This window comes from Nannobrachium achirus, assembly GCF_963921795.1.
Source record: "Nannobrachium achirus genome assembly, chromosome: 21".
In the NCBI taxonomy this organism is placed as follows: Eukaryota; Metazoa; Chordata; class Actinopteri; order Myctophiformes; family Myctophidae; genus Nannobrachium; species Nannobrachium achirus.
In genome coordinates, this window is record NC_137828.1 from 55,426,357 (window position 1) to 55,498,445 (window position 72,089).

General features: G+C 42.6%; 1 protein-coding gene across 1 annotated transcript; it reads left to right on the forward strand.

Annotated features, from left to right (window-relative positions):
- The first annotated feature begins 5,260 nt into the window (after positions 1-5,260).
- On the forward strand, positions 5,261-47,031 carry LOC308307167 (enhancer of polycomb homolog 1-like). Its single transcript, XM_080752338.1, has 14 exons — positions 5,261-5,644; positions 14,786-14,945; positions 19,393-19,538; positions 20,676-20,882; positions 21,464-21,612; positions 23,611-23,755; positions 25,211-25,366; positions 27,286-27,375; positions 28,085-28,236; positions 28,824-29,269; positions 38,199-38,302; positions 39,535-39,676; positions 40,942-41,386; positions 43,161-47,031. Exons 1-14 carry the CDS (start codon positions 5,492-5,494, stop codon positions 43,231-43,233), a joined length of 2,568 nt encoding a protein of 855 aa, XP_080608464.1. The 5' UTR covers positions 5,261-5,491; the 3' UTR covers positions 43,234-47,031.
- Positions 47,032-72,089: the final 25,058 nt, after the last annotated feature.

A 72,089-nucleotide genomic window follows, 5' to 3' on the forward strand; every position in this document is an offset into this window, starting at 1 on the left:
TCTAATGATCGTTATAACAATGTCCTGCCAATCAAAATATGTCAAAAATAATTGTCATTATTTTTTAAACGTGGTCAATTAAATAATAATAATAGATAATTTATAGCAAATTTCATCTTGCACAAAATTCTACATTCATTAAAACTCTGACTGGGGAGGGAGTCGGGGAGGTGGATTATTGCTCTGAGTCTAATGATCGTTATAACAATGTCCTGCCAATTAAAATATGTAAAAGTATTTGTCATTAAAATGTATGTTGACATGGCACACCGACACTCTAGAAAATAAAAACATGGCACTTCATTTCAAAAAGGTTGCTGACCCCTGGTGTATGGGGTCTGTCACCAGCGCCAGCCAGTACAGTCCCACATTCATGTTGGCTCTGATTGAAACATCGCTGATTCGCTAGTGTAAATGTGCAGGAATGTCCCGCATTCCCATTTTCCCGCAATGCTAAATTTGCGGTAATCAGAAGACAATTCTCAAATCCTGTGCAGAAAAACGCAGAAATTCTGAGCCTGCGGCGTACAAAGTACTGTTTGCACTTGTGTTACTCAGAGGCACATTTAGATAAAAAGTTTCAATCCAATAGAAATTACGGGCCCTATTTTCGTCCATGCCGCCTCAACCAGTATTCGTAAACGTCTTTGCCTTTTTTATTATTATTTATATTGTTTTTTTATAGTTCAAATAGCTTATCTACAAGCTCACAACATGTCGATGTAGATCAGCAACTTAAAGTATTTAAAAATGTTTTTCAAAATGGTAAAAAAGGCAAAGAAGTTTAGGGATGTTTGGATGAAAATATAGCTATATACAGTATCTCCAGGGTTGTAATAGAGATTATGTTTGTTATATGTGAAAGTACCTTTAGCATATAGAGAATTACAGCTATAATTATTTCAGAGGTGAATTGAATGTCATGTACCAGTGGCCTATTTGTGGCGGCCTTGGCAATCGTTCCCCAAAGTCCCCATATCTTCTTGGCATCGGGTTGAATTGTCCTTGAGCAAGACACAGTACCCCTAGCTGCTCCCAACAAGCAGGTCAACTCAGCTGTTGGTGGTGTGAATGGTTGCTTACTGTATATAGTTGCGTTTCCATAAATCTTTTTATGGAAACACTTCAAAATTCGAATAAACTTTCATTATCCGCAAAAACTTTTATCCGCTTGGAGGAGGTGGATTTTGAGGCTTTATCGAATAAACTAAATGTGCATTTGTGAATGGAAACAGATCAGGCAATAAATGCGAATAAATGATGATGTTCTGGTCCATATCGTCCTCCAAGTTAACACTTTCCCCTGCCGCTTAATATTATTTAATTATACACTGCATGCCTTGTCGCCAAATGACTGCGCAGAAGAAAAAAAGGGAAAAAAAGAACGCTATAGGCTATAACGTTTTTGAACAAGTGATTACAACATTTAGGGAGAAAGTAGGCTAAAGTAAAAAGTAAGTAGGCTAATAATAATAATAAAAGTGTAGGCTATTCTATTGTGAGGTGACAGAATAGCCTACACTCTGCGCAGCCTAAAAAAAAGGGAGGAGGAGCTGGCTTCATATAATCTGAAGCAATCCCGTGTGCTCATTCAGACGACAATAATTGTAAACAGGGACGGACTGGGACTAAAATTCAGCCCTGGCATCTTGGCCAGACCAGCCCCCACAACCAACACGCGCGAAGATACTCTACCGGTCGAGGGCGGCACATATAAATACACGAGTGTTTAATACCACAACTTTTACAGACAACAAACTACACAACTACACAATCCATAAATTGTATAAGTTAGCATACAGTTCTCACCACCAAACAGCGGAGTATGAACATGATTAGTGCCAAAATGTGTCAGAACTTTGGCTATTTTCTTTCTTTTTTTCTTTTTACACCAGCCCCCCCACCCCTAGCCTACCAGCCCACCGGGCAAATGCCCTGTATGCCAGATGGCCAGCCCGCCCCTGATTGTAAAGGATTCCTACCCGATGACCCGAGAATATCAAGCTTTTTTGATATTCTCGGGAGAGCTCCCGACGAGTCCCGAGATCATAAAAAGCTAATTAACATAATCCAATCGTGTCGGGGTACTGTTCAAACCCAAGACCGAGTCCGGGGCCGACCGAACGATTTTCCCGGGGGGTCATGCCGACATCTGATCGGGATGAATCGGCCCCGGGCTCGGCCCAGTGTGCACGGGCCCTAACGTCCATTGTATAGCGTTAATAGCCCACAAAACAAACCGGTTGTTACACACGGAGTGACATGGACCGTGTGTAAATTCCTCCCGTTTTCACAACGTGCCAGGCTGCCAGCTGTAGCTCTTTACAGCCTGTTGTGCAAAGACAACCTCCGACAGAACCAGTCGCTGTGTTCAGGTGGATCGTGCAGTCGGCTCATGCGACCGTCGAATGACACCCGCAAATGGAAACAGTCTAAATTTGCTTTGTCTTAAAGAGGTGGTGCCATAGTTTTGTACTTTTTCTGTTTTTCATGTGTCTAGGAGGTTGAAAGTACATCATTGGACCCCCTGGTGTGGTTTTTATGAGCAATTATGTATTCTCTTAGTATTTGTTTGTTTTCTCTTGGAGGCTGCCACCTTGTGGTCAAAAGTGTCAGTTAAAAAACACAGATACTTTTTACCATTCACCCAACACTGTGGGGTGTGGCTAACTTCAGCTGGGTCACCACCCATCATGACATCCATGCATACTTAATGAACTGGGGGTGTGGCCACATAAAAACCCAATTTTAACTCTTTCTGTATACTTTTTTGGAAAAAATCTTCCTCCTAGTATAATCATAATACCTGATAATCATGTTTTAGAGGGGGGAAAAATCATGGCACCACCTCTTTAAAGCGCATTTCTGATAATTCGCTTCCTATTTTCGAATATGTTTATGGAAACATGATTTATGTAATGTGCTTTTAGATGCTATAGAAATGCAGACCATTTATTAATAAATGAATACATAAATAATAAGCAATCTGTTTAATTCCCCAAATAATGTACTGGTAAATTACCCATATTTGTCCAAACTCGTATTGATCTCAATAATTGTCACATTGTCACATAATTGTCACATTTCAGCCCTGGACTAATGATCACAGTCACAGTCATGTCATCCAAATGACCATTCATACTTTAGAGGTTTTCTTGTATTTTCCCCTCAAAATATTTTCATTCAAGATGAATTTTGATTGGAAAGTAATGATTTAATATATAGGATTAATATTTGTATTATTAATAGATTATGATACACTTTCTGATGATTCATGTGCAACTTTATTGTTATCAACTGTTCATCAAGTTTTTATGACCTGTAGTTTGATAATAATGTATACCACAGGGTGGCGACATTGGCACACAATACATTCTAATTGGCAGTGACATTTTACTTTGGTTGTAAATAACAATAACAGTTCAAACAACTGCCATTAATTTAGTACACATTAAAAATGATAAATATAAGCACTAAAGGAAGACACTCTGTTTATTGGTGATTTCTTTGACGACTACAGAAGTCACTTGCGTGAGTTTTTCGTTTTTACAATCCATAAGGATACAAAATAAATAAAAGAAAGAATACCCACCCTGTACCAAATTGTCTGACTGGGTAGAAAAGGGGTAGCAGCTGTTTTTGTTTTGTTTTGTTCATTTCTTTCCCCTTGGAATGAACAGTGATGTAAAGTAACTAAGTACATTTACTTGAGTCCTGCACTTAAGTGAAACTTTGAGGTATTTGTACTTTCAATTTCCAATAGGCCTACTTTACTTCTACTCCACTACATCTCAGATCCAAATATTGTACTTTTACTCCACTACAGTTATTTGAAAACTTTAGTTATAGTTACTTTGTAGATTTAGATTATTAATACAAAACATACATTACCCACTTCAGTATATTCAGTATATTCAGTATATGCATTTATTCCATTTGAAAATAGCCGATCTACAAGCTCAATGTGTCGTGATGCCAATACTTTTGTAATTTAACTCGAGTAGATACTGAATTCTGGACTTTTAATTGTAACTAGGATATTGTTACATTGCAGTATTGATACTCATACTTTTACTTAAGTAAAACATTTGAGTACTTTTTTCCACCACACCACAGGGAATAAATAAAGGTCTGTATGAACTTTGGGCATCATTATCATAGGACAGGGGTTCCCAAACTTTTGTCTCAGGGCAGGGGCACCCCATGAATATTTGTTTTAATCCGAGGCACTCCTACATTATAATTTTCACTCCCAGCACCTTATATTTATAGCATATCGTCGTCGGGTTTATTTGTTTATTTGAAAAGGATCCCCATTAGCTGATGCCGTAGCAATCAGCTAGTCTTCCTGGGGTCCATACAAGTCATATTACAAATACATTTTAAAAAAAGCAATACAATAAAACTACAACAACATTACATTGCATTAATTCACATTTGCACATTAATATGATATAGCTTAAATAAATACTAGCAGGAAATAACTTTTACAAATTAATTTCTCCTGAAGTTATTTATAACTGGTTCCCAGTAAATACCTCAGCACTTTTTTCTTAAAAGCTGATTTATTACTGAGTAGTTAGACGAATGTTAAGTGGTAAAATAAAAAACCTTAAACGTTTGTTTTGTATTTATCACCTATAAAATTAACTAAACTAGTGAAAACTGCCGATCTACAAGCACACAACGCCTCGCGCACTAGTTTTGTGCGATGGTCTTGTATGATGAAGCAGGGCTTTGCTTTAGCAAAAGACGTACACATTTGAAACTTGGAGATACGAGGTTTCTGCCCGACAGGCCAACAGTGACGATATTTTAGTGATTATGTTGCGAGGAAAACGTTGAGATAATAGCCATTTTGGTTAGAAAAATAACTTTGTACTTCAAGTTTAAAATGATACTAAAATGTTTTTTTCAAGTGTCCAAATAAATTCAAAAGATTATCAAATTATCTCGCGGCACCCCTGGACTGCCGTCGCGGCACCCCAGGGTGCCCCCGACTGCCCCGTCACCCACTTTGAAAACCCCTGTCATAGGACACACACACCTAAATGTCTGCACCTTGCGCGCTCGCTCTCCATCCATCCTCTCTCGCCCACCCTGGCTGGAGGCGCGCACGCGCGCGCCACTGCGTGGGAATGGCTGTGGTGTAGTGCGATCGAGGAGGGGGCCGGGCCGCTCAGGAGTGAGCGAGGATTTGCTCCGCGAGACTTTTTGTAAATGTCCGCCATGTTGTCGGCCATGGCGCACTGAGCCGGGGAGCGACAGCGGAGCCTGCGAGGAAAAGAGACCGATCGAGAGGCCACTGAGACCCGGGGCCTGCCCGGCTCTGCTGCCGCAGCAGAGCTCTATCCTCCCTTCGCCTCTTCGGATCGATCGCCCGTGAGGCTTTTTTTGAACGGATTGCCTCCATGAGAACTCTCAGAAGAGCTGCTGTTGTTCTTGGCAGACACGATCGTAGATTTATGCCGCATCTTACGTTATAAACAAAATGAGTAAACTGTCGTTTCGGGCGCGGGCGCTGGACGCCACGAAGCCCATGCCCGTCTTCCGCTGCGAGGACCTGCCCGACCTGCACGAGTACGCCTCCATCAACAGGGCAGTGCCGCAGATGCCCACGGGGATGGAGAAGGAGGAGGAATCGGTATGTTTTCTATCGCTCCTCGGCTTATGCTGGGGATGTATATTTTGACATGTTTTTCATGTTTTGAGGGGTGCCACTGTATCGTCGTTGCCTGCGCAAGCCCAGTGGAAAATGGCCGCCATGTCTATCTTTTTTCGCGCACACGACGGATCTCGGTGAATACTGCGTTTATCGACGGCGTCGTGCCGTTGTTATTATCGTGAGGTCGCGCAGATGTGGTATTTAGTTGACATGTCGTGTTGTGTACATTCGCGTCGCTCGAAATCGCAGCCAAACGCACAAAGGAGTCACGTGACATTATGTCGCTTCCACCATTTTGTTGACTTTCTCTTTGGTAAAGGCAGCCGGGATGGGCCTGGGACTGGGGGTGGCTGTACATGCTGTGAATGAACGCCACGGGGCGACTATGAGCCCCGTGGCCGTTTGACAGCTAGATGCTGTGAGAATGACAGCCATGTGTTGTCTGGTGCACGCTGGCTGCGCTGCACTTTGCATCTCTTTACTGACAATCCCAGCAGAGCTCATTCTTCTAAACACGCTTATTTTCATTTTAGATTAAACTTGTTTTACAAAAAAAGACTTCTGAGAGGAGTGAAATGCTATTTATAAGGGATAATGTCTGTGTTATCGAGAAATAAAATGCCTTCAAATCCCTGCTAGGATTTTATTCCTCGATGATGACAGCTGACCCAGACATTGTCCCGCTTATTACACGGCTACTAATTAAATAAATTGCCCAAAAATAAAAAACAAAAAGAAGTATTTCCTTGCTTACAGTAGTGAAAGTATTGTTGTTGCTCTACTGTCCGCCGATCACGTCTCTTCAGAATACAAGGTTGTGTTAATCAAATATAATCCATTTTCTGTTACTGCATCGTCTATTTCTCGCTTCAAATATTTTTTTTAAACATTCTTGCGAGCAACTTTTTGTTGTAAATGACACTGTGTGTTTGTTTACATGGCTTTCATGGGGGTCCATCTTCTGTTCCCCAGGTTCTATGTTCCCCAGGTTCTATGTTCCCTAGGTTCTGTGTTCCTCACTTCGCAGGTTAACATTCACCAGCGTCGTCAGGTTAGCGTTTCACCAGGTTTAGCATTCACCAGTGTCGGCAGGTTAGCATTTCACCAGGTTAGCATTCACCAGCGTTAGTTTTACTGAGGTTAGGTTTAGGTAGTAAGTGGGGAACATAGAACCTAAGGAACTGCATAAAATGAACGCAGTGCAGCAGGTGCTCTGAATCTTTGATTGATTAGGCATCGGTCTGTTATAGAGCAGGGCAGTCATTATCAATAAGTAGCACACCACTTATTTCAGCGATTGACCAATCAGAATCAAGCATTCAACCAAGCCGTGTAAGGTTGGTTAAACTCACCCCCAAAAGGACTTTTTTCTATTGATTACTCCATGGAGACTTAAGTTCAATAATACTTTTTGTTTTTTGAACTACTTCTTTTAAGGTGTGAAACAGAAATGACAGCCTCAGCTGTTATTGCTGAGATGTTCCAAGGACACACAAACCTGGAGTTAATGGGACAATAATACTTTTTAATAATTAGCAGCGTGACTAGGCATGAATCTGCGACTCATTGTGGACATTAAGGCTCGAACACGCTGATTGAACTGTCAAAGTAGTCATGTAGTCATAAGATCGCTATGCAGTTCACACTACATTGCATTGTTGAAATTGGCTGTCCAAAATCATTGTGGTCCAGCAAGGCCGAGTTCTTTTCGCAGCCCGGCTCGTCCCGCAGCACCCGGAGAGTTACTCACCGGGAGCCGCTCCTCCATGGGGACGCGGCTCCCGGCGCTCCGTATCGTCGGCAGGTTAACATTTCACCTGCATCACTTAAGGGGCCGTGGCCCCCTCCATTGTGCCGTGGGACGAGCCGGGGCCATTTGAAGAAGCCGCTGTCCCTCTTGTAGTTTCCTCACTATTGATGACTGATTGATGGCAGTGGGTCATGCACTGCCAGATTGAGGAGGAAGCAATATGCAGATGCAATGGCATGCAGTCTACTTTGGATTGTTTGTATCCCAGTGTTTATCATAGTAATTGCTTATTGCCTTTCATGTTTGTTTTTAATTGATGAGGGCAACCTAATTTCCACCGGGGAATGGGATAAACAAAGTGGACCTACAGTATTTATTTAATTATTTCTGCATCTCCGTGTCGTCTGTCTGATTATGAAAACACACAACATTTGAAATGATGTGATATACCATGCTCAAGATAGGGCGCTATTCATTCACTGCATGGAACCATGGGAGTGTCGGTTCCGTCCGTGGTCCATGCGTGCTGATTCCAACCATTTTTGTAGACCATATTTAACACTGGAATAGTGGGATATCAACATTGCTACCAATATTTATGATGCCTGCATTTCCCCCCACAGGAATCAATAAAGGTCTATGGATAGATATTACCCATCTTTCCAGATAGACGGTCTTCCTGTTTACAAAAATATAATCAAACCAGCACTGGTGTCCACCTGTGCTGTGCCCTCATTGGCTGTAGCACACCTCTGCTCTCAGTGTTGGTTGCAACCTAGTTCATACTGTATGATTTCAAGTCGGTCACCAACTGTTCATAAATGTGTTAGTGTGTTGGGATGGCAAGAAGGCCAAGGATTGAAATATGGAAGGTCAGTGGTAGTTTGTGGCATTAGCCAGTTTTGATGTAGCTTGCATGCTTTTCAGCTCTGTTAGCCATGCCATTCTCTCATCACAGATAAATTGTCCAGAATTTCAAATCGGTGAATAATAAAATGCTCCCTACTGGTAGAGATGTTTCTGATCTGGTGTAGCGGCTTGTCTGCTTGCGGACCCAGAGCCATGTAATTGTGTCAAACCATGCTGTATTTGTTTGGGGCAGTGCTTCCTGCAAAACAAGTGTGAAAGGGTTTATGGGAATCACAGTTTTTAACCGATTAATGACTAGATTAAGGGGACTTTTACACAAACACGAATTGCTCCGACTCCATTAAACTAAACTATTGATACGGCAATATTGACACACAGAGATGCGTGTTAATGACCCAGTCCGCATTTTTTTTAATTCGGGTCCCAGGGTGGATATCCGCGTTTCCGTATTGAATACACAACTGTATAAAAGGACCAGTACGGAAAATACAATGACGTCATAGTACCCCCTCTCTCTCCCCCACCTCAACCCGAATGGTAGAGGAACGGTGTGTGTGTCTGTGTCAGTCTGCATGTCTGTTTAGTCCATGCATGTATGGATGCACAAGTCAGGTCTGCGGACTACTGGTTGATTTAGTCAAGATTGACAATAAAACACAACACAAAGTTTGCTACTTGTCGTTAATGCGAGACACCCGTGGACGCGGTCAGATAGTGGAGTGTGGGGGGAATTGAAATATCATAGTAGAACATAATAAATAAATACAAAATCAACTTGACCAACTTGACTAAAAAAAATATAATCATATCTATTGTGAAGCCAATAGTGATGATACAATGATGTTTAGTAATAGTGGTAGTAGTGTGATTTATACATGATTATGTGCTCCTGCTGTAGGCTATATCGTCGGGTAGAAACCTCATCTGTCCAAAACTTTCAACAGCAAAAGTAGCAGATCTACAAGCTCAAAGCGCGTCGCGTTTCGAGCTCGCGGATCTGCTACTTTTGTTGCTTTCGTGTGACGCTATAGTAGGGGTGCAGCGGTTTACGGTTTAAATCTTAGACCTTGCGGTAAGCCCTGCACGGTCCAATGCGCCTTTATGGACCGCAATTTTAAATAAATAAATGACTCGCGGAGTTGCCTGTGATCCGTGAGTGAATCAGTCTGATGTTACTCGCCTGACTGACATGGCTCTAACGGTGATGTGCTGATCTTCAGTCAGGAGCTCATTAAAAGTTAGTATTTCCGTCAGTCCCAACAAAATACTCTGATTGTAGATAGGCCTGTCCTCTAAAAATCGACGAATCGACGTGTCGTTTTAAGCCCCCGGAATCGACGCCAATTGTTTGAGTCGAGCCGTCAAAAATATATAATTTTTTTTATCACACCAGTATACTGTGGTGTGGTATGAGAGCGCTGTAGCCATAAATTATAACTCCGGAGAGGATGCTAATATGCGGAGGTTATGTCTCTCCTGGAGTTATAAGCCAGAGTCATATGGCTCTCGCTGGTTGAGCTCCAACGTCCATACTACGCTCAAAACATGTACATATCAATAAGTTGCTCACCGATCCGTCGAAACAGCTTTATATCTACCGGATCGCACACTCGTTGGCATGTGTTAGTCCATATGTTTCTAATAAATTAATGTTTACTAAAACTTCTCCGAGACTCACGTTTCCTCGTCGCCTTCAGAACGCTTCAGAACTACAGAACGTTGGAATACTTCTGCATACAAAAACGTCATGTCCTAGTATGAGCGAATCGCAACGGCGATCAACGTCACGTGATATGTAGCCTCGCGTAGCCAGGCTTTTACTCATCTCGCGTGATATGTTCGGCCATTTTTACCCAAGCAGTTCAAAAACAAGGAAAGCGATGAGACTCGGTGAAGTTTTAGTAAACATTAATTTATTAGAAACATATGGACTAACACATGCCAACGAGTGTGCGATCCGGTAGATATAAAGCTGTTTCGACGGATCGGTGAGCAACTTATTGATATGTACATGTTTTGAGCGTAGTATGGACGTTGGGGCTCAACCAGCGAGAGCCATATGACTCTGGCTTATAACTCCAGGAGAGACATAACCTCCGCATATTAGCATCCTCTCCGGAGTTATAATTTATGGCTAAGAGCGCTGGACTGTGACTGTCATGTAATTCTTATTGAGTCCATACTTCCTACTACTAGACTTAAAAATAAAATCAGTTCTCGTGACTTGAAAGTTGCCTTGATCATATAACAGGGAGCTCTTATTTTGAAGTTAACCGCTTGGAAAGGAAATTCGTCGACGAGTTGTTATTCTACTTGAGAGCTGGCCAAAGCAGCAGAGCCAGCGCGATGCGCTTTCACATTCACTGCCGTGGGTGTGTGGTGGTTGGACTCAGGCTGAGGAATAGCGACGGGCGAACTGTTTTCTTTTTATTATCTCGCACCAGATCGGCAACATAGCTCTTTTGATACAGCAGCGGTGCTCTGAGAAAATACAACTTGTGGAAATAATACACGACATGCTGTCAAAGAGATGCATTATTCTCTCCTCCGTTGTTCTACTCTGCTCCACAATTCACAATTACGCACGGCAAATTACGCACGGCTGGACGCAATCTTATCGTCATTAATGTCCAGTGTACACCGCTATCATGTCTCAATATGCACGGTAGTTCATGGATCTAATTCACTTTAAAGGCTTAAAACATATTGCTGTTTTATTGTATTACGTTGATGTGGTTTAAAAGCTTAAAGCACCACTTTTTTTTTCTTTTTTTTTCTTTTTTTTACATAAACGATTCATCGACGCGTCGGATTAACCCCCGCGACTCGAATCGACTTGATAAATCCTGCGTCGAGGACAGCCCTAATTGTAGATAACGCTCTTCTTGCAATCATTATGAGTATAGCATCCTAAATAGCGTTGTCAAGGAAAGTCTGAATCAGAAATGAATCACCAACATAGGGAGGAGAGTCTTTTTTGGGTGGTTTGTGGCAACTTCACAGGGCCACCTGTAGGCCGGGCACATGTACTACAGCATTTTGTGTGAATTGGTGCTAATATGAGCCAATACAACGTGTAAACGCGATACATGTTTTGGTAACAACACCAAAACAAAAACGGGACCATCTTCATATAAACATACCTTAAGCTAGCGCCACTTTGTGATGTGTTGTGAACTTGTAGATCTCTCTTTTTGGTTAAGAGATTTGGTGTAGATGGAAAAAGAGCACGCCAAGCATCTCAATTATAGAGGGTTGTGGTTAAACAAGTGTTTTTTTTTTTTTTTGATTATTTTTTTGGGCTTTTTGCCTTTATTGGATAGGACAGACTGACAGGAAATGGGGGAGAGACAGGGAGTGACATGCGGCAAAGGTCGCTCGAATCGGGAATCGAACCGGCGACGCCGACAGGCATTGATGCTGAAATGGCAATGCCTATATGGTATGTGCCTGGTCCACTAGGCCACCAGGTGCCCCAAACAGAAGTGATTTTGATCTATTCCAAATATTATCAAAGTGTTCTGCGGAACCCCTGTATTTGCTTCACGGCACCCTAGGGTGCCACTGTGTCTGCTTTGAGAAATCCTCATCTAGAGTGACTTTAATTATGAATAGCACTCTTGCATCTCTCAATGTTAAATGTAGGAATTAAACATTGTGTAAAATGAAGCTTGCTTACTTGCATAATGGCATTTGTCAAAGCCACATTTTGTTGATGCAAAATCAGCATTCTTCATTAAAGGAGTAAAAATTACCTTTTCTATTGATTACTCACGGCATGGAGAAAAAAATGTATTTGTCGCATTCCTAAGACGAAAAAATATACATTATGGTAAATGTACCCCCATTGATTCCGGATGGGGACCCAAATTAATCAAATTATTGTCTTATGAATGCAACAAATACAAAATAAATATTATTGAACTCAAGTCTCCGTGCCTTGAGTAATCAATAGGGGAAGAAAATGCTTTTTTGGGGTGAACTACTCCTTTAACTTGCAAGATACTACTGTCCCTCCCACCCTATTGGAGCATGAGGAGGGGACTGAAATGACAGTCACCGGCTGGGCACAGACAGGACATCACAATGAAGTCAGCAGAATGTCTTCGTCATTCAGCTTCCCGCCAGACTCGTCTCCCCCCTCCTCCTCCCCCTACCAGCTGTAGTACACACATACACACACAGCAGTGTTGCATAATGAGGTGACAGACAAGATGAAGAGGGCAATTTTACTACAGGTCTATGCACAGCTTAGCTTCTTGACCCACATCCTGCACAATGAGACTGCGCTCTATCTGTGCTAAGCTGGCTGAGTGGCCACTTACTGGTCACTGATTTAACAATGAGCTCTGTGGTAGTATAATCATGGATCACTAACATTTTACATCATTGTAAAGGAATCTCCATTAAGATATGTTGCGTTTGGCTGACACTCCTCTTCAGCGGACATGCAATATTAGGGCAATATTAGAATGAACTGCAGTGCAAACTTGTAGATCACAAAGTGACCAACTCTAAATGTGCAAAAGGATGATGGCCAATAATATTCATCTGTCCGTTTGATTGTTCGTATAAGAGAGGTGGTCTCACTTTTCGCATAGACCTCTGTGGTTGGACTACCCCATGTTGTCATTCCTTGAAAACACCTCGCAGTGCTTAGTTATTACTCATTCATGATTAATTATTTAACCACAGGTTACACTGGCTTGCTAGGTATGTGTGCAGCTAGATGACTGGGCTATTAACGTAGAGATTAATCGTCAAGAAATACTAGTCATAATCAAACTATTGTCAGTGAAATTAGTTGCTGTGTACATCCCTAACTTGCACCATTTTCTCAGCCAAAATAGCTTTTTTTGAATAGAACATTACCCTCAAAGGTTGGGAAGCTGTCATAGGCACGCACTATAATGTCCAGAAAACTGTGGCGTTATCGCTGTATAGATGTATTTCTTTATTTTAAGCAGTACTAGCCCGCATCTGACTTTGTATGTCTGTATGTATGAGCAACATAGCTATTACTAATAGATGGAGGGAGAGAGATGGCAGCAGCCTGCCTGATCTTTTTACCTGCAAGTCCTGGGTGTGAGGCACTGCTTACTTAAAATCGTGAAAGTAGTACATTTCAAGGTTTTGGTTTGACACAAGCTCGTGAATAATGACTTGGCATTCTTTTAAGTTCCCTACACTGGTGCGTCAAACCTTTACATATGGTGCACCACCATTGACACATGAACACTCATAGACACACCTGTTAAATGTACTGGTGCCACCATTCTAGGTACGCAGTGTTTTTTGGTTGAAAATTACGGTGCACGGTTCAATACGCCTTAACGAGTGCAGGATTTCATTTTTGCAAAAATCACTCCCGGTCCCGGGATTCCCAGGGGGCCGCGAGTGAATCCAGCTGGTGTGGCTCGCCAAACACAGCCTATCTACAAGTATCATGACACATTGGGAGGCTGTAGATCGTCTATATTCTGCAAGTGAATCAATCAGATTAATACTTTTGCATAATTATTCACTAGCATCAATGACAATTTTAGTCGCACTGACTGAACAGATATTTGGGTGCACTCAGGAGGCCCTGCTGTCCATTATCCCTCATTCTGAACATTATCCATCCTGACTTTCTCCGTTTTGTCTGAGAAAAGAATTATGCCTTTACTTGGAGAACTGTAGAAGAGGAAAAGGCTCTCTCTGGGTCAGAGTTCGTTTAGGGTTGGCCTAGTCAGTCACGGCTGTTCAGCTAACGCCTTCCAGCCATTCATGAAAATGAGAATCCAGAATTCAGGCACAGGTCTAATTGGTTCCTTATGTACAACTTCAGACAAACGTTCTTGAGTTCACTGCTGTGTCAGGGTCAGCGTGTGGTTGTCCAGACCATTTTAGGGCGTGATAAGTTATTTTTGTGGAGAGGTGATTCTAGAAAGTGGCTCAGGAGAGAGAGCCGTAGCATGCCATGTTGTATAGTTTTGAGGTTTCTGGGAATTAATAACATTTACGTACTTGCCATGTGTACGCATTTTGACAAAGTGATCAAAAGTACGCTGGTGCAATGTGTGTCTCCAACAGGTGGTGACACCATGTGAGTTTTCAAATGTTTGCAACACTTAAAGTGCTGAACGGAGCACAGATTTCCTTCTACCAGGATACCTGAATTAATAATACTGTCTGGCGATTTAATGTCAAACTACATCTTTCTCTCTCTACTGTATGTCTGTTTCAATCTCTTTCCCTCCGTCTCTCTTTTCTTTTCCTTTTTTGAGGCATTAAAAGGTCTTAAAGCCCTTAAATTGGCAAAAACACAGGTTGAGATTCATTGGTGTAGTGCACCGCAAAACCTTGGGAGTGTTCTGTCATGCGCTACAGACCTGAAAAGTTTCCGCTGCTCATGTGAACTTCAACCAGCAGCTGAAGCTTTGCTGAATACCACGCAGCTCAACCCTTGTCCTCCTCCTCCTCAACGCCTGTTGTCTGTCCTCTCTCTCTCCTGCCAGGAACACCATCTCCAGCGGGCCATCTCTGCGCATCAGGTGTACGGGGAGAAGCGGGACAACATGGTCATCCCTGTCCCCGAGGCAGAGAGCGACATCTCCTACTACGACTCGCTCTACCCCGGGGACTTCAAGATGCCAAAGCAGCTCATTCACTTGCAGCGTGAGTAAGAGGGAGGGATCTTCTGTTAGCTGTGTCAGTGGAATATTGTGTGTGTGTGCGTGCGTGTCCATTATTGTAGTCATGACTCATGAGGTTGAGATTTAACTATACAATTTTTTCTTAAACGATTACGATATATTTATCAGTCGATACAGAGCACCCATCAGATACCATTGTGTAATAAAAAAGAAAGATCTGGGACAGTGGTTCTAGAAGTGGGATCCAGGGATCCTCAGGGTTCCTTGAGGAGGTTCCAAATGGACCCTTACAAGTCTGTAACTGAGAGTTACAAATGGAACCAAATTTGGTTCCATTTGTACGATCTCTCAGTTATGATGGTCCATGAAATTAAAAAGTTCAGAGAACACTGATCTTAGCCTAGTTCCAGACCCTGAATCGCTAGCCACACCCCTTAAACGTTTTGTTTTGGCGATTCAGGGGTCTAGAATCGCTCTCATTGAAGAGGCCTCCCTCGTTCGAAAATCCGTACGGCGAATCAGCGTCGTGAATCAGCGTCTTGTGATCAGCGTGGGTGGGGGTTTCCCAGAACTCATGTGCGTTTCCAAGTAAACCAGCGCCGCCACCGTACCGCGCATCGCGTCACGGTAAAATGCGGTAAATTGCGGTAAAATGCGATCGTATCGATCTCGCTATGAAACACCAGTAGCAGGCATGTTATGTTGTGTTTGATTACTAGTTCGTAGTGCTCCTATTCTGCCTGTTTCTTTGGTTAGCAAGTAGCACTAGCAAGCAACAGGCTAGCCACTAGCCAGCCACACATAACAACACTACCTCATGTGTTGGTCAGACGGTGAACCAATCGCAGAAGACTGCCTCTTTGGCAACGCCCATCCCAGCAATCGCCCTGGGCGGGAGCGACCTCAGACTGAATATTGAAGTGAAACGAATTGTCAATTCAGGCTGAGTGTCAGGCTACACTGATCTAGAAAAAAGGAAAAAAACAAAACCATAATAGTTCAAATGTAGCTCCAAGTTAGTAAAGTAATAGTGCAAATAATACAATAAAGAGTATAAAACATCAACTGAAGCATTAAAAATATTATTGTAAATGAAATATCATGTGATAAATTACGTATCGGAACATAGCATTTTAGGCAGTATCGGTAGCTTTTCCGATACTGGCACAACTCTTAACATATTTCAGTGTTTTTGCCCAATAAGTACACAATCTGAAACATTTATTATTATTATTTATGTATTTATTTTCTCCCCAGAAACATTCTTCTACAAAATATTGCAGCCCGTGTTGTGATTTGAAAATGACTTAACAGGTTTTGTGTGTTTTTTATTTATTTTTATATTGTATTATTGACGAGACGACGATTAATTACATCCTCTACTGTGCTGTTTATCTTGGGGAAATGTGGCTCCAGACAGCTGCGTGGGGCTAGTTTCAGAGATGGGATGTGTTTGGTGTCAAAATAATAGGAGATTGTCTTATACATAGACAGCAGCAGAAGCTCTCTTTGGTTTGTGTGTTTGTGCTGTGGATGTGTGAGACTTTCATTGATGCTAGATTCAGATTGGAATTATATGGTCACAGTGTTCGGTTATAAAAAAATAATAACCTAGCTAGCCATCCCGTTAAAACAGGATACATTCATGTTTTTTTGGCAGATTACCAGCTACAGTTGGCGGGTTCTAGACTGTATCCAAGCACTGAGCTGTGAACAGAAACCAGGTTCTCCACATGGTCCTGCAGAAAGCTCGGTGATGCATGTTTAAAAGTTTAATGTTCCGGATAGATAATATCCTGGAGTGGTTTGCAGATTCAGCTGAAGGAGTTGAATAACTGAATGTGGATCAACTGAACGTCATACTGAGGCGGATTGTACTCGCCGCAAGTGACCCCAATTGGTAGCTTTGCATCGCTAGCAGTGTGTCGCTAATGACATGACAGGCTACATTACGATTCGGAGAAGCGGCAGACATTAAAGGAATAGTTCACCCCCAAAATGACCTTTTTCTATCGATTACTCACCCCATAGAGACTTGAATTCTTGGATATTTTTTGTTTTTGTCGCATTTCTAAGCCAATCTGAGGAGACTCTTTGTGTCCATAGGGAACAAAGCAGGCTCTTTGTGTCTCCATAGGGAACCACTGCTGGTCATCTAATTATTGGCTTAAATTAATAAACATGAATTCAAGTGTCCATTGGGTGAGTAATCGATTAGACACTTTTGGGGTTGAACTATCCCTTTAACTTCATTAGTACTAATACACTAACAAGTACATGCACACTATGTAGAAACTACATATTGTACTTGCACAATAGAAACTAAGAACCCACATCCTCATCTGTGCACTGACCGAGCACTTTAGGTCTGCAGGTAAACAAAATTCACAAGCTGGGTGTTTGTTTCACTACAACTTCTGTCATCAAAATATATGCATTACTGTGATACGGCATGGAAGAAACCGGTACAAAAGATCAGCAACTCGTTCCCTCCAGTAGTTTGTGTGAGAGACAGAGGGAGTGTAGCAGTCCCCGGGGTATATTTGAGCTTCTCTGTGATCCCAGAGGGGTCTGAAAGCATTTGAGTAAACTGCTGTGGAGAGGAAGGTAAAGCAGGAGGTGAATTATTGGTCAGGCTGTTTGTAAATATTGAGCCAGACTAGAGGCGCTCCCTCTGGACAAGCAACCCATTTATCTGATGGAAGCAAACACAAAACATGTGTTTGGCGTTTCAACTCGGTTGTATTGCCTTAAAGATGCGACTTTTTGGCATTTGATTGCCATGGAGAGATCAAGGAAAGCGGTCTTAGTTTTGGGGGCTTTTCTGGATGGGTTGGGAGTAGGGATGGAGATTGTTAATTATTTTTGATAACGATAACCTTATCGATCAAACGGATCATTATCAATTACATTATTGTCAACAGAGACTTGTTAAAATGTTATGCTGCATGCACCACACCTGGAACAGGACGGCTGTTTCTCTACCGCAGCTGGTCGAAGATGGTGCTTTTTACCTGTAAACAGGCAAAGGTATCAGCTTTATCCGATGCACAATGCTCAGGTATGCCAGTGATGTAGAGGAGTTACAGCCAAACTCTGTCTGAGGGCTTTACTCTTTCAGTCGTGATCCACCACACAAGCAAATAATTATGCAACATCGGACCGCTAATCTTTGGTTTGGGATCTTTTAGAATTTTAACGATACCCTCTTAACGGTCCGATTCCTTACGGAAACGGACCCTAACCCTTTAATGATTCCTATAGGGGAATCCAAATTGACTTTTACAAGTCTGTACCTCAGAGTGTACAAATGGAATCAAATGGACCTTTAAGGGTCCATTTGGTTCCATTTGTACACTCTCAGTTACGGTCCATTTATGGTGATCCTTGAAATAAAAACATTTGAGAGCCACTGGTATTGTAATTGTATAACAGACGTGGAGTCCTCATACCAGCTCTGATAGTGTGATAAAACCATTCCAGAAACTCATAGTTGGTTGAAAGGGAACCTTGTGCACCTGCTCCTGCATTCAACAGCCTGCAGCGACGTCAAATTAGTCAAATTGCAGTCAAATGTGTTGCTTTGTGTGGTCGGTCACATCCCTTGACTTGTGATGAGATATTATTGTGTGATAAGCTTGTGTATAAAATTGAACCCATACGGTGTAGTCTACAATGATATTTGCTCGACAGCCAAAAAAAACAAAACAAACGGGGGCACGGTGGCGCAGTCCGTAGCGCAGTCGCTTCACAGCGTCATCAGTGCCCATACCCTAGGTGGGGTTAGCGAAAGGGCCTTTCTGTGTGGTGTTTGCAAGTTCTCCCCGTGTCTCCTAGGGTTGGTACCCTCACAGTAATCCTGGTCTCTACAATGTCTCCCCCTGGCCGCCGGAGCGCCTGGTGGAGGGGAAAGCAACTGGTTGGAATAACATGTTCTTCCACACGTCCAACCGGGTAAACTCTCCCCCTGTCAGTTGAAAAGAAGCGGCTTGGACTCCTCATGCATAGAAGGAAGCATGAGGTCAGTCCGTTGCTCTCCCCAGGTTGGCAGAGGTAGAGTAGCGGCCATAATTACATTAGCCAATTGACACTGGGTGAAAAAAAGGAAAATAAAATAAACAAATTGTTTCTGTGTACTCCAACAGTGGCTATTTCTCTGGCAGTTCGATATTAGAGGTTACTTGTGAGCTCATCTTATTGAAATTGCATTGTAAAAAAAAAAAAAGGTTTCAGTGTTCTCCAGCACAGCGAAATTTTAATTATCTGACTTGAGGAGAGACCTGATTATTCATTCATAGAATTCATGAGCGCAGCCTGGTAAGCATGTTCTGTGGGATTGAGGACTCTGTTATCAGGGGACCAGCGCTGCTGTCCCGACACTCTGGCTGAATTGATGCAAGCTAAGGCCCTTTCATCTCCACTAAGATCGTCCCTGTTCCTTTGTCTGTCTGTTTCCATCACAAACACAGCTTTCAGCTTAGACACGGAGCAGCCCGACTACGACCTGGACTTGGAGGACGACACGTTTGTGAATAAGCTGAAAAAGAAGATCGAGATCACGGCACTGCAGTTTGAGGAGATGGTCGACCGTCTGGAGAAAGGCAGTGGGCAGCAGGTAACATGTCCTTGTCAGAGTGGACAAACTACTAGTTGTTAGAAAAAGCTGCACAGTTATTCAAATTCAAATAACAATATTTCTAGTAGGGAAGGGTACACACTGCAGGGTTTCCCCCAAGAATAAAACATACTCTACTAGGTGGAAAGTACTATAAGGGCAGAATTTCATATCGGGATGATACCAAATATCTCAATATTTATGATATACAATATGTTTAGTAATTTCATTGTTGCTCTTATCTTGAATTCTGCCCACCATCAGTGGTAATGGAAAATGACTTACTTACTTGTAAAGAAAAGAATGTCATTACTGCTGTTTTGAATCTTGACATGAGGGCAGACATAAACAAAGCTTTTCATATGGAGAGCTTAAGTAAGATGCTTGCTAAATTCAAGTATTTTCTGTAATCACCACAGATAAGCCAGCGTGTAGGTCCTATGAAACTGTCACGGTCATCTCATGCGCACGTCTGCCCGTGCCAGAGTTGAATTGTCTGTTAAACTTTACTATGCATCATAAGCATAATGGAAGACGAGTTGGGGCATCTGTATCAACATTGCATTAACCCATTATGGACAGGAACACATTTTTGTGTAGTACAGTACATTTACAGCTGTGTACTGTAGCAACATATTTGTTATTGTTTATTTCTTTGTTTATTTGTAATTTTTGAATAATTTTTCAGAAAACTTAGGTCAGGCTTATAATTATAAGGCGTAAATGGGTTTTATCATTGCAATTGCAGTATGTCTTTCAGCCATGCTATCCTGTGAGGGTATTGGACAAATTATTGGTTGGTGTCACGTACATTATAGCAACCCTAACTACATTATACCATTGTGGTATAATTTTTTCGAACATTGGTCTCTGCATTCACAAGTTTTATCTCGCCATCAAGTGTTGGCCGGAACATTTTTATGCTGTCAGAACGGATCAAATATCGAGAAATCTCTTATTATAAGTAATAATAAGTAATGGCACATCTCACAAATGAGGCTATAATTGAGAAATCTTGTCTTGTGCTTTTGACTGTTGACAGGACCAGCCATTTCTTTTTGTCAGTCCACATGAGGATAGGCAAAGATGTCCTGGTTTACTTGACGTCTTGTCTTTCCATCGTTTCCCCTCCTGTAGCTGGTTAGCCTGCAGGAAGCCAAGCTACTGCTGAAAGAGGATGACGACTTGATCAAGGAGGTCTTCGACTATTGGAGCCGCAAACGGAAAAGCTCCAGGAAAGGCTGCCTCGGCACCAACGTCAAGCAGGAGAAGAGGGATGGCTCCAGCACCAGCGATCCTTATGTGGCCTTTCGCCGGCGCACAGAGAAGATGCAGACCAGAAAGGTGCGAGTCCATAGGATCTGGCCCCACCAGCTTACCAAGACAACAACATTTTCCTCTCTAGGGGAATTATTGATTGATTGATTATTTTATTAGACAAAACATGGAGAACAGTACAAGTATAGTCAATACAATAGAAATGTAGTACAGTACAAGTATAGTTAAACACCCTGCCTCAAAGGAACAGCCCAAATAAGTCCTTTTACAGTCTTTTTTTATGTTTGAAGTCCTTGGTAATCATTCTTACTAGCCCTTACCCGTTCAAAGATATGGGGTGTGCACACAGTATATGAGGGATGGAAAGTAACTTTAACTGGTGCTTACATGATAATATGTAGGAGCATCAATGTAAGAAATACCCGTTTCATTTAATGGCTACAGAGATACTGTGTACCGATCTGCATGATTTTTGGACAACATCTGTAACAGGGCCAGACACGGATTCAGATATTGGTCCAGCCACCTAAGAGAAACGCTGTGACAGACAGACAGACAGACAGACATTCAGACAGACAGACATTTGGATAATTATGTTTGATTACAGCATCTTAACTAATTTCCATTGTCCGATTCCATTTTTGCAGAACCGCAAGAATGACGAGGCATCATACGAGAAGATGCTGAAGCTGCGTCGGGACCTGAGCCGAGCCGTCACCGTCCTGGAGATGATCAAGAGGAGGGAGAAGAGCAAGAGAGAGCTGCTGCACCTCACATTGGAGATTGTGGAGAAGAGGTAAGAATATTACCAGGCAACGAGACGGTAGTACCAACCATCCATATACTTGGGGGTCTATAGTTATGCTTATCCTCAGGGAGGACGCCTCAAACAAGTGCAATCCAACCTTATTTCATATAGACTAGAGAATGTCAAGGTGGGACATCTAAAATGGTAGATCCTAGATAGTACAGATACTGTCTTTATTCCTTTGTGGCACACAAACCAGCAAGTCAAAACACAGCTTACCTTTTGTGGCGAGTGCAGAGCCATGAGCCTCATAGAGGAGGAGCCTATCTCCTGTTTCTGTGGTTTGAGGCAGCTTGATGTACAAGTACACCCCCTGGACATGACTTAGCCCCAATCCAACCCTTGATGCTGAGTGCCAAGGCAAGCAAGGAGGCACTGGGTGCCATTTTTCTTTGGTATGACCCGGCTGGGGATCGAACCTCAACCTCCCAGTCTCAGGGTGGACACTCTAACCACAAGACCAGTGAGCTGGTGGAAGGTGTTTTGCAAATATCATCAAGCTAATTACCTTTGAATTCATACTGTGTCGATTCTGGATGGTTTGTCAGTCTATAGATGGCTGATTGCATGATAGCTGGTGGCAGCTGAGAAGATGAGAAGAAATATGTTTTTTTAGATGAATCCCTGAATGAAGTATTACACAAGATAAGAGTGAATGAGTGTCGTCCACCACAGCTGGACTCAATGTTGGTCCTGGATGTGCCAATGTCATAACTATGAACCAGGTGTTACAAGTGGATTACATCTGTGCTGTGCTTAATCCACATTCCCTGGGGTTCAGCACATTCCCAGGGTTCAGCAGAACTAATAAGCTCTAGCCCAAGGAGAACCACTGGTGTTCATCTTGTCTGTATGATGGCTTGTAAAGCAGAGGACTATATGGAGTCCTGCACTGTTGAGACTTGGTTGTGTTAATTGGTGGTGGCAATTCTGTTATCTGTTATACACCGTTTGGCATGCATTACCAATGTATTGAGTTGAGCTTATTTGTGCAGTAAGGTCAAAAGGAAATTAGTTGACTTTGAGCTTCCTCCACAAATGTTCGCCGCTCACCGCTAGGCAGGTTAATAAACCAGGTGGTAGCATTTATATAATGTTTATGTTTGGGCCCTCACCTTTTTTTTAATACACATTTTAGAGGTCCTTTTTGAATTGTTCCGTTTTCCCAAGCACCGACCATACAATCCGTCTGGACGTGACAGTCAAACAGAAACGAGTTTCCTACTCTGAAAGTAGCTGTCAGCGCGAGGCACAAATTGAAGGTCCTCTCCTTGAAGTGCTTTTGATTTGTAGTGACATTTCAATTTCCTCCTGTTAGAGGCCGTGGGGATTCTGTGCCTGCGCATTCCTCTCCACCTTTACCTCCACACTGTGCCTCTCGCTCTTATTTTTGACAGATTGTTCCTCTTGCCGCATGCTTCTCGACTGTAGAGAGCCAGGTGTACCTCCGAGATGTGTGCCGTCTGCAGACAGCCAAGTCATACGTCTTTTTTATTTTTATTACCCACTTTTTCTCCTCAATTTAGTAGTTATGTCAATTCATTCCTCCCCACACGTGTGTCTGTGTGTGTGGACACATGGACATGTGTTGTCACTGCTTTTGTATCCTACTGCCTCACCTGCCAGTGAGGAACCCCCACCGGGAGGACGTAGAGGCTTCGTCCTACTCCTCCCGCCCAACACTCCCTGCTGATAGGTTCCGCCCTAGCCTGTAGGAGTACGAACCCACCACCTCCGCAGTGGTGGGCTACTGCACCACCCAAGCGCAACATATGTCTCTTCTTCTGTCTTAATATGTGGAGTTGGAGTGTGTGTGTGTATATTATATACGGGTATACCGTATGAAGTTGTGTGTGTGTGTGGCATGGAGGAGGGCCAGTTGCAAATTTTCCTTTTGTCAACCCTTGGATGGTACCGTTTTAGTTTTTTAAGTGGAATAACCCACTGATATATTGGTGTACTAAATGCCGGTTTCTCACCCATCAGGAACACGTTGCCTGACTTGGGCACTGAGGTGATTGCTGAAGCTCTGGCCCAGCAGGCCCTGGTGAAGCCCGTCTACACCATCCCTATCCTCCCCCTGCCCAGCAACAACCAGTACCACCACCTGGACATGAATGACTACAAGAAGGTAAGCTTGGGGACATCCGACATCCACTATCTATTCACGAGCGAAAGAAACATCTGTACAGGAGCCGTATCGATACATACTTGCACTTGAATCTTGATAATCATAAGTCAAGCACCAAACAAACAACACATCATGTAATGGATGCAGTAGTGCTCTGCTGTCACCCTTCTTAGAGTTCTCTTTAAGTGGGGATGTTTCTTCTTGAAGGGAGTTTAACTGGTGCGATGCGCGTTTCGGTGTTTGCGCTTCATTTAGAGACTGCCGACACCACCAACTATCATCACTTTAACTCCAGTTTCTCTTTCACACACCATCCTCTTCCTCTTACTGTACCATCTGGCTGACTACTGCCTATTGCTTCAGGACTATTCTCTTGCTGTAACTTGACTCACCCTGGTCTCTATTCCCCCACCCGCAACATAGTTATCATCCAGTCGACGTGCGCACATACATACAACAGTATACAGAGGCCTCACTGGCGTGTGACTGTTAATGCTGTAGCTGTTGGCATAGACCCTGAATAAGACTTGCTTAAATCAGGGGGGGGGGGGGGGTGGAGAGAGAGAAGAGGGTGTGAGTTTAGTCAGGGAGGGGGGATTTTCCTATAATGGGAAGGCGTATGTGTTTATTAGGGGTGGGGTCGGGGAACCGGGGTGTAGCAGCCATCTGGCTTGGCAGTGGCATCTGTCGCGTGCCACCATCTGCATGTCAATGACTATTTGCTCGCTGCTGTTTGTACACATGCACACACGCCTGAGCAACAAGCACCGGGCAAGACATAATAATTTCCACAGGACAATGCTTTTGGGGCCTTGAAAATACCATTTGATGGGTTGCCCTGCATACCACATATGCACAGACCAAGTGGGCATGTCACAGGATTGAATGTGCCTCAGGACGTGTCCATTATATTCCGCTGATATCAAATAAAGCAGGAAAAAGACGGTCAATAGGCGATTTTCCAGAACCGCCGATCCAACCGATATGCCCATATATGGGCGTATACTGATAATGTCAGGGAACTCCATATATGGGCATAAAGGGACATGGGGAGAAAGGATGCAGAGATATCCATATATGGGCATAAATGGGACACAGGCAGACGGGTACCATCCAAAGGGACAGGCAGGGGCACACATTCGCAAATTGGATTGTTCCTACTTCACTCAATTACATTTTGGGCAATGGTCCTTCACCACAATACTATTGTAAATGTTTTGAATAATGACATTTTATATATGGACCTTAGTTTTCAGTGTGTAGACACACAGTTCGGTATAGTACTATTAGTGGCCCTTGTATTTGGAGACAAAATGCACCCCTGTTGGCTCTGGATTACACCCAACCAGAGCTTCCCTCCATCTGTTCTCAGCTTTCCTTGTATCTCAAATGAATACATTGTGAAGGGGCAGCCATGATGGTCAACTTACTTCTGTTTTGTCTTCCTCCCACCAGCCAGAGAAGGAGGTGGTCCGAACCAAGAGGAAATACGAGAAGAAGCCCAAGATCCCTCCTTTGGTGGCACCCCAACATTCAGGCCCCTCTGTGTTCAACCCCAAGGACCTGAACCAGTATGACTTCCCCAGCTCGGATGACGAAGCCTTCTCTCAGGTAAAGAATAAAATGTCATATTGGCTATAGGGCTGACCCAAAAAAATCGAATATTCGAAGCTTCATTCGAAGGCACGGTATTCGAATTTGAAAAATAAATTCGAATAATCGGCCGCGGCCGTTTGTCCTTTGGGGGGGCCGCGTGCCTTAGCTTGCATGCTCCTCGCTCCACTCTAGCGTGATAGCGTCACCCACTTCTCACACGTGTTAAGATTAATAACAAGCCAAGAACAACAAGAGCATGCATGAAGCCATCAGAATGGTCGACGCTGAAGAAAAGAAAAGGCAGCGCGCTGTCACATACTGTATGTGACACCAATGTCTGAGTAACATCACCCAATGCAACTATGCGATGCAATCACACATTTCTTTGCCAAACCATTGTCGGTGTAACATCCATGCATGCGGTTGCTGTCTTCCACACGCTGACAGACACACAACTCAACGCAAGGAAACAAACAGCGAAAATTGGATTTTACAAAACGGACCCCGTCAGCGTCGATCCCGTTTTAAAGAGGAAAAAAGAGCTTAAAATCACCTTGCTAGGGTTACGTTGTCGTGGTGTTGATGATGACAAGTTTATATCGGATCTGCAAGCTCACTAGTCGCGCCCGCATAGAGTACGTTGTCTGAACCTGACCGTCAGCTTTCGGTTGATGAGTGTGGAACGTTAAATCAGACACACTGCAGTGCAATTATTTACTATAAAATCTACTATTACATTTGTGTGTACAGTAGCCTACACCTTGGGACTTGGGAGTTAATCTGTTTGTTATATTAGGGCTCTTGAGTCGCGCTGCAGTGTTTGCTGTTGCAGCCGCGATGTGTTACATTACAGACGTGATGTGATTATGTCAATCCTACTGTACTGCAAAAACACTTTTCTTTAATGTAGAAAACATTCGTATCATAGCCTATTCTTCTTCTTCCTCGTTGTATTGTTGTATTTAATGAAAGCTTTATTATGAGGGAAAAACTGGTGTGTTTTCCCTTTTAAAATTGGGTAAATCGCGCATTTTTAAACACATTTCCCTAACGGTTATCACTTATGTAACCGATAAACTTTTGCTCCCGACCCCCCCCCCCCCCCCCCCAATCGAAGGTCAGCCCTAATTGGCTAGCGTGTCACTTCTTGGTAAAAGGCAGTCTGTGTCGATTCAGAATAATGACTAAACCTAACTCTAAGAACGGTGCTTTGATTGGTCCCAAATGACCCAAGACTTCTTGAGGGTTCATTATAAAAGATGTAAAATCATTTCTTTTTAGTTTTTTGGACCTAAACTAAGCCCTTTGTTGTTTAAAGACATTGACCAACATTTGATGATAGATACCTTCTTGTACTGTTGTTAAAACTATAGCAGGTGCCTTCTGAATGAGGTAAATGAGATTACCTCATGGTAATGAGATACCAAAACATCTTGCTGAATCATATTCAATATAATATGAACAAGACACAAATCATTTTGTTTATTGTGACATGATTTCATTTTGGTCCATTCACAGCACAAATAAAGCCATTCAGGGCATCTGATCTTTGTAGCGAATAATCAATTCCTGTAGATGCAAATGTATTATTGATTGAACAAACAGAGATCTCCACCTTAACATCTGAGGACTTAACATCTGAGGACTGACTGTTTTGTAAAACAAATCATAAAACCATCCTAAAATGAAGGACCACACTTTGGTCTTTGCATTGGTCCTGCAATGTAGTTGTTGTTTTATATCTGAATTGTTTGCACCCAGTTTTAGCTCACATATTGAATTTTGATTTCCCCAGACGTTTCAATAGGCAGACGTGTCCAGTCGTTGGGCTATGTATGGGAGGCTGAACAGTCATGTATTATGCATTGGTTACTCATTTTGACAGAACGAAAAACACTACTCAACATTTTATATTGTTTTTTTGTTTTTGTTAGATCCATTCAGGTTCGTCGGAGGCAGAGGAGGAGAACGACCCAGACGGCTGTTATGCGTTCAGGAGGACGGCAGGCTGTCAGTACTACGCTGTGAGTGCATTTGTGACTCTCTCCCACAGTGGTGTAAAGTAACTAAATACATGTAGTCCATGTACTGTACAATCTTGAGGTGAAGTGGCCCTTTAAGTAAAATGTGGGTATTCTTTCCACTACTGCTCTCCCTTTACACACACACACACACACACACACACACACACACACACACACACACACGACACACACACACACACACACACACACACACACACACAGGTCTATTTATAGAGCCCCAGGTCGCTTGCCTGGCTAGTCTGGCTGGCCTCTGCCTCATTACTCCCAACACCCCCTGATCCTCAAATCAATGGCTGTGCAAGGACCGTTCCCCTGTATTTATTTAATCACATTTCCTTGCTTCCCCTCTTTCTTATAATACTTTATCGATATATTCTTCCCCGTTTGTTTATTCGTGTTTTGACCTTGTGTTTTCTTTTTTCTTTTTCTTTTTCCCACTGGGATATCCTGGGATTTCCTATCTTATATATCGTCCTGCCTGCCGTTTTCTAACAAATGTCTACCGTTTTGTTCTTTCTGTCCTTTCCTCATCTTGATTCTTATGTTATAATATTTCTCTTCACTTCTCACACTCCTTGATTTCTTCCTATAACTTCTGGCCTCTCTTCTGGGCTTTTCAATTGTGTTCCTTCTTTTACCTCTCCTTTACTCTCCCCCGGTTCGTTGACCTTCCTCTCTCTCTCTCCAGCGTCGTGTGGACCAGAGCGGAGGCAGCTGGCCCTGGGTCTGTCCGTCGGAGGGCGGCACAGGCGACGGCCGCTTCCGCTACTGTCTGACATCGCTGATGTCTCCGAGGCGCTGTGTGGGGCTGGCGCGCCGCCGTGTGGGCAGGGGGGGCAGGTGAGTGTGTTGTTGCGTGGCAGGAGTTGTTTTTTTCTTTATTGTTGTATTTGCATGAGAAACAAACGTTTCGGCTGTAAGCCTTCTTCAGTGTATCTGGAAGGCTGAAGAAGGCTTACAGCCGAAACGTTTGTTTCTCATGCAAATACAACAATAAAGAAAAAAACAACTCTTGCCACTGTGTGCGATCCATCCTCCTCCTTCTACATGTTGATTTAAAGGGATACCGCACCAGCAGAGTCAGAGCGCGGTGGTAACCAAAAAGTATATTCATTGTTGCAGCTCTCACGTTGGTATGCCCTCACAGCTTTCCCCTCCCATTCACATGCTCATTTTCCCTAAAGCACAGTGTTACTTTTGTCTCGTTAAACAAGTGCACAACCTCCAGACATTAGATACTACAAGACGATGTCTCAATAGAAGAAGATATACATTTTCTTTATTGATAACATCTAAAAGCCTATGTTTGCAGTGCACCAGAGGATTCAGTGAGATCTGATTCCGTAGAGAAAACACCTTGATCACTACACCACCAGGCACAATGTTAATTTCCTATCGATAATGACTCTTGTGTTCTTCTCTTGCAGAGTACAGCTGGACCGGGCTCACACAGACCTGGACGGCATCTTTCACGGTTTAGACTCGGACCCGGAACCCGAGCCCGAACAACTGACCGCTGCCTCCTCCTCCTCATCGTTGTCCCCTGTTCCTGCTCCCAGCTGTCAGCTCCGAATCTCCAACGCCAGTACCTCAGAAACAAATACCTCGGACCCAGCCGGCACCCTGCGGCCTCCTTCCAACTCTTCGGCGGCGGCATCGGTGGACCTCAGTCAAATTCTGTTGAACATTAAAGCGTGCCGCTGGAGGCACTTTAGACCACGAACGCTCTCTCATCACCCCCTGGGTGGAGGAGAATCGGGGAGTAGAGGATTTAGGGGTTTTGGCCAGTCAGGGTCGGGGATGGCTCGGACCCAGGGCGCGGGAGGAGCCAATAACCAGAATCGTGCCGGACCGCCACCTACCCCTGTAAACTGTGAGTTAGTTGTGATCGTCCTTTGTATAAATCTAGAATCATGTCCTTTTACAGGCAATACAAATGAGAACGCAAAGACGGAGGAAACCATAAGAAAGAAATGACCCACAGATTACTCCAAGTTGGTTTCAAAACATGTTAAAAAAATGCTGCAATGATGAAGCATGTAATGACCTGCAGCATTCAACAGGCATACCAGACCAAGAGTTCCAAAGTTCCGCTGTGCTTCAAAGGCATTGGCTTTGTGAAGCAGTATGTAGACAATCGAGCAGTCAATCATATTAAGGCAGCAGCAGCAGGGTACTGCCAATAAGGTGAGAGTCTGGCAGTTCATTAGAACCCACACCCCCTGCAGCCCCCCTGGCATTGGCTCTGAAGCTCTTATATTTATTAGCGCGAACACCAAATTGAAGAAGTGAGTAGCCTTTATAGACAGCATGGCTTGTGGAGGAACCAGCATAATTGAAAAATGTCTCCATGCATGAAATTATGTAAGGTGCCATTATTTCACTAAGAGTGTGCGTTGGCATGTGTGCGCGTGTGAGAGAAACACTTTGCTTTAAAGCCAACCCCTACTGTTGTTTGGCCAACGTCTGCCTGTTTTGTATTGCATTCTGATGAGGCATTTCAAAGGTGCATTTCTCTGCTACAGACTGAGGCACACACACGTATGGTAAATGAAATGAGCCTTTTACTTTCAGACCCACTTTCGTTTCTAGAAACGGGGTTCCCACGGTCATGAAATTCCTGGAAATATTTTGAAATTTGAAAAATATTTTCCAGTACTGGAAAGGTTTTGGAATTAATCAAGGGTCCTGGAAGGTCCTGGAAAAAATAGATATGCATTGTCTTTGGTTATTGATTTTTTAATACCTCTGAAATGACAAATTTAACATTGGCCAAATTGTCAAATATTAGAGGCAGAAATTGTGAAAATAGCACATCTGTTGCGAGGCGTTGTGAGCATGTAGATCGGCTATTTTCACAATAGAACCGTGTTATACAAAATTCCTCAACTCTTACTCGTCAGCGTCCCCAGTTCAAATATGATTATTTCGGGGGTCACGACCTAAAAAGGTTTGCGAACCACTGGCATACACTACCTGTCTTTGGGCATTGCGCATAGGAGTAAGCGACTTGTTAATGAGCTGAATTATTGTTATATAGTCCTGGAAATTGGGTTAAATATTCTGGAAAAGTTTTGGAAATTAATTGGTAAAAATGTGTGGGAACCCTGTACTTACTTACTTACTTACTTACTCCTCTTCGTCCCCTATGGGACAATGGGACATGAGGCTTCAATGAATGATCTCCATTGCATTCAATCCCTGGCAGCATGTTGTGCCTCTCCCCATGACAGGTTCATCTGTCTCGACATCCTGGGAACCCTGTAGAATACATTAATGCCTGCACACTCTCTCTCTCTCTCTCTCTCTCTCTCTCTCTCACTCTCAGCTTGAGGGGGAAGATTAGAAACGGTCTTGTATGAATAGATATATGAGAGGTGCAGGACTGAGTCTGCACTGCTGGCTGCAACAGGAGAGTGCTCTCTGAATTTTAAAAACATGCCATCCAGGATGGAGAGCGGAAGTTTAGGATGTCGAGACTAAAGGGCTCTAAATCTGTTTCTGAGGTCCGGCCTTGTCTTAACCTCATGAGTAGGACCTTTGAATCATTTTGGTGGGTTCATGCCCTGATTAGAAGACAACTATCTGTAGAGAAAACTGCAAAATAAAATATCAAATATGCCTTCTGTTTGGATGGCAACCACGTTTTCTGGGGTTTAATCCGGCAAAAAAAGTGAAACCACTTTCCAGAGTGTAAATCGATGAAAACGCTCCACGTCCCGTCTCCATGTAAACGGGCGCAACGGAGGTAATGAAAAAAAAAATCACACCCGTGTGTGTGTGTGTGTGTGTGTGTGTGTGTGTGTGTGTGTGTGTGTGTGTGTGTGTGTGTGTGTGTGTGTGTGTGTGTGTGTGTGTGTGTGTGTGTGTGTGTGTGTGTGTGTGTGTGTGTGTGTGTGTGTGTGTGTGTTTTTGTGTGTGTGTGTGTGTGTGTGTGTGTGTGTAGATCATGTGTACCGATTTTTGTGACATTTGAAGAAAATATGTAGGAAAAGGAGCAAAAAGTGTGTTTTGGAGAAAATTCAAGATGGCGGAAAATCTATCCTGGCGCAAATGGGCGTGGCCTATATGGGGAGATGCGTCTTGACCCAAGGAATCCAGGGAAAAAATAATTTTAATTTTCCGATCTACGGTTCAAGAGTTACGGGGCAAAACGTAAAGTGGGCCGTTATAGCGCCACCATGAGGCCGAGTGATGTAATTATTTTTCGATTAATTCTTAAAATCATTATGAATCTCCTCTCCGAGGTTTGAAACTGTAGCTCCTATGGTTTACGAGAGAAAAATACTTGAAAGTGATTTCTTGCATTGTCCCATTATAAGTCAATGGGGACAATTAAGCGTCGTTTTTTGCCGATTACGTCGGCATGGTAAGGCGGATCGGAACGAAAGGTAATAGAACACCATTCCCGGCCGAGCCGCACATTTTGATGTATATATTGCGCGAGTGGCGTAAATGGTGCGGCACTAGTTACGCGCCGAAGTCAGGCTACATACACACAGACACACAGACAGACACACACACACACAGACACACACACAGACCCACACAGCCACGTATAGGGAGCTGCACACAGCTCCAAAAACGTGTGACATCGTGGCTCACTTCGGCTCACGCCACGTGCAGATGTAAACAAAGAGCCATGTGACAGGAAGTAGAAAGAGTGGTTCTACGCATGTGACTAAGATGATTATTTGTCACTCAAATAATTGCGATTAACCATTTAATTGTGTTTTTGTCGTTGACGATTTCATTTCTGTCTGGCTTGTAGGCTTTGGAATTGCACACGGCAGATATGAAACATAACCTAAATATACAAAGAAATGACTGACATATTTAACAACTTAATACTTAAAAATAACATTTATAGTTGAAATAGCCGTGCGATGCGTTGTGAGCTTGTAGATCTGCTATTTCCGCAATTTTTTAAAATGCTTGAAAATGTATGAACATTTTTCAAAATGGAAACAATTATGATGGCATGCGCACTACAGCGTTTTTGATCACTATTACGTCAGAGTGTAAACGCAGTATAAGAAGTGAGAACGCAACGGCACTATGCCGTTTTCTATTCTGATCGCTGCCTTGAAACGTGGCCTCATTCTACAGTACATGCCATTTTGTATCCTCAAGGTGCGAGCCACGTCACAGTGGTCACACCACCTACATTGCTTTCAAACTTGATGAAATAGATAAATTGATTCTAGGTCTAATACCAATACAAACAGTGCTCTGCAGATTTGTTTGTAGAAGACCCCAGAGCAACCAGACAGACATGGTAGAGCCATTACGTAAAATGAGTATAAAAACAATTGTCCAACAACATAATTGGCACGGTTTCCTTATTCTCTTGGTAAGCGATCAGTTGTTTTCATATTGTATTAACTAAGGGCCACCTGCCCTGCTGAGTAAGGTGGGGTTTCACTAATACTGTAGTCTGGAATGACATTTAAAGATATTTTAAAATGTATTTTCGTGAACAGAAATGACACAGATGATGTAGTGTAGTTCAGGGGTGGTCTGACATTTCATCGTTCCTTCATCCCATTAGTCCGAATCTGGAGAATGTTAACCTGGTGAAAATACTATGCCTAAACCTAACCTCAGGATAAATATGCCTAAACCTAACCCTAACCTCAGCCTAAACCTAACCCTAACGAAATTAGGACTAATTAGATGTAGGACTAATGAGATGTAGGACTTATGGGCAGTCCCCAGTTCAGGTGCAGGTGTAGTTCCAGACTTTCAGAGATTGTAGAATAGTTGTCTGGCTACTAATACTGTGACCCCTGAGGAATGGACTAGGAAACTCTCACTCAAGTGGTGTGTTTGTGCATATTGTCTGACTGCACTGGCAGTGTTTCTCCTTTAGTACCAGTTTTGTACTTCTGTTTATGAGGACATAAATAATTGTCTCCACCAGCCGAAGGCATGGGGGAGAGTATGTTTTCCCCGTGTGTGTGTGTGTGTGTGTGTGTGTGCGTGTGCGTGTGCGTGTGCGTGCGTGCGTGCGGACGTCCGTCCGTCCGTCCGTCCGTCCGTCCGCGCAGTTTGTTACCACCTAATCTCAGTCGCCGTTGGCCCGGTCGCTGCCAAAATGAGCACACACACTCCCTGGATGTCAATTCAGAACCTCTGACCCACATTTTTCAAATGGGCCTGTTCTAGCGCCACCATGAGGCCGATGTTTGCAAAACACTACTCTTACAGATTTTGTCCAAAAATCTTACAAATCGGTAGGCAGTATCTCGACAGTCATGTGATCGACATGGATCTGTCCGATTTTGCATATTCCATCCTGATTGGCTAAGATTGGCTTCCAAAGTTTGTAGGATTGAGACGTTTTGAACAAAATGCCTCAAATCACAAACGCAAAGTGCAATTATCATGAAATCGCGCACACACACATTCCCACTAGGCCGAGGAAGAAATGCCACTTAAATCTTTTTAAATCAGCCTCATGGTGGTGCTATAACATGCCGATTTGTGGTTTTACCTATAACTCCACCGATCAGTGTCAAACTTTGTACACGCACTCCCTAGAGGCCAAAGAAAAACCTTTTCACTGCATTTTTCACATCAACCTTTTATAGCGCCACCTTTGGGCCGACTTATGTAAAACACATTTTTGGATATTACTCCTTCAGATTTTCTCCAAAAATAACACAAATCAGTACACAGTATCTCTATAGTCATGTGATCAAGTCTGATCTGTCTGATATTTCATATTTCAGATTTTCATATTCCATCCTGATTGGCTAATAATTAGCTTCCAAAGTTTGCAGGATTGCTCCGTTTTTGAACAAAATGCCAAAAAAAAACAGCGCAGCTTGCGATTACCCTTTTCACATTGGCCTGTTATAGCGCCACCAGCAGGTAGACTTAAGCAAAACACATTTTTGGAACACAATCATGCATGCAGTGTCCGATTGCCATGAAAGGTCTAAGGTGAAGAACATATGCCACCCTTTTTACATTGGCCTATTATACAGTAGCACCACCAGGACGCCTGGCCTGGTGGAGACCTGTGCTCGGAAGAGCACTGCTTCTAGTTAGTGTGTGTGTCTGTCTGATAAAGTAAAATTACATTCGCCCTAGAGAAAGACATGATGTGCCATTCGCCCTAGAGAAAGACATGATGTGCCTGCAGTCTGGACCAAGTCTGATACATTGCATTGTGTAGAAACACAATGGGTTATGCTGTATTGATTTTGGTTGTGCTATATCCTATCTGATCTGTGCAGAGCTTAACTGTGGTTGTTATAAGCGTTCAGTTCAGGATTGTGAACTGAAAAACTTGATTCCAGCAGTGATGTCATTACGTGCGCATCCCGCATCAAAAACTCATTCAAGTCGCCCAGGGACTCATTCATGTCATGGTCCTGGGGTCCCAGGGATGCGCCTCCATTCGAGTCCATGTTAAAATAATTTACCGGGTCGCGGTAAAAGAAAAACATTTTAAAATTCCACAGACACCACCATTGTTCATGGGTGAAAGCATCCTACTTTACTAGGGTAAAGTAGGATGCTTTCACCCATGAACCCACGTTAACACAAATAAAATCCACGTAGAAAGTCTTAAACAGGCGATAGAAACGTCAATGTTTTGATTCCACCGACGTCCGACGCCATTTTGCGCGCCCGAATTCATTAGGGGCACATGTTTTAGTAGTTTTAGTAGTTTGAAGTTCAAACATTAGCCAAATTGTAAAATAAATATAAGAAATAGGCAAACATTTTGACATATATATATATATATATATATATATTTTTTTTTTTCAAAATGGCTTCCAACTCGAGAAACTCGGGCTGTGGCAGCCTGGGACTACTGTAATAACTCGGGAAACTCGGGCCTTGGCAGTCAATGAGTTAAATACGTGCGACCCAGATGATTTTATTGATTATTTTTGATCCGACCGAGTCGATCAAAAACGTCTTACAAAAAATATATTTGGCGCGACCACATTCGCGAAGTTTAATCAAAGTTTTCTTTCGTCTAAAATATCATGTGCGCAAATGTTTTGTTTTACTATTCATGCGTCATCGCGAGGAGACGGCGGCGCACAACAACAACAGCAGCCTCTCAGACACTACATGCTGTGTGTGAACAATCAAACGATGAGACGGGGTAGATCGTGTGATTCTGTAAACTCACGTCGCAATTCACATTGATTGAGTGGTGATATAAACAAGTAGGCAGGTTTAGTTACCAGACTTGACAGAAAAGGTTGTAAGAACAACGACGGAGCACGCGCGCTGCTGCAATTGCAGTCAAAACTAGTAAGTGACAATCCCTAGCGTCTGCTCTGCAGCAGCCCAGCACTAGTTTCGTTTTTAGTCCTCCTCGCGCTCCGCCCGTATGAATGAAAAAGGAATGTATAAACATACTTGTCATGTGGATTATGGAGAAAGTTTAACGCTGCTGCTAGGCTTCGAGGGTACTGCTCCAGTAAGGAATTGTCTCCGACGCGATTTGAAAGCGCACTCTTCCTTTGACGGTCCTCGCTTCTCCCCCGTTTTAAAACTCGCTCGTTCTTATTAGAAAATAGCCTCTTTTTTGTCTTTTTACGGCGGTACGGCGGTTACCGTATCCAACCCTAAGTGATACAGCACTTTACTTTGGTACTTTACTTAGAGTTGAATTAAAACTCAAAAGTATTCAACCAGTGTGTGGACATTCTATTCAAAGTTTTCAATTATTTATTGTTTGTTGTTTTCAGACACTATTTTGTAAGTGCAGTGTACATGAACCATTTAATGATTTAGAAATTGGTAACTCAGGAAAACAGAATATATTAAAAAAGAAGCATATCGATCATTGCCATAGGGGGAAAAAAAACTACCTACCCATCCTTCCCATGAGGAAATAAAATAAAATTCCTTGCTACCCATCATGCCCACAAAAAAATAAAAATAAAAAATAAAATAAATTCCCTACCTACTCAGCCCTAAAATGACAGCCAACAGGCCTCAGCATGAATGATGATGCATTTTGCATCATGATGCAAAAAGTGTGTGTGTGTGTGTGTGTGTGTGTGTGTGTGTGTGTGTGTGTGTGTGTGTGTGTGTGTGTGTGTGTGTGTGTGTGTGTGTGTGTGTGTGTGTGTGTGTGTGTGTGTGTGTGTGTGTGTGTGTGTGTGTGTGTGTAAAAAAAAAAAAAATAAATATATATATATATATATATATGTCATAGTCTAATAGAGAACCAGAACGTTCAAGACGCGGAGCGTTCGCCGTGCGGTGCCGGGGCGGCGCCGGGGCGGAGCCCCAGACACGAAGCCCAACCGAGTTACGAAGCCCCCCTGTATCCACGAAGCCCCAAGCGGCGCGAAGGCCAGCGGTCCTTGGTCCTGCTCTTCGCCCCCGAGCGCCGTAGGCGCGAGTGGCCGCGAAGAGCGGGCCAGGGCCGCGCGGCCGGCGGAGCGCCGCGCGAGTTACGAAGCCGTGGTGGACGCAATCGTTATATTAATATTTGCCCAGGCCGTAAGGCCTGGGCAAGCGCACGATAATGGCTAGGCTAGGCTAGGCTAGGCTAGGCTAGGCTAGGCTAGGCTACGTAAACAACGTCGCAAATATAGTCGCAAACGAGTGACGTCAGCGCCTTCACTAGTAAATGCATAGAGTATGAGTGAATGGCTGTCGTACGCCACCTGGTGGTGATTAGTGTGTGGTGAACTACAAAACGAGCGCTCTTACAATGAACGTCCTGGGTTACCCAAACATCCTGTAACATATATATATTTAAAAAATATATATATATATATATATTTTTTTTTTTTTTTTCACCGCATAAAGAACCCGCATAATTCACCACATAATCAAGGATTTTTGCCTGTGTTTTTCTGGAGGGTCTACTTTATTGACAGGGCAGTAGACTGACAAGAAACGGGGAGAGAGATGGGGAGTGACATGTAGCAAATCTGGTCGGGCTCGGGAATCGAACCAGTGACCTGCTGGAGGCTACACAAAGCCTGTGTGTTATGCGTCTGGACCAGTAGGCCAGCGGGCCCCCGACAAACATTTTCTGCACATGAGTCACAAAGAAAACGCTGTGAAATTCAGGACTGAGATTTGTGTTTAGGACCAGAGTATTACTGTGGCCCGGACCGCTGGCCTTGCACCTGACAGCGTGTCACAGGTTCGAATCCCTATCCCGACCACCTTTGCTGCATGTCATCTCTCTCTCCCCATTTCCTGTCAATCTACTGTATACTATCTATAAAGGCAGAAAACATATTTAAAAAAATATATAAAAATATGTCAGTGGTTCAGGGGTAGAGTTGCCGTCTTAGAACATGGAGGGTTCCCAAAGGGTTCCCAGTTTGATCCCGAGCCCCCCAGAGTTGGTGTCAAAGAGTCCTTGAGCAAGACTCTGAACCCCTAGTTGCTCCCGGTGAGCAAGTTGGTGCCTTGCATAGTTTCCTCCGCCATCGTTGTATGAATGTTTGTGAGAATGGGTGAATGTAATGCACAATCTCTGTGAAGCTCCTTGGATAAAAGCGCTATATAAATGCACAATTTACCATTTAATCCTTGTATAAAATACTGTGAGGTCCATGTTGCTCCGTGTTGCAGGCCTGGTAGGTGTTTAACCACTTAAACCATTATGTTATACTTTGGCCATTCAAAAATGGCAGATAAACAAGCTCATATCGTGTCAAACATGAAAAGGTTTGAGCACAACTGTGATATGGAAACATAAGTATTTCAGATAACTGTTGGGATTTAGAAGACATTTGTAGAATGGGCCTCAGGTCTTAATGTGTTTTCTAAAACATTGTTATGTCTGTGTGTCCACACAGTGTTCACAGCAGAGCAGTACCAACAGCACCAAGAACAGCTGGCCCTGATGCAGAAACAGCAGCTGGAACAGCAGGCCAACAACGCCAACACAACCAACACACAGGTTGGTAAACGATGGACACAATCCAAGAGTTGTGGATGAATGAATGAATATCTCATGTCGAGACATGAGAACGCCACATGGGATCCCAGTGTATCATCCAGCCAGCCTCATATACAACCTGAATATAAATTCCCTTCTCCTCCTACCCCAAGCTTTAGAAAGATATTATTTTATCTGCCAAAGTGAAATCGGGAGTAAAGGACAATATAAAATCAAATGAATGTCATCCTCCACCTCAAACAAATCACAATTTTCACATGCTATCATCCTCAGCTATGCCTCTATATCTTTCTGTTTTGCGTTGGTTGGAGAAGATGCATGCATGCCAATGCTTGTGCTCCAGAATGCTGCATGTATAGCCAGAGTTTGAATGCTGAACATAAACCCACACACTGACAATGAAAACCTAAGTCATGGACATGTGCCAAGAGTTCTCATACAATGAGCTTTACACTATGTACTGGCATGCATTTTTGCATAGGGAGAATTATCTTTTGTCTGTATAAAAGGTTTGGTTCTGGTTCTTGAAGATTGAGGAACTCGTCAGAAAGCCACAATGGCCAATGCAGGCATTTGTACTGCTGCCCACAAAGAGTCTAGTTCAAGTGTGCACTCTGTGCATTTTGGAACAAAGTCATTGCCTGAAGTTCAACATTCAGTCTTGTCCTTTTGCTAAATAAGTGCCGTCATTGAGTTGTGTTTGTGTGAAATACAACCGCAAATCACATTTATTTGGCTTTTGGCCGGTGTTAATCTCCCACTACTCAGTGTGACACTTCACAGATTGAGCAGTGTCTGAACAAAGGAGGCTGTGTGTAGTGCTGTACACCTAAAAGACATGTCATTTTATGATTTACCAAGTGTAATATTTGGCATTACGACGCCATCGAGGCCTGCCAAAATACATTTTTGTCAACAAATCGACTGTAGACTAAAATCTTATGATATTAGTCTCCTACAGGGCTTCTCGAACTTTGTGTTGTCACGTCCCTATATTATTAGCAAACTTTTGGCGACCCCATCCCCCATGATAGTCAATTTTAGCAATCACAGTTACCCCATTAGTGGGCCTTTTTCTCCTGAACCCCTTAGAGCAACTCTGACTCAATTCCTGCTTTGTAAATAAATTCCTGCTCCGTTCATAAATTTCTGTTTCATGTCTTGAGCAATTGGTTTGCGGTATTGCTATTATTTTCCCGCTCTTATGTGACTTCCGCTCCCTCTCTCTGCAGGGTCTGGTGTCTAAGACGTTGGACCAGGCAACTGCCCAGTTTGCCGCCTCGGCACTGGTCACCACAGAACAACTGCTGGCCTTCAAGTCCAAGGAGGAGCTGGTGTTGGCCGGTGGAGTTAACGGGGTGCTGCCGCCCACAGGTCAGTTTACGGATCGTTACCAGAAGTCAAATTACATCAAAACACACATTTCATAAACAAGGGAGAGCTTGAAATTGTCATCAAATAGCTTGATTATTGCGCAGTCCTGACTGCGAGCATTAATAAATAAATATGATAATCATAGACGGTGCTGTCCAGAAGTTAGGCTGCAGCTAGCCTCGCGTAGCCAGGGCTGGCTCATCTGCGACGAGAAAAGCCTGGTTACGACGTGAGGCTGCTACGGCATAGAACGGTGCTACTTCCGCCGGGAGAATTTCACCGGATGTTATTGTTTTTTCACAGTGTGGTGTATTCCCTGCTGGCAAAAAAAACTGTTCTACTTCTCCCGACCCTTTGGTTACGCTCGTAATAAACAATATCCAAACAAAAACATGGATTCTGACAAAGTTACACCTCTGGTTTGTTTTGCTGGCGGATGTAAACAGACCTGCACTGTGTGACGTAACTTCCCTTAACCGCAGCACTTCCGCCACTTAATCCCTTTTAGGCCTAGAATTATTGAATGCTTTAACCAGTGAAAAATAGCAGATATACAAGTTCACAGCGCGGCCGTGCTGCGAGCTTGTAGATCTGCTATTGGGTGATGGGGGTCCGTGGCCAAATACATATCATTTTGGGGGTCTTTCAAATGAAAAGGTTTGAGAACCACTGACATAGTAGTCTCAAGAACAGACTAACTGAGCTCCAGTTAAGTGAAAAGCACCTTTTCTTTGACGATGGCTAGCCAGGTTGCTGACATAGAAACATAGGTTTTTCAAAAAACCTTAGAAGGATTCAAAAGACACTTACACCCCTGTTCTTACTGAACTCTTTGGTTCCCATGGCGACTCGACCACGCAGCAGGCATTGTAGATGCTACGTGGAAAGGTAGCCTCTGTCGTTGTAGGGACGGCTGCGACCACGCAGCAGGCATTGTAGATTCTACGTGGAAAGGTAGCCTCTGTCGCTGTAGGGACGGCTGCGACGTCGGCAGGTTGATCTATCGAGCGCTGATCATTTCCGGTTACCGTAGCATTGCTTAAAGTCACTGTTGTGGCCAGGGTGGGCTGCAGCCAACTTTTCAGTGCTGAGAAACGAGCCAAGGTGACAATAGAAAAACATGTTTCTCTGGTCCTACAAAATGTTTTTTCATCGGTATGTATGCACAATAGCACTTAAGAATGTAATCAATCAGTTCATCAATATTTTTCATAGATCACAATGCTGCACAGGTAACGCTAACAGTAAATTAAACCATCCTACAGGTGTCTTCAAAGGCCTGCACCTTCCCAGTCCCACCCCGGTCCCTCACCAACACCGCAACAATAAATCGACAACCGCCGCTCCCGCAGCGACCCCGACTTTCCTCCAGCCCATCTCGGCCCCTCCTTTTCACAGCACCGTCGGCAACCCTACGTCCCTCTCCTCCGCCGTCAGACACAACTCCAGCGCAGCGGCGGCGCTGGGGCTCCTGGGCTGTGGCAAACCCAACTCCGGCACAGCAGCAGCAGCCTCCTCCCCCACTCAGGTCCTGATCGGGAACAACATCCGTCTGAGCATGCCGTCTGTAGGCGGCCTGGCGGGCCGCCACCACCACCTCCTCCCGCGGGCCCTGGGCAGCGTGCCGCCCTCTGCCTTAAAGCTGGCCGCCACCAACAACCTGGTGATGCCCAAGGTCTCCACAGCACCCGCCATGGACATGGGCTCCAGGTTAGGCCTGTCACAGTTATTACCAGGGTTCCCACGGTCATGAAATTCCTGGAAATATTTTTAAATTAGAAAAATATTTTTCCAGTACTGGAAAAGTTTTGGAATTGATCAAGGGTCCTGGAAGGTCCTGGAAAAAAATAGCTATGCATCGTCTTTGGTTATTGATTTTGTAAATGCCTCTGAAATGACAAATTATTTTAAACATTGGCCAAATTGTCAAATATTAGAGGCAGAAATTGTGAAAATAGCCGATCTACATGCTCACAACGCCTCGCAACTATTTTTTTTTTTGTATTTCACAATAAAACCGTGTTATACAAAATTCCGTTTTGGAAATTAATTGGTAAAGATGTTTGGGAACCCTGTATTACATAATCGCCTGATCGCAACTGGGATTTGAGATAATCGCAGTAGTTTAGGAGGTTTTGTCCATCATTGATAAGAACAGCTGGCGATGGATTTCCAAGCTAATTTATGCCCCTGCGGCTGCTCTGTCACAGGTGATCACAGGGGTGATCCACCCCCTCTGGTGGTGTTAGCTGGTTTAGCAGACAGTTTGAGGATCCAATACAGTTGCTGGGTTTTATGAGAAGCACTTTTTAATACTTTCATTGGTTCAATATTTTGTTTAACCAACACACCTCTTTTCTTTTTTTCTTTTAAACTTCATTTTTATTTGCAAATGATCACATGTACAGGGGTTAAGGTTCTCCGTCCTGAGGAGTTCCTAGGGGCCATTTATGAGATCAATGCAGATTTGCTAAAAAAATAATAAAGGGAGTGGGGGAGGGTGTAGCCATGGCCACGATGTTAATAACATGACCAAAATCGTCAAAATGCAGCATAATACTTGCTAGTCAAGTCAAGTGATCTCCAAATTACAATGCATCCCTCCCCAGCGAATTATTTTAAAACATCTATGTGACTATAGTGAAGATGCACTGCTCAGATGTGAAACAGGCTGGCTGGCTGGCCAAATACATTTCCGTCTTGGCATTTTTTTTGCTTTAACCCCTGCATGTACATTCAATGCAGTGTTTACATTTTTACATCATTTCACTTGTCATTTTTCAGTCCATTTCAAAGTCAGTTATTGGTGGCGTCATCCTATTGGGTCTTGTACACAGTCCATTTTTCCCATTTCTCAAGAATTAATTCTTCTTGTTATGTGAGTTTGTGTGTAAATCTCTTCATCACATATTATGTCCTCCGCAATGCACAGCCACTGCTCACAGGTTGGAGGGTCACTTTTATACAACACTCTTGTTATTGCTTTTTTGCTGGCTGCCAGCAGCACCTTGACCAGATACATGTCATCTCCATGTGTGTTTTCCTACATTAAATTTCCTAGATATAGCACCACACTTATCTTTTGGTATTTCAATATCTCCTTTATTACTGACATCATCCCAATACTTGTCAATTTTTGAACAATTCCAAAATATATGTTCGTGGTCAGCGTCCATGCATCCACATAATCTCTAGCATGAACACACGTCTTTTCATAAATCAATGCTATTGATTTATGAAAAGAAATCAAAAACCTGAAAACTGGGCCTAGCCTTCTGTTGGACGGCGACGATATTTACATTATTTGTCCTGTGTAACTTCAAAGCCTAAAAGCCAAACAGGAATGCAATTCGTACAAAAAAAAGGCCCAATTAAATCCATAATCGAAATCATTTGTGTGACAATGAAATTGAATCGTGTCGATCCACAATGAATTGTGGCGTAAAATGTCAGAATGGTGACCGCCCTACCCATCTTTCCACAGGGATAACCACGACCAAGACACGCCGTCTCTCAACAGCATAGCGGACAACACAGTGGCCATGGAGGTGACGTAGTGACAGCCCAGAGGAGGCACCCCAGAGGCCCTTCCCCTCTTCAGGTGCTGTGCCTCGTCCTGACCGTCGGAAATGCACAAAGAAAAGGAAGCGAAAAGGGACAGCAGGACTCCACATACACCCGGACGATCGGACGGACAGAGAACCGAACAGCTTAGTCTCAACAGTAAAACACCTAGGGGGACTCTGTTGCGATTCTCACATTTTTTTCTTTTTTTTGTCATTTTCCCCCCTCCATTTTTCATTACTCAAAAGTAAAAAAAAAAAAAAAAAAAAAATGAAATCTGTAAATTATGAAAAAAAAAAAAAAAAGAATCTGTACAGTGGTTACATATTTGTACCCCCAGCCCCCGCCTTGTATATAGGTTACTTGAATCCAGACCTGTCCATTTGTGATGTTTTGCACTTGGAGTCAAACTTTTAAAAGAAACCAGTAACTTATGGAGAGTGTGAGAGCTGTGAGAGTTTTTTTTTTTTTCTTTTTTTTTTTTTATGGAATAGTTTTTTTTTTATCACATGCATGGTGCGAAGCCTGCTGGTTTGTTTTATCTATTTATTGTGCTGTGTTTACACTTGTTCATGTTATTTTTGTTGGGTTTTGTTCTTTCGTTTTCTTTGTACACTGTACGTTCATGGGTTCCTGTGCTGTAGTAAATGATTTGGTAGCTATGACTCCTGGTTAACATCTACACCATGAACGCAATGCAACCATCACATACGTCAGTGGTTCTCAACCTCCCCAAAAATAATCATTTCATATTGGAACTGGGGACCCACACATACATACACACACTGACAAGCACTTGGAATTGTAGGAGATGAGGCATTACATTTAGTTTGACTTTGTTCCACAGATCAATATTGTGAAAATGGCAGATTTGCGAGGCGTTGTGAGTTTGTAGATTGACAATTTGGTCCAAAGTTTGGCCAATGTTTTACCCGTTTTTATAGTATAGTTTGTTAATTACGTTTGATGCAGTAGTGGTCTTATTTTTATTCTTTATTTTTTTAGGCATGATAAAGATCTTGAAATGCCTTTGTCATCTCGGGACCCACCCAAAATCATGTGGGGACCACCACAGGTTGAGAACCACTGACCTATGTAGGTCTCGCATGCCAGACTGTTGCCTCCCACATTTCTTGAATGCCTCCGTCATTACCGTCAATACAGTCTGGAGCAACGCAAGAGCTGTCTTCTACCACTTTTTGTGGTCACATGTTAAGATACTGGATTCTGATTGGCTTAAAACAGTGGTAAATCAGTCAACAACCTTGAGTTGGCTCATGGACCCCTCCCACTGTTGTGGTGCAGTTGTCCAACTAAATAACCTTGCAAGTTACAACTGTGTTTTCTTTCATTTATATGGTAGAAGTGGTAGAAAAGCAATTTATGGCTTACTTCACAGTCGCCGCAAATTTGTCCTAATACAAATAAAAAGGTAATCGAAGCCTACATAACTTGCTGCTTATCAGAAATGGAAATTCAAAAGTAAAATGTAAAACATATTTTAATATATATTTTCGTGAACGTAAATGACCCAACAAATGGCGGCTTCCTTTCCTCGGCTTTTGGAAGGTGTAGTTCCAGACTCGATATATAGCATTGGGAGATTGTGGTATAATTGTCTGGCTATGCGAGACTTATTACCTACGTGTACAGTATCTATGAAGTCATGTAGAATCCAGCGGTGACATCCACCCAGAATTCAGAGCAGTGGATCCAGGGTTGGTGTAGTTAGTGGTGGTCTTGTTCCCTGGAGCAGTGTCAATTTCCTAGACTAAAAAACTGTTTGTCAACTACCATTTTTCACTGACAAAAAACATTCACCACGATGACTAAGACTAAATATATTGCCAATTTCGTCAACATATAAAAACTAGACCAACATTTTAGGGAGGGACTAGCGGAGGAGAGATCCAGTAGAACTCGGGTGTTGTGCTCTGAAAATGGCAGATCTACAAGCGTCGCAACTCGTGAGCTTGTAGAGCGGCTATTTTCAGCATGGGCATTACAACGCCAACAAGGCCTGCCAAAATATTTTTTTGACAAAATCAACTACATTTAGTTGACTAAAAGCTCTTGAAATTCAGTCAACAAACAATAAGACACTTCAAAATGACTAAAACTAAATAAAATGTTATTCAAAAGACTGACTAAAACTAAATCAAATTTTGCAGTCAGAATTGACACTGCTCTGGAGGAGGATGGTGCCCTTATGCGAGCTTGTAGATCTGCTATGTATTTATAGGTAAAGCATAAAATAATGGTTAATGTGATTCCAGGTCTTAATGGGTGTATATCAACCAGTTGCATTCTGCCCTACAAAGCAAAGGGTCGAGTGAGCATGTGAGCACTTGCACATCTCCTATTTGGGGGTGCAACTAATAATCCAACTAATCAGTTTAATCCATTATTTAAAAAAAAAAAAGAAAAATAACGAATAAAATAAAAAACGAAAAACAAATTATGAAAAAGGTGGATATTTCAGCTGTAGATCAGCGTTGTTTTTGCGATACACTGGTGTATTATGAAGTATAAAATAGACCTTATGCTTTTAAACAATAGATGTTTTATTTCACCCGTCTTATTTGTTTGTATCTGAAAAAACAAATCCAAAAGTAATCGATTATAATAAATTAAATTAAATAATCAATATTTAAAGCTCGAATCCCATCCCACCAGAAGCACTCGTAGTATAGAGGTGGATAGGGTTGATTAATTAGCCTTTAGGGCTGTGACCTTTGACTTTTCACTGCTCTTTGCATTTGTAGGGCGATGTTGACCAGACAGCGCGACAAAAACATAGATGAAGTCTCCTCCCAGAAGCACTCAGTCGCTTCTGATTCAAAGCACTATTTCTTTCTGTTCTCCTTTTATTTTTTTATATCAATGCTGCTTTTGTATTATTGTTTTAATTGTGTTTTTTTTTTCTTTAAGGAGGGGGAGATCCCAATTTTCATGCAAATGGGAGCACGCCATTGTTTATTTTTTTAAACCCCACACACACAACACACTTTTTTGTAAAACAAAACAAAAAAAAAGTTATTTTTGTATTTTCTCTTGTTCTTGTGGTTTAAAAAAAATGATTGTAAGCTTGTCGTGTTTGAAAGATGTTCATTCTTTCGTTACTTGGATCATGCAGAGGTTGAAAAGGGAGGCGAGAGGCAGTCATTGCTGTTTTTACGTGGTATCATTCCAGTTTTTGTGAAAGAAAAAAAATGTTAATGAGGTGAGGCGCGTGGAAAACAGTTTTTCCACCTTGTCCCCTTTTCGTCTTGTTTTGTTTTGCTTATTTCATTTTTTATTTGAGTTTTCCATTTTTGGGAAGAAGAAAAACATAAAAGATTCTTCAGTCGGCTGCAAGGCCAAAAACCACAAGTATAGAGGCCTGCATCGGAATGCTTGGAGATGGGTTACCAATGACACACCGAAAATATATCAAAATCAATATTTAAAACCAATAACCCACTTACTACCGAATAATCGACTAGCAAGGGCTTTTTTTTTTCTTATATCAACACATGGATTAAATCGATACGTCTGCTAGCCACTTCACCTTGTATTATAGTTTGTACGATATATATATATAAAAATAGTGAAAATGTCTCTTCAAATCCATTTGAAGTCATATCGCCCAGACCTACACACCGTAATATTGCAGCCGCCGCCTCTATCCATATCTGTGCAATGGAAGGACATTTAAATTGTGACCTAATCAAAGGTTAAAAAATCACACAATGAAAAACCAGCATTGCAAGTTGGGGTGAAACGGTTGTTCTCCACTTTTCAGGCCACCACCCCCCCTCCCCCTTAAATAATCATTTTTGAACGGGGGAACCCGGACCCCCCCCACCCCCTGATAAGCACTTGGAATTGTAGTAATTGAGGCATTCTTAGTTTGACTCTGTTCCACAGATAAATATAGTTGGGGGGAAAAAGCAGATTGTGTAGATCGGCCGCAAGTAAAGGTCACAGTTGAGCTTTCGTCTCAGGAGATGCTTTGCCTCCTTACATTTGACAATTTTTCCAATGCTTTTTTTTTTAAGTTGTCTTAAAAGTCCTTAAATTGTCACTTCACTGTCACGTGGGAACCCACAGGTGGAGAACCACATACATAAGCTAAAATCCACTCTTGTCGGTGTTGGTAACCATTTTGTTAATTATTCCGCGTCGGGCCTCTTATTGGGTGCCTTCCTTTGGGAATTAAATGTATTCTCTTCTGTGAAGAGTCGGGCACAAAGACAGTCCTACATAGTAGGGGCTAACTGTCAGAATCTGAATGCCCAGTCCAATGGCAGGATATATCCATGATGACGTTTACTTGTCCCACCTGGAGGCTGAAAAAGACTTTTAAAAATAAAACAAGTGTGACAGAACTCTCACAAAATTATGAAAATAAAGCCCAGGGCATTAAATGTGAATTGATAAACTGTTTTAATGTTTTGTTTTTAATGTTTGTGTGAGTGAGCCTGAGCACCGTATTTGCATCAAAGTGCTTTTGTGCGAGGTCAGAGGAATGGCATTGCAGAACAGCTGAAGAAAGGGATAGCTGGGGCCAAACTGGGAAAGTTTGTGCACTTGGTGAAGAGTTTTTGATTTTTGGTATGGTGTTCGGTATGGGTATAAGGTTTTAAAAAACCATCGCAAACAAGTTTGGCTCGCCCCCTAGTGGTCTGTTTGCAATGAATCAAATAGTAGATACGTCAGTATATGGTTCAAACCTCAAATAATTGATGAAAGAGATTTTTCAATGGATTCTGTTACTATTGGGTATGATAAACAACATACTAAAAATTCAGGAAAAAATAACTACCGGAAAGGCACCATTTTCAAGATGGCGTCCACGATGGCTGCCGGGAGCTTTAAATGCCTATGAACTGGGTTTTAATGTGTAAAAATTCATAAAAAATATGCACTTGGTGAAGAGTATTTGAATTTTGGCATGGTGTTAGGTATGGGTATAAGGTTTTCAAAAACCATCGCAAACAAGTTGGGCTCGCCCCCTAGTGGTCTGTTTGCAATGAATCAGATATTAGATAGGTCAGTATATTTTAGACCACTAGGAAGGTGAGCCCAACTTGTTTGCGATAGATTTTGAAAACCTTATACCCATACCTAACACCATGTCAAAATGTAAAAGCTAGTTACCAAGTGCATATTGTATATGAATTTTTACACATTAAATAGGCATTTTTAGCTCCCGGCAGCCATCGTGGACGCCATCTTGAAAATGATGCCTTTCCGGTAGTCATTTTTTCCTAAACTAGTAACAGAATCCATTGAAAAATCTATTTTATCAATTATTTGGGGTTTCAACCATGTACTGACAGATCTACTATTGAATTCATTGCAAACAGACCACTAGGGGGCGAGCCCAACTTGTTTGCGATGGTTTTTGAAAACCTTATACCCATAGGCCTACCTAACACCATACCAAAAATCTAAAACTCTTCACCAAGTGCAGATCTATTATGATTTTTTACATGTTAAAACCCAGTTTATAGGCATTTTCAGCTCCCGGCAGCCATCGTGGACGCCATCTTGAAAATGGTGCCTTTCCGGTAGTTATTTCTTCCTGAATTTTTAGTATGTTGTTTATCATACCCAATAGTAACAGAATCCATTGAAAAATCTCTTTCATCAATTATTTGGGGTTTCAACCATATACTGATGTATCTAATATTTGATTCATTGCAAACAGACCACTAGGGGGCGAGCCCAACTTGTTTGCGATGGTTTTTGAAAACCTTATACCCATAGGCCTACCTAACACCATACCAAAAATCTAAAACTCTCCACCAAGTGCACCAAATTGATGGTTTTTGACCAGTTTGGCCTCAGCTAGGAGGGGAAGACAGACTAGTAATGGCATGGCCTCTTGTCCAATCCTTAGCTGTTGATTAGTAAATTACTGGGTGTGGAGTTTGCTATCTGGGTGTGGAGTTTGCTAATTATGCCGCACAAATAACAATGAACATGGTAAAGACACTATAATAACTATCCATATGGCACTTTCCTAGCAAAGTGCTGAACAAAAACAAGAATTGGACCAATCCCCAATCACATACACACCCATTGTAACTGTTACAATGGGTGTGTATGTGTGAAAATAAAACGAGCTCATACAAGTTAAACAGGAAATGAACATGGGCAAAAAAGGAAACGCACTGCAGGCTCGCTTCCTGTGTGCGTGTCCTGGAGGTGCTTCTGTTTCTGACCAAGAATGTAGTAGTGTGTCATCTATACTAGACAATCCGATATCTATGCCTTGCACACCATCGTATGGGCATTTCTAGATGCAAGGTAGTTGCTAGAACAGCAGCAAACCGACATCTACTGTAGGCTATGTATGTATAGATCATAGGCGGCGAATTATGTGCACGCTCCAGTCGCTCCTGGGTGCTAAACCCGAATCAACAAAAGTTGCTGAGTGTCAAGAGCATATGCATATCAATGGTCTGCTATAGGTGTAGTAGACACTGTGCAGAGTCAAATGGTTTGGGATTATAATGTAAATCTGGACGACGGCTAAAATCAAGGGCACCTGCTGGGTGCTCGCTGCCCGGCATTTCTCAGAGGTGCTCACGGGAGGAAGCACTCACAGGATGGTATACTGTATGTGTATAGTATGAGGTGTTCAACATCTCATTTGAACGAGAGGACTACAAACTGTTGGGTATAGAGGGCTGCCTTCTCTGGTTCAACCAGTCCACATGGCCGCAAGGTCACAGTTCAGCTTTCGGCTCGGGAGGGGAGATGCTTTGAACGTATTCTCTCCTTTCACTGTGCTGACAAAATGAAGCCAAAATTCCTAAAGATCCATTTCAGAAAACAAAACAAAAAACAGGCAGCTCCGAGGAAAATCACCTAAGAGACCATAGAGAGAGCACAGATATCTGAAAACATATTTTTTTGTGAAAAAAGCACCTTTTCCACAGCACTGTCAGGTCCTCTCCTTCATGGCAAGGGGGGAATTCAAGGGGCTTGAAAATATAATGGTCACATGACCACAAATGTGTTCCATTGCCTAGATACAGGGGGTATCTCAGTTTACCTGGTGTCTCAGTTTACCCCACTCTCCCCCTTTAATACGTTTACTGTTACATTTGTGGCCTACTCTGTAATAATCCGTTTTAACTGCTGAGGAACAGGGTCCCTTGGTAGCTGTCACGTAGATGGTTAAATGACACCAAGGCCTCCACTGACGCCACCTCAGCCGGAGGCAGTCTTCAGCTGTCCTCCCTCTAGTTTCTGGTGACAGACTCTCTCAGTGAGCATTCAGAGTGGTAGAGCAAAGAGTGGAAATAAAAGCGTGACTGAAAGTGGGGCTGCTTGTTAACTGAGCTGCAGCTGTTGTCCACCACTGGATTAAATGTCCTGGGTCGGGGTTGTAATTGGACGGGGCGGCCAACGGCGTCAGGCCTATAGGCTATGCTTCTTTTATGCTTTGTTGTATGGCAGAGAAAACTGGTGTCAAATGTCCATAATGGTGCATTGAGTTTTTTTGCTTGAAAATCTGTCGTTTTTAGCAAGCAATGTCCTACAACAACGTATTCAATTAGCCTTAAATCTACTATCTCCCCCTCCCTGTCTTTCTTCCTTCTCTCCCTCCTTTGCTGTCTCTCCTACTCTCGCTCTTTAAAATGCCTGTCTCTCAATTCTGTATGTCTCTTGTGTGTCATAGACCGGTGACCTATAGACATTTCACCTCGGAGGAAAGCCTGGTATTTGCTCTAAACTAAACCTCTGTGTGATCAGAAAGGAGACCAGAAAGAAAAATAAATCCATACAACTAGCACATGATGTAGCGTTATTTTCGCAATAATGCAAATCAATTTGTTTATTCTCATTAGTTGTGCAACGAATTAGAATAAAAGATGAACATACCAAAGATTATTATTATAACAAAAGAAACTAAACGATTATACCAATGACGTAGGTTATTTCTGCTCCCGGCCAGATCAGAAACCTGAAAATGCTGCTGATCCTACAGTAGGCCACTACTTCAGCAGCCCCAGGGGGACACTATTTTGGCGTGGTTACTTGCAACTAGACGTTGAGAACCAGTGGTCAGTTTCTTTCTGTTGGTGTTGGACATCATGCGGCTGCCATTCCCACCTGATGTTATGTGGGAGTTCAGACTGCTCCAGACCTTACTGAATGACTGCTAGCTTGCATAACGTCTTCAGGCTAGGACTTAAATCTAAGACATACAGCTTCATATTCAACATCCACTGGAACAGATGTGAATCTGTATCCTCCAAAGAGCATGATACGATCTCCCACCGTGCAACAGCAGTGCAGCACATCCGAGAATCCATGAACATGGTCCTTTCCGCCCGTTTTTTTCTCACGTGAAACTTGACCAATGGAGATTGGCCCATTTATAGTCTGGTTGGCCGAAATGTCACCAATCCACCAATACTCAAGCGTATTGGACATATGCCCGTTTATGCCCATCTGATTGGCTCCGGGCATAGACGGCCCCTCTCGTGGCCCTTATATACTGTATGCCTCAATATTATGACGTTGTCACCCTTTGCCCCTCTCTGATTGGCTACCGGCTCCTATAAGTGGCTGTGTGTGTGTGTGTCCGTAGCCTTTTTCCTCAGCGTTTTGCTATAGTGAAATGTGTGTGCGTAGCATCATGTTTGTCTAGTGATGTCATATGTTGTATGTCTGTAGCCTTTTTCCTCAGCGTTTTGCCATAGCAAAACGTGTGTGCGTAGCACGTAAACCGCTCCTATACGTGGCTGTGCGTGTGTCCGTAGCCTTTTTCCTCAGCGGTTTGTCATAGCAAAATGTGTGTGCGTAGCATCATGTTTGTCTAGTGATGTCATATGTCGTATGCAAGGCAGGAATTTCATGGAGGCCATGAAGGCCATGGCCGCCGTTGCCCCTCAGTTTGGCCTTGTGCCCCTCAAACCAATGGCATGACCTGAGGCCACAGTGGCCTTAATGCCCCAGCTGACTGTACCACTTTCTCCTCTGTCTCTGTCTTGTCAATATGTAGACACCAGTGTCTCTTTCTTGCCATGTCTTTTGATGAGTCCCCATTTTTTGGGCAATGGGCTGAGATTGGATCAGATTGTAAATATGATTTATTTATTTCACTACAGATAGTCTACATATTAAATGTAAAATTATCCTTAATCCTTAAATTCAACAAACTATTTCAATGGACCAAAATCTTGTTTTATTTTATGGCCTTCCTGCCCTGGCATTTGGCCTTTGTGCCCTCAAAACATTTACAACACCAAAGACCAAGTGGCCTTGCCCCTAAAATGATGAAATTCCAGGCCTGGTCGTATGTCTGTAGCCTTTTTCCTCTGCTTCATACTGCATTCATTCATTTTGCTGTTTTCTGTGCCAGTCCTTTATAGAGCACAGGCTTAGATTTTGATAAGTAGTAGAAGTAGATACAGTATTTCAGTATGTTCTACATGGGTCATTGTCATGGAAACGTCTTTGCGGCAAAAGTATTTGAGGCAGGCTGGCAAGGTGAAGTGTTTACATGTTCGTATGAATGAAAGGTTTTTTGCTTGAGCTGCTGGAGTAAATTGACAACATCCACTCAAGACCCAGAAATGGTTTCAAATGGATGGTTGAAATGCACTCAGAACTCATCTGTTGAGCTCTTGTTTTCAGCAGGTTGCCGAGCTGCCTAGCAACATGGTGAAAAAATAAATTGCTGAACATTCCTGTACAACCAACCATCAAATAATAATTTGTTACATTTATTTTTACATTGGAATATGGAATGTTCTCCAGGGGCCACAAGAAAGCTCTGCTGGGGCCGCATTTGGCCCACGGGCCACCAGTTATCACTGATCTACACTGTACAATCAGGGTTGATTTAAGGGTCCATTTGGGCCCCTGGTGGTCTCCGAGGCGATTTTTTCACTGAACTTAACTTGCCAAGTATAGGCAACAGACCTTGGAAGAGTATGGACGCTGTAATAAAACGAGACAGGGAGGCACAACACGAGGCAGGACAACTTTAGGGCCTCTATAGATGAAACGAGTTTGTGCACAATGAGCGGCATTCTTACCTGAATGTTGCAAGGTCTGCCATATGAGTGATATGAGTGGGATTACTGAGTTTATAAGGAACTGCATGGAACGGTGAGCCATATTGTGTTCTCTGTACGGCATACATGGGCAACTGGCGGCCCGGGGGCCACATGCGGCCCCCACCTTCACTTAATGCGGCCCGCAGGTTAATACTGGAATACCGATATGTTATTGATTTCAGCTGTTACAATTCCAAACATGACCTGCTTTAATTCTTTCAGTCTATATTAGTAGCTTAATGACCAGTATTAAAATGTGTTTTTTTTATGTCCAATGTATTTATTTGTATAAGTTCATAAAGTTAACATGAGTATATAATTAAACATGTTTGAAATTAATTCAAAATGTTACATTTCAGGATTTCAATTAAAAAATAACAACAAATAATTCAGGATTCCAATAAAAAAACAACAACAAATAATTCAGGATTCCAATTCAAAAGAAGCAAAAATAGCCGATCTACAAGCTCAAAACGCATCGCAGGGCGATGCGTTTTGAGCTTGTAGATCTGCTATTTTTGCTTCTTTTGTATGAGATACTAGAATGACAAAGTAGGACCCTAACCCTAACCCTCTGGAGTGAAGTTGGAAATATAGTGGCCCTCTCCATCATCAAAGTTGCCCACCCCTGCTGTACGGGGTCCACCCATAATTCCGATGGGCCGTTGGTCTGAGCAACGGAGCCGCCTGGATTCAAACCCTGGTTTGCTCGCATGGGAAATCAAACATCTACTACTCAGCCAAGGCAGGGCTACTCTGCTATACATACAGTAGTTCCACTACTCCAATACTGGAGTGTGCACAAATTGTACGGTATGTGCAGTTATGTGTGGTGTTAGTGGTGGATAGTAACAGAGTAGGCTACACTTACTGAAGTACAGTAGGTTACTTAAGTACAATTTTGAGGTATTGTTTTTACTTTAGTGGAGTATTTCCAAATTCCAATATTCAATTATTTTACTTCTACTACATCTGAGAGAGGAATATTGTACTTTTTACACTATAATTATTTGAAAACTTTAGTTAACCACTTTCAGCCCCATATCATTTTGGCTATTTTCTAAAGATTTGTATTCATTTTGAAAACTTGCATATTGAGTAGCCTACTACTGGTACTTTAAGTACATTTTGATGCCAATACTTTTGTACATTTACTCAAGTGAAATTTTGAACACCTGACTTTTTACTGGAGTATTTCTACATTGTGGTATTGATATTTTTGCATAAGGAAAAGATGCGATTAGGCCAGGGGTTTTCAAAGTGGGTGACGGGGCACCCTGGGGTGCCACGACGGCAGTCCAGGGGTGCCGCGAGATCATTTTATAATATTTGGAATTTATTTGGAAACTTGAAGAAATATTTAGTATCATTTTAAACTTGAAGTACAAAGTTATTTTCAGTCAGTTCTAACCAAAATGGCTGTTATCTCAACGTTTTCCTCGCAACATAATCACTAAGATATCGTCACTGTCAGGCAGAAACCTCTGTCGCACAAAACTAGTGAAAACAGCCGATTTACAAGCACACAACGCCTCGCGATGCGAGGCGTTGTGTGCTTGTAGATCGGCTGTTTTCACTAGTTTAGTACATTTTATAGATTATAAATACAAAAAGAAAGGTTTTGGACATACAAGGTTTCCACCCGACAACGACGATATGCTATACATTTAAGGTGCTGGGAGTGAAAATTATAATGTAGAGGTGCCTCGGATTAAAAATAATATTCATGGGGTGCCCTGAGACAAAAAAGTTTGGGAACCCCTGGATTAGGCTACTTCTTCCACCACTGGCCTGCATGTGTACACGTGCACAAACACAACAAAGCCATCCCCAGACACTAGGCATGATTAGTTTTGAGACTCTACTTCATTTCACTACACTATGAAATGGTTCCTAACAATCTGTGGTATTCTTATTCTGTCCCCCACCAGACAACAATGTATTTCTTTTCTCTGGCTTCATCCGGTGTCAGGAATGTGCTGCCATGTTGATGAGCAATTAAAATGTATGTTGAAATGAGAAAACAGGAATCCATCTGTGCCCCTCTGATTGCCTTGCCATCAGGGGTGTCGCACCAAATTCTGGGCCCTGGGTAAAAGGATCCACTCACATTTTGTGCTTTAACTATTGAAAAATAGCAGATTATGCTATTTTTGAAAAATCTTGAACATTTGTGCAAGTCTTTGAATATTTCAAAGCCTTTTAAGTTTTTTTTTAAAAACCTATGTTTTTATGTCAGTGGTGCTCAAACCTTTTTATGTGAAGGAACCCCAAAATGATATGTATTTGGCCACAGACCCCCATCTCAAAATATCTAGTTCCAGGGACCCCCCAGAAACAAAATTTGAGTTACAAATGTTTGCTTAAAAAATACATATATTCAAGGATTTGCACACATTTTCACAAATTTTCTAAAATAGCAGATCTATACAAGCTCGCAGCGCGGCACTCGGTGCCGCGCTGTGAGCTCTGCTATTTTTGCTATTTTCTAGATCTGCTATTTTTCAATAGCTAAAGTATTTTAAGGCCCCTCCACCTTGGGCCCTAGTAACTCAGTCCCACTCCCCCCCCCCCCCCCCCTCCCCCTTGTGACGCCCCTGCTTGCCATAGTGGTGATAGAAGGTGAGTGTGGGGAATGTCAATGAATGAGAGGCGAGCCCCTTGGCTCGCCTCCATTTCCTGTCCAGATCGGCACTCCTTAAAAGGATCTCAGTCAGGCGTCATCAATGTGTCTTGTGCCGCGCTGCGAGCTTGTAGACCTTGAATATATATTTTTCAAAGCAAACCTTTGTTACTCAAATCTCTGCTTCTGCGGGAGTCCCTGGAACAACATTTTGAGATGGGGTCCGTGGCCAACTACATGTAATTTTGGGGGTTCCTTGACAGGAAAAAGTTTAGAAAAATGTAGAAGACATATAGAATCGGGTCAATATATTCAGAGACTTGCACACATTTTCAAGGTTTTTCAAAAATAGCAGATCTACAAGTTTAAAGTGGTTAAAATCTAAATTGACACATATTTGCGTTCCAGGTCTAAATGGGTTAAAAGGATCTCAGTCAGGGGTCATCAATCTGTCTGTACACAGACAGATGTGTCCGCGGAAAATATTTGAGTTAATTATAACATTAGAATGTCATTTCGATCATAAGACCCAATTACTGAATGTCAGTCTCCAGGTTTTCTTCAGAATATGTGTGACACTGATTTACTGACACTATGACACATCATTGGAGTCCACTAGGACAGTGGTTCTCTAACTTTTCATAGCAAAAGGTCCATTCGGTTCCATTTGTGCACTCAGAGTTACAGACATGTAAAGGCCATTTAAGGCTATAGCTCTGTATGTGTTTCCGGTAATATTATTGTCCGCTCATTTGCCATGGCAAAAATATAATTTTGTCAGAGATGTCCACCACAAGCCAGCATGACGATGACCCCTGATCTTAGTGCGATATTATTGAATATTTTATTTTTGCTTTTTGCTTGTTATTTATTAAGTCCATGAATTAGGGCTTTCAACGTAAAAAAAGACCGTAAAAGGTCTTATTTGAAATGTTCCTTTTAGGCAGGGCGTTTAATTGTAGGCCTACTTGTACTGTACTTCATTTCAATTGTAGGTCTATTGACAATACTTGTACTGTTCTCCATTTGTGTCTAATAAAATAATCAATCAATCAAGTGCATTCACGCGATTAATTGTCACGGTGACATGCATTCATGTAGTTTTGACATCGACACAACACAATGACTCTTGAGAGTGTAAAATTAAACAGACCTGTTTTACTCTCTCAAGAGTGACAAATTAAACGGAGCCTCCGTACACTCAAAACTGTGCAAAAGTTATTTATTTTCAGTTGGTTAGTGCAAGCCTTCGGTCATAGACCTTCTTCAGGCATGCCTTTAATTTTTCATCTTGCTCCATTTTGGCTGCAGCACCTCACCTAAAGTCTACTGGCAGATGAGCGGTGGACTTTTCACTACTCTCTCAGGACTAAAATTATTGTTAAACATCTACATTACGTAATGTACAAGAAGTCTAGACTATTAGATAATGTAGAAGAAGATGTGTTGTTTTCAACATTTTCCTGTCATCTCTCCTATTGGTACCATATTGATACAACATGGAATTGTGGGGGGAAATAATCTTATCCAACGATGACAAAATATTCTAAGTTTTGGGTCTGAGAGGATAAATCTCATCAATTCTGTTCACCCTCATTTTTTCCGCCGGTCTCACACTCACCGCACTGACGGTGGGGCCGTTTTGGCAGCATATACTTGTATTTGTTTTACTGAGGATAAGAAGATGAGAAATAGGTTTAGGGTTAGACAGTTTAGAGTTACCAGGCAGGCGAGCCAGTCACTGCAGAATAGGACCTAAACTATAGGACCTAAACTCAAGATAACCTTTTTAAAAACAAAAACAAATCATCAAACATCGACATGGATCAAACAGTAAAAGTGTCTATTACTTCTGTTAATGCTTGTATGCTCTTGGGAGGAAAGACACCAGGTGCCTTTTTTGTGTGACTCACAGGTTATGTGAGTTCCCATTTCTTAGACTGAATCAAGTTGTGTTTGTAGACAGGCAAGTACCAATACCACACTGTCTAAATACTTGTAGAATGAAGAAAAATAAAAGTCCAGCATTCAAAATGTGCTTTTTTGTTTATACTGTAAGTAGCCTACTAATGTATGAAAGATCTTTCCATATACTTTTATCCTTATAATACAGTACCTGCCTTGCCAGGCAGGTACTGTATAATATGCATACACCTTCCGGTTGAGAGTGGGTACTGTGAGTGGTTTCCATCTGTGAGGAACACAGCGTGAAGTCAGTCACATCTTAAGGGGAAAAAACAGAAGATATAATAGCGGAGTGGGTAGAGAGAGACTGAGACGTTGACTGAGGCAGTCTGGGAAACAGCAGGTTAGTGTTTAATGCAGGGGTCTTCAACAGGGGGTCCGGGACCCCTAAGGGCCGGGGTCCTCAGAGTTATTACAGGGGGTCCTCCAAATCTTTGTGTGATAGAAACTTTTTTCCTCCTTTTTTATATTAACCACTTGAACCCTAGCATCCATATTCAGAGAACTTTAGACAAAAATAGCAGATCTACAAGCTCGTAGCTTGTAGATCGGCTATTTTTGGCAAAAAGCTTTGGTGTAGAGGGGGAAAAGAGCGGACTAAGTACAGAGTGAAAGGTCAAGTTTTATAAGTATCGATGGTTCAAGTGGTTAAATATCTGAATACTGAAATTGACATGAATCCAAAATACACTGATGATTGTGTTGTCAAAAGATGAAACTATATGGAATCTATTAACAGGTTGTTAATGAAAACTTTAGTTAACCACTTTTTTGGTTTAATGTGCTGCTCCCAGAGCACTGCATTGATAGCAGCCACTGCTCCTACTCATAATGGCCAATTTATATTTTCCAGTTGATTCACTCCAGGCCTTCTCATCTTTGATTGGCTCCCCCCCGCGAAGTTTCCCAGCTGGGTTGGATGGAACTCATTGAGAGGTGTTAGTAGACACCTTTATGAACACATTGGTGAAGAAGGTCATTGGTAAAAGCAATTATTTTGCAGAAACGCTTGATAAAAATAATTGGTACAAATGTGATTATATAAGAAATGGCAGAACTCATTTGCACACCAGCATGCCACAGGTACATATGTGATCACTTTTCCGGGGCGGGGGTGCATGATAACCCCTTCTTCCCACAAGACAATGTTTTGCTGTTATTGTTGCTTCAGTGTTGAAAAAACGAAATACTTTTACTTTTGTCTACTTTTATATGAGATTTAACCAATAAAAGCTAGAGTCTTGAATAACCTGTGAATGTAAACAAACATGCTCATTTAATTGAATAGAAATTGAATGGAAAGCAACCTGCTGTAGCTTTATTCACTTGTATTGTGCTTGACTGAGGCAGAGTATATGACATTGAATGCAACCACAAAGGAGTGTGTGCATGTATCTAACAACCAAGCTACAATTGCACTGCAAACATGTTGATATCAAGTATTGTTTTATTACAGTTTTCACGATTGTTAACAGACACACACATACAAACGCACATCACCTTGTTGTCTAAACACTAGCCTACAGCCTTCCTGAGTAGGGATGGAGCTCGATAACCTGATAACAGATTTATTGAGTACCCGGTATCAATAAGCTTTGGGCTTATCAAGCTTGTTATCGAGCATAGCGGCCCATGATGTCATGTTAAACAATCAAGACAAGAGGAGATCAAGAAATTATTACAGTACTATCCATAATATAAAGCCATATAACACTTATTGCACACTAATGAATGATTGTTTTAGATATGTAATGATATTAGTTACTTTTGTCAATTGTCATAGATCATGGTGGTCAGGAACAAACTCACAGTCGCGTCAACTGGCCAATTAAAAAAGATACCAGTTATGTTCTGAATTTGTCGTCTCATATCTTTCCACAAAATATCAGAAAACGCTCAATAGTGGGCTTGATAAAAGCCCGGCTCAATAAGCAGGATCAATAGCCTAAGGTGCTCATTATAAATACAAATTAACAAGCTCCATCCCTATTCCTGAGTGACACCCTGTAGAGGGCTCCGCCATCATTAACTGTGGTGCAAACAGTGTAAAGTAATTTGTAGCCTACATTTACTTAAGTACTGTACTTAGGTACAATTTTGAGTGTTTGTACTTTATTTGATTATTTTCAATCATTTTACTTCTACTCCACCACTGGCTGCTGTTTACACCGCGGCAATGGCGGCGACACTCTGTACAGGGGAGTGCTCAGGAAATCAGTCTATAGATAGGCCTAAGGCCTGCTGGCCAGACAGGAACCAGAGACTTGATGCCTAACTCATGTACCGAAATAAAAAAATGTTTTGGCTGCATGTGTGCTGTTTTACATTTGGCTATATTAAAAAAAGTAGGCCTACACTGAAGTCGTTTTTCAAAAGGAGAAATAGCTCATTCTCCAGAGTCATGGTCATTCATATGGTGTGTTCCATTTCTATGAGTGTGTTTTCAATTTTGCACCTATAGTGTGCTATAAATGATTGGTAGTGTGCAGCAAATACTTAGTTGTGTGTATTCAATGAATGGTATGTGTCATTTGAAAATATGGCTGTGTGTGCAAAATTAAAACACAAGTTCCATTTTGTGAACACAGAATCATCTTGGGAAGGGAGTGTCAGGTTTAAGATTTTGTATGTGAGGTCTTCTGTGTGTGTGTGTGTGTGTGTGTGTGTGTGTGTGTGTGTGTGTGTGTGTGTGTGTGTGTGTGTGTGTGTGTGTGTGCAGTTTTGAGAAAGCCGTTATTGTATTGAGAATTGACAAAGCCGTTATTGTATTGAGATACGTGTTTTAACACTCGTGGAAAAAACTGCATGTCAACTGTAATGAGGGGGAAGATGAGCATGGAATATTACAGAATAAATGTCTCAGACATTATAGGACTCACAGAGTGTGTGTGTGTGTGTGTGTGTGTGTGTGTGTGTGTGTGTGTGTGTGTGTGTGTGTGTGTGTGTGTGTGTGTGTGTGTGTGTGTGTGTGCGCGCGTTTGCGTGTGCGTGTGTTGGGGCCTGGGGGGTGTCTTTGAGCAGCTGGAACAGAGCACTTCAGTGGGTGGTGTGTGTGAGACGGTGTGAGGAGGAGTGTGGCAGAGAGAGCATTGATTCGCACGACCGCCTCGGCACTCAAAGCCACTCTACCTCGTCAATGATGAACCATAAAGAGATCATCACATCCAAGGGCGTCACAAGGGGGGGGGGGGGGGGGGGGGGGGATGGGACTGAGTTACCAGGGCCCAAGGTTGAGGGGCCTGGAATTATTTTATACTTTAGCTATTGTAAAATAGCGGATCTACAAGCTCAAGCTGCGAGCTTGTAGATCTGCTATTTGAAAAGTCGTGAAAATGTGTGCAAATCTTTGAATATATGTAATTTTTAGGCGAACGTAATTTTTAAGCGAACATTTGTAACTAAAATTGCTTCCGGGGGGTTCCACCCTGGAACTAAATATTTTGAGATGGGGGTCCGTGGCCAAATACATATCATTTTGGGGGTCCTTCACATGAATAGGTTTGAGCACCACTGACATGGAAACATAGGTTTTTCAAAAAACCTTAGAAGGATTTGAAATATTCAAGACTTGCACACATTTTCACGATTTAAAAAAAATAGCAGATCTACAAGCTGTGAGCTTGTATATCTGCTATTTTTCAATAGTTAAAGCTCAAAATAACGCAGTGAATCCTTGTACCCAGGGCCCAGAATTTGGTGCTACACCCCTGCACACACGCACGCACGCACGCACGCGCGCACACACACACACACACACACACACACACACACACACACACACGCACACACACACACACACACAGACACACAGACACACTCACTACTGACACCGTTCAGATGGTAGGCTATTTATTTTCCGTGAGTGAAGTGCCGGCACTTCAATCACGCTACAGTGGTTTACCAAAATATAATAGAAACTGTTGAAATTAGTTGGAGGGTATACAGCATTGTGGAAACAGAGCTATGTCACATTGTGTCACTGATATAATGTGCCATGGTTGTGTCTGTTAGGTATTTTGTTGTGGTTTATATCATCTTTTTATCAATTCATATTGACAATGATGACCAACTGACCACCTGACCCTAAGGCACAGCTCATGACTGTGCCATGCTTTAATGTCATGTACCATACCCACAAGGTCTCTGTCTGGTAGAAATGAGGCCTTATCTACTGCCATGGAGCCTGTACCTAAAACAATGAGAATTGTTTTGGTGTATAAGGTTCAGCCTGGGACACCTGGTGTCATCCAGACACCAGCAAGGACATCTCTTCCCCCAGGAACCTACTGTACATGGACTCTTTGTCTTGTCATTTGTGGACAAGAAAAATCCTATGAACTGTTGAAACGTCATCCATTGACTGACGAAATGACCATACTTATACTCATGTCAAAACATCATTTGTCAGAGAGAGCACGAACCATTGAACCATTATTTCTGTACTGTACCTGTCTTGAATTCTCTCTCTCCATAGTAAACATTCCATTCTCGCTCTGAATCACTCTCCTGACTTATTTCTTTGTGATGGATTATTGTATCTCATAGACGGGTTTCTGGTCCACGTTACACTGATAAAACTAGATGCGTGCGCAGGGTCCGTACCAAAATTAGCCAATGAAACCAGCGCTCCCAAAAACAACAGGTTTGGGGATTGGACGGAATTGATTACATGATACAGTCAGCTGTGCATTTAGTCTCAATGTAAACAAGAAACCCGTCTATAGGAGAATAAGAAGGTGTTGTTGTTTACAAATAATATATTTATCAAATGGGCTACACATTTATCATGTATTTCTGCATTAATTAAATGCAGTGTCTATTGCTATCCACCTGTTTCTGCGGGAGTTTACTGGAGATTATTTGGACCACACTTCCGGTTTAACAGCAGACATACAAGCTCACGTCGCGTCGCAGATGCAACCCGTTGTGAGCTTGTAAATCACACTCGGCTGCGGCACCGGAAGCGCGGTACAACGTCTGCGCAATGCACTATGGGGCGTTGGAAACCCGTGGATAAGAAAACCTTGAAACTGGGAAGTCATGACACTGTAGGCATCATTGAAGCAACTCCATTCTGTGTTTGGATTTCAACAATTAGGGTTTATTATCAGTAGCCAACAGTCAGTGCTTTCATCACACATTACATTAAAAAGTAAGGACATCTTAAAAAATCTAACCGAGTTTGAAGTGAGCGGTGGTGTGTGTGTGTGTGTGTGTGTGTGTGTGTGTGTGTGTGTGTGTGTGTGTGTGTGTGTGTGTGTGTGTGTGTGTGTGTGTGTGTGTGTGCATAGGCGATTTTAAGGGGTGTCCTAGGGTGCACGTGCACCCCCTGGCCGCCAGGCGGCCATTTTGATTTTTTTGATCATAATAAACACGCAATATGATTTAGAAGAAGAACATCTCAAATTCGCCTTTTTTGACCCTTTGAAGCACCCATAGCATGACTTCTAAACCAATCACAGCAAATGGGGGGCGGGAGGTAATAGGACTACTGGTTTCTCAACCAATCACAGTGACTGTCTGAACGTCTCTGACAGCACAGCTGAAAAACAAACGGCAGATGATGACACCTGCAGATTTATCTAAATAACAGAATTAAACAGTTGTTTCACAGTGGAATATGCTACCTGGGGTTAACTACAGACATCCATAGGACATGTGGATAGCTTTTACATTTACCATTTACCATATGAAAACTCCCATAAAATGTGTCCATGATTTATAAAAGAAGGCTAGTGAATGGAATACAAACCATTGAGTGACATCTAGACCTACCCGATGTCTCTGGTTGACATTGGCACATGTCACTTTGGCTGTTGACCTCACCACTTAGCAACAAAATAAAAATAAAATAAACAACAATTAAAATAAAACAATTAACAGGAGGCAAGCAGTGATCACCCCATGATGTGCACTGCAATGTAGTTTCAAATGCACGACATTGCAGATGCTTTTTGGAGAGTAAAAAAAAACTAAAAAAGAAGAAGAAGACATACATGATCTGGGGAGATTGCCCCAGGAAATGTGCCAATGTGAACCAGAGACATAGAGCTGATATCTTTAAATGCCTTTTATCTGTATTTATTTGTATTTGTCCCAAAGCGACTGCCTGTATACAGTATATAACATGTGCCATAGCTCTGTTTACACAGTGCTATACCCCTCCAACTATTATGTTCCCCTTTTTCAACTGTTTTTAGTGTGGTTGCCTCTACAGGGCAACCACACTATAGTACTTGTCCGACTTTATTTCATCCATCTATCAGGGGTGCCGCAAGATTACCTTGATCATATTTGGAATGTATCCATATCACTTCAGTTTGACCACTTAAACCCTCTTACCAAAAATAGCAGATCTACAAGCTCACACAACTGCAGCACGTTGTGACACGCTGTGACGCGCTGTGAGCTTGTAGATCGTCTATCTTTCGTTAATGTGAATAGGGATGCTGGGGTTCGAGTGGTTAAATGTCAGTTATGAAGTTATTTTCAATCTGCTGTAATGGAAAGTAATATTCACTGAAGTTGTCCTCATGCCATACTGTTTCTATTAGGGGAATAATTTACATATTTACGTACAGTAATATGACATAAATGTAAGGTGCTAAATCACGGGTTGCCGTGGATGAAAAGGTTATTTACAGGGTTGACCTGAGCCAAAAAATGTTAGAGAATCACTGGTATAAATAAGAGTGACACACATCTGACACCTGAACAAAAGTCTTCACATAATCTGACAGCTGTACATAAAATACAAAATATTATTGGCCAATCATCATGGGTCATGATGAAAGTCGTTTCTCTTGTGACTTTTACTCCAATACATTGGTTGAATGTTTCATTAATTGTCAAAAATGTCAACATAAGCATGTGTTACAGATATTAAGGCCAAAAGGATGACACGAAAAAAAGTCCTGGGGACTTGTTTGATTGATTCATTGAATAATTTATAAATTATGAGGCACAAATGGAAAATGGATTCATCTCCCCTTGTGGTTTCCTGCTTTTCTCTAGTTTTTAAAGAAACCAGTGATTTAAATGTTTTAATGGATGTGTTTTAACTCCACTGTTTGGAAGCAGAGTAGGCTACGGTAGAATGAGAATTATCCCCATAGTTTATTCTACATTTGTGAAGTACCGGATAGTTGTCGCTCCCCCTACGCTCCCTCCCGTATAGTGGCTGTGGGTGACTCTCCTCTATACAGTGGTTCTCAACCTGTGGGTCGGGACCCCCAGGGGGGTCCCCAAATTATTTTGGGAGGTCCCCAGATGATTAACGTAATGTGCAACACTGTTTTCTCACTCAACATTAAACAAACCAACATACACATTAAGTCTATAGAGGGTTATCTGCACATTTCTAAAGTGACAATTTAAGGACTTTTTAATACCTTTTTTAATACCTCTAAAATGAGAAATTAAACATTGGCCAAATTGTCAAATATTAGAGGCAGAAATTGTGAAAATAGCCGATCTACATGCTCACAACGCCTCGCAACAATTTTGGGGGTCACGGCCTGAAAAGGTTGAGAACCACTGCTCTATTACATGAATATTGTCGTTACTTCGTAGTATAGCTTTGACGTCAGCTATAGAGTTTCTTTTCTTTTTCTGAAAAGCGATTGGCCTTCAGGTTGTTTTCCTCACAGGAGGAGGTAACCACTCACAGTAGGCCACCCGCTATCAACCATAATGCAGCACTCTCAACTTCGATGACTAACCCGGCAGTAAGTGATAATTGAGACAGTGGTGTGACATTTTTACATCTTACCTAGCTGTAATCATCCTGTCACTCAAGTTAAACACACTGTAGCACTACCGGCCTCTGAAAGGCTTGGTGGTGGTGGTGGTGGGGGGGGGGGGGGGGTAACTTTTGCTCAAGTCAAATAAGGACTTCTTCAAGTTCGCATAGTTTGACCAGGCTGGGAATTCTCACCTATCACCACGGACGGACTAACAGCAAGTGGAACATATTAACAATAAGCAGTGCATATGGTACTGTAATGAAATACCTGTACAAGAAGAAAGAAAGATGCCTGGAAAACAAAACAACTGAGAGAGATTCCCTGCACCTGCTCACCTGTGATGTTTGGAGAGAAGTGATGTAAGGATGGGGAGTGGAGTGGAGTGGAGTGGAGTGGAGTGGAGAGGAGAGGGGAGGAGAGGAGAGGAGAGGAGAGGAGAGGAGAGGAGAGGAGAGGAGAGGAGAGGAGAGGAGAAGATACATGTTAAGTGTATAGAGGGTATCTGCACATTTCTAAAGTGACAATTTAAGGACTTTTTAATACCTTTTTTATTACCTCTAAAATGAGAAATTAAACATCGGCCAAATTGTCAAACATTAGAGGCAGAAATTGTGAAAATAGCCGATCTACATGCTCACAAGGCCTCGCGTTGCGAGGCGTTGTGAGCATGTAGATCTGCTATTTTCACAATAGGATGTGTTAAACAAAAGGTAATGCCTCAACTCTTCCAACTTCAAGTAGTGCTCGTCAGGGTGGGGGGGTCCCCATTTAAAACATCATTATTTTGGGGGTCACGGCCTGAAAAGGATTACATGAATATTGTCGTTACTTGTTAGTATAGCTTTGAAGTCAGCTATAGAATTTATTATCTTTTTTCTGAAAAGCGCGATTGGTTTTCCTCACAGGAGGACTCACCACGGACGGACTAACAGCAAGTGGAACATATTAACAATAAGCAGTGTATATAGTACAGTGAACAATGAAATACCTGTACAAGAAAGAAAGATGCCTGGAAAACAAAACACTGAGAGAGATTCCATGCCCCTGCTCACCTGTCATGTTTGGAGAGAAGTGATGTAAGGATGGGGAGTGGAGTGGAGTGGAGTGGAGTGGAGTGGAGTGGAGAGGAGAGGAGAGGAGAGGAGAGGAGAGGAGAGGAGAGGAGTGCTCAGATGCGCCACAACAGTTCCAGTGTTCCTCCAGGCAGCACCTGCATCTCTGCCTCCCTCCCTCCTCCCCCCGCAAACAGACCTCCCTCTTAGAGCTGTCACTGCATGGATAATTTGAAGAGGATGTGTGTGTGTGTGTGTGTGTGTGTGTGTGTGTGTGTGTGTGTGTGTGTGCGTGCGTGCGTGCGTGCGTGCGTGCGTGCGTGCGTGCGTGCGTGCGTGCATGCGGGTGCGGGAGCGTGTGCGTGTGCGTGATTGAGTGAGTACATCTGTAGTATTATCTATATCAAACTATGGGCTAGGATCCCAAGAGGGGGTCACGGGAAGGTGATCTAAAAAAACATATATATATATATATATATATATATATATATCGTTTGTCTGTTTTATTTGTTTTGGAAAGTATCTACGCGGCTATTCCTCTTCAGGGCTACCAATGCATGTTTTATTTCAACTTGAAAACTGCCTTGGAAATATTTTACTTCCTTTTTGAACATTACTATTCCCTTTACCAAAGAGCGCCGTCATCACACGTATCCACACTGACTGAGCACGGTCTCAGCTTTCCTGAAGGACTACTGTTGAAATTAAACTAGCTCTCGTAGCAGCTCTATGCCTGTCTATTCACCAAAGATCACCTGCTATCAGTATCTAGAAAGCAGTCAAGTCTAGCCCCACTGGGACACTCACTGCTTCTTTATAAAGACTTTCGTTCCAAAATGCAAAACCCATTAAGTGTCAAGGTTGTCACTTTGAAAAGTGACTGCCAAAAAGAACCTTTGTTTGACAAATGGATGAATTTGGAGGCCATTTTGGGTGGCAATTTGAAAAGGAGCGTCTGCCGCTCCCCCCAACTGGTTTCACCTCCTTTTAGAAAAGACATTGGTGAGAAAACTATGGAACTATATCGACTCCCTCATTTTCCCATGGAAATCAATGAGAGTGGAGAAGCAAGAGGGTTTTTAAATCTGGAACAGATTTCAACATGTAGGAGCGTTTGTGGAACGACATTTTGAAAAGCAATTTGCCACAAGGGCAACTGGCTGCCAGTCTGTGTTCAATCAATGGACAACAGTGTCTGGGAGATTCTGTCCTTGAAGATAATTGAGGCTGATATGGCATGGATTGGTTTTTCATACTTTTCATATGGATCCATGGACATGAGGAATATTGTGTGTGTTTGTGTCAGCTTGTTTTATCAGTGTTGTGTATAGTGCCCAGGTCCAATACCTGGAGCACGGATGCCGATGGCTAGGGATTCAGGTTCAGACGTGTGCTCAAGAACTGATCTCCAAATGTTTCCATATAGCATATACATTATATTTATTTGCAGTCCAAAGTCCTATACTTTATACTTTAAACAGATACAATAAATAAACATACAAGGCAGACGATTCAGACCACCAGCCTACAAACACAGTTGAAAAACTGTGTGCCTGCCACCAGCAACACCTGTGCTTGATTAGGGAGTGGTTTAAATACCCTAGCTGTAACCTATAGGCAACCTTGGCCTTGACCACTCCCTGCAGTGATGTCATTATTAAGTCAGAATGGCTCTTACAAGCGTGTTTAAACTAGTTAACGGGTGAAGATCCATTAGGTGACTTTCCATACGTAGCATCAGCTCATCTCGTCTTTACTTGCATGTCTCTACTCTCAACTTGCCTTTAAACAATTTAGTGGCTGGCAACGGAAAAATAAGATACTCCAGGCAAAGAATTAGGGTAAAGTCTTGCTGTGCTGAGCGGGGACTATACGCAATGGAGATGTAATACTCGCAGGCGATTTTCATTTATTCACCATGCCACTTTAAAGGAATAGTTTACCCAAAAGATGACCTGTTTTCTATCAACTGCACACCCCACGAAGCCTTGAATGTATGGATTTTGTTTTGTTGTTGCCGTACCCCTAAGCCAATGATTTGATGACCTTGTGTATGTCCGGTAGGAGACACAAAGAGTGTACCTTGTGTACATTAGCTGGTAGGAGGCGGTACTCACATTATTGGACTTGTAGGAATGTGACAAGAACAAATCCAAGAATGCAAGGCTTCATGGGGTGTGCAGTAATAGAAAATGTGTAATTTTTTGGGTGAACTACTCCTTTAAAGGTAAAGAAGACCTTTAAAGTTGAATTAGGCCTACTATGGATTTTATTGTGGAGGCTACTGGGTTATTTTCTTTTTTATACATAACAGTTGATGTAATGGAAAATGGCATTTGATTGTAGTGACTTTATGAGTACGAGACATTTAGCTTCAGACCTGAAGCCTAACGTCTCAGAATGGCCCTTTGGGTGAGCAGTAGATGTTTCTGGTTTGAATCCGGGGCTGTCACCGTCCTCACACCACGTCATATCGGCCACTGTGCCTGGCATGACCAGACTCATCATGGTCTCCAGGCTAATCAACCACTAGCTGGAGTGTAGAACCAGACTGTTACAGCCACAACCAATGTGTGAAGTAGAAATCACACCAACCGCATGTTATCCAGGGACGTGCTGGCCATTGGGGAAAGCGGGACAACTCCCGAACAGCCGGTTCATTCCTGGCGGTTACACCCCGCCATACCGACGCCCTGCCACTCCGACCATTGACTTCTATGGGTCGAAATGGCGGGGTGCTCCCTCTTTTCTATGCACATCGCCTTTACGACCCTAAACGTCTCGATTTAGAAACAACGCCATTTCGAATAAACCTGTCGGAAAGGCAGGGTGTCCCCGTTTTGCTATAGACATCACCACTCCGACCCTAGGAAAGCCCTTCTATTTTTGCAAAAGCAATGCGCGGCCGCTGCTTCTATAAGCGAACGATTCAGCTGTGCGTAGAGCGGCAGTTCATAGGGGTGGAAGAAGAAAAAAAAAGGAATGAGTTTATGTGCATCTCCCCCCCATCTCTCTCTCTTTCTTTCTTTCTTTCTTTCTTTCTCTCTCTCCCTCTCTTTCTCTCTCTTTCTCTTTCTCTCTTTCTCTCTCTCTCTCTCTCTCTCTCTCTCTCTCTCTCTCTCTCTCTCAACGCAATCTTGTAACGGGCTAGTATTATTTCTGTAGGCCTACTTCAAGCTTGATGGTTTGATGGAGGGACAATTAAAACATTTATATACACTGAATGAATACAGACACTTCACAGATATACAGTACTTACAATTAGAAAAATCCCTTGAGAATTGACCGAGCAATAAGGCTTTGTGCGTCCACCGAGGCGGCGCCAACACCCAGGCAGCATCGGAGCTTCCTCCGGGGATCCCCGGGCCCCGCGGACCACCGCCTGTCACCCCCGCCGTTCAGTGGGCACCTGGGCCAGCCTGCCAGGCCCACCGGAGCCCCGGGCAGCCCCCTACGCCCTACTGGAGCCACGGACAGCAACGACGCGCCATTCCCCGCATTAATGATTGAATAATATCCTACAGAACAGATGAAATCACGTAGCTGTAATGTAGGCTATATTGCTGGCTTAATTTGTTAATTATTAGGAGCAATAAATATAGTCTATACGCCTACTTGATTTAACAATAAATAGGCTCAAAAAAGTTGCCAAATTACAATGGGTCACTGTGACATGGCTTATTTAATCAAATCTAATCAAAGCTTTATAGTATGCCTTTGGGTAGCTCACCAGATCTGCAAACTCGCAAGCATGCAAGCGCCGCTGTGATGGACGGACAGACGGACAGACGGACAGACGGACAGACAGACAGACAGACAGACAGACAGACAGACGCGTCGCGCTCCAGACAGACAGACGCGTCGCGCTCCGTGCCAGCTATACCGTCAATTCATTTTACGCTTACAGTTAACGGGTGGGTCCATTTGGTTTCATTTTAGTTACAGATATAAGGTGGTCCACAACTCTTTAGCTGGGGACCACCTGGGATCCCCTCAAGGACCACTGGTTGAAAAGCAGCCATAAAGAAATGTGTCCTCCGCTTAAGGCTGTCCATATACAGTAACAGTCCATTGATGCCATTAATTCCTATACCCGTTTAATTAATTGATTGCATATTAAATAGGCCTAAGCAAAATAGGCAGTAATAAGCACTGGTGCAAAATGCATGTATGATTGAATAAAGCAAATAGCCTACTCCAAGAAAAAGTACAATGCGTTACTGTTATATGGCCAGCTCAATAACAGACCTACCCAGGGAGTGTGTCTGTGTGTGTGGTAGGCTTCTGTGGTTGGTACAGTATGTCAAAGACGCACAGGAAAGTAGCCTATAGACAGGAGGGTCCAGTTCAGTCCCCACACGCACACACCTTTCTCTATCTCCTCTGAATCAGAGGAGATATAGAGCACGACGCTACAGCCTCTTATTAATCAGAAACTCTGATTAATAAGAGCCTATTAGCGTCGTGCGAAGGTGCGCCTTGTCAGTAGCCTATATTCCATGTCCTTCAGTTTTTGGCCGAAGATTGATAACAAGACAGACCCCGTGCAGCCAGAACCCGCGGAGGGTCGGGATTGGTCGCCAAACAGCGAAAAATAGACGATTTAGGCCTACAAGCACACAACGAGGTGTATGACTATAGGCTACAGACTCTACACAACATGCTTGCCGAGTTTGCAGATCTTTCGGTGAGCGACGCAAAGCCATAGCCTATATAAAGCTTTGATTAGATTTGATAAATAAGCCATGTCACAGTGACCAATTGTAATTTTGCAACTTTCTTGAGCCTATTTATTGTTAAATCAAGTAGGCATATGTAGACTATATTTATTGCTCCTGATAATTAACAAATTAAGCCAGCAATAGGCCTATAGCCTACATTACAGCTACGTGATTTCATCTGTTCTGTAGGATATTATTCAATCATTAATGCGGGGAATGGCGCGTCGTTGCTGTCCGTGGCTCCAGTAGGGCGTAGGGGGCTGCCCAGGGCTCCGGTGGGCCTGGCAGGCTGGCCCAGGTGCCCACTGAACGGCGGGGTGACAGGCGGTGGTCCGCGGGGCCCGGGGACCCCCGGAGGAAGCTCCGATGCTGCCTGGGTGTTGGCGCCGCCTCGGTGGACGCACAAAGCCTTATTGCTCGGTCAATTCTCAAGGGATTTTTCTAATTTTAAGTACTGTATATCTGTGAAGTGTCTGTATTCATTCAATGTATATAAAACATGTTTTAATTGTCTGGAGAGAGAGAAGAGGGAGAGAGAGATGGAGAGAGAGTATGAGAGCAGGAATTAGTCATTAGTAGCCTATTACGCACCAGCACGGACAAAACCTGCGCCATAATAACAATTATAATAATAATTATAATAATAGCAATAATAAAGAGAGAGAGAGAGAGAGAG

Excerpts from the sequence above, each read along its gene's own strand:
- LOC308307167 (XM_080752338.1), top strand. The coding sequence starts at position 5,492 with ATGAGTAAACTGTCGTTTCGGGCGCGGGCGCTGGACGCCACGAAGCCC. Across the intron at positions 19,539-20,675 it reads AGAAAGGCAGTGGGCAGCAG|CTGGTTAGCCTGCAGGAAGC; the intron begins GTAACATGTCCT and ends CCCCTCCTGTAG. Across the intron at positions 25,367-27,285 it reads ATGACGAAGCCTTCTCTCAG|ATCCATTCAGGTTCGTCGGA; the intron begins GTAAAGAATAAA and ends TGTTTTTGTTAG.